The 62,999-nt window shown below is 33.0% G+C and overlaps 3 protein-coding genes across 3 annotated transcripts in view; 1 reads left to right on the top strand and 2 right to left on the bottom strand.

Moving 5' to 3' along the window:
- Nucleotides 1–3,996: 3,996 nt before the first annotated feature.
- Nucleotides 3,997–30,642, bottom strand: LOC108910248 (tubulin alpha-3 chain). The gene is made up of 7 exons (XM_018714807.1): nucleotides 30,555–30,642; nucleotides 10,565–10,787; nucleotides 5,651–5,823; nucleotides 5,424–5,552; nucleotides 5,198–5,368; nucleotides 4,857–5,116; nucleotides 3,997–4,803 (listed from the first exon to the last, which is right to left on the bottom strand). The coding sequence occupies exons 1-7, from the start codon at nucleotides 30,555–30,557 to the stop codon at nucleotides 4,410–4,412; spliced, it is 1,353 nt and encodes a 450-aa protein (XP_018570323.1). The 5' UTR covers nucleotides 30,558–30,642; the 3' UTR covers nucleotides 3,997–4,409.
- A 7,511-nt stretch (nucleotides 30,643–38,153) lies between these two features.
- LOC108910497 (DNA ligase 3) lies at nucleotides 38,154–41,446 on the bottom strand. Its single transcript, XM_018715111.1, has 2 exons — nucleotides 38,445–41,446; nucleotides 38,154–38,388 (listed from the first exon to the last, which is right to left on the bottom strand). The coding sequence occupies exons 1-2, from the start codon at nucleotides 41,036–41,038 to the stop codon at nucleotides 38,175–38,177; spliced, it is 2,808 nt and encodes a 935-aa protein (XP_018570627.1). The 5' UTR covers nucleotides 41,039–41,446; the 3' UTR covers nucleotides 38,154–38,174.
- Nucleotides 41,447–41,907: 461 nt separating this feature from the next.
- The window catches only part of LOC108910392 (NADP-dependent malic enzyme), a 23,066-nt gene continuing 1,974 nt past the window's right edge, over nucleotides 41,908–62,999 (top strand). Inside the window, exons 1-6 of the mRNA XM_018714980.2 lie at nucleotides 41,908–42,036; nucleotides 51,532–51,688; nucleotides 58,885–58,997; nucleotides 59,057–59,284; nucleotides 59,341–59,521; nucleotides 59,577–60,114. Of these exons, the coding sequence (XP_018570496.1) occupies nucleotides 42,008–42,036; nucleotides 51,532–51,688; nucleotides 58,885–58,997; nucleotides 59,057–59,284; nucleotides 59,341–59,521; nucleotides 59,577–60,114 (1,246 nt within the window). The 5' untranslated portion in view covers nucleotides 41,908–42,007. The remainder of the gene's footprint in view (nucleotides 42,037–51,531; nucleotides 51,689–58,884; nucleotides 58,998–59,056; nucleotides 59,285–59,340; nucleotides 59,522–59,576; nucleotides 60,115–62,999) is intronic.

Raw genomic sequence — 62,999 nt, 5'->3', positions numbered from 1 at the left:
AGTCTCATTTTGTAGATAATTTTACTCCCTACAAGCTGTCCGTGAGTCACTTTTCGCTAAAATTGATGGTTTTCCCTGCAAAGTGAAAAAACTGTTTTCCTCACTTATTTGTTTAAATAGAAAAGTTAGCTAATAAAAGTTTTTGATTCACGAGACGAGAGATGTCTTGTATTATGTTCCTTTAGACAATTTTACAGTAATATCGCGGATAGGACTTTTTTCGAGTTTCTCTTTTATTTTCGCTAATTTTCCTGGTGTATAGGTATTCATCTGGTCTTTAGTGTCCGAATCTATACTACTTACTAAACAACCGTCAGCTGTAGATTTGATACAAGAACATACAAGTTTGACATTAATTGATCAAGTTAACTGCATCTAGATAGAAATGGACACATAGGTCAAGGAAACTGTTACATTTTGAATTATTTAGAGCTTCAGTCTTCGTGAAACTAATAAGATCTACTCTAGTCGAATTAGATCTTAAAAGTTGAAAACTTGAAAAAATTATTAGTAGACATTTTATTGTCACGGGGAAGTGTATGTAGAATGATAATATCAAAAAAGTAACTCGAAAGAAGTGACGCTAAGTTGGCAAATTTTCGTGTTTTTTTTTCACTTTTTTACTGCCTACGGAAATCTAGCTGACATATCGGAAAAATAGTTGTTTTATGTAGGTAAATAGCTGATTCCATAGCTCTTGCTTTTTTCCGAAACAATCTTGCAGAGAGTTGCCTTTTATCAGGAAAACGTTGCCGATACTCTCTTTGAGCCGCCATTACAGAAACCATAAATAAAATGCATATCGGCATATTCACGGTTAGTAAAAGCATGATGGTTCATGGTTGTAAAAAAATCGTATGAAATGCAAAGTTGAGCACAAAGATCACAGCCAAGAAAATAAAGAAACATAAGAATTTAAATCATAGCACGCGAAAGTGACAATCATTAGTATCATTACAATAAAACTGTCACTATGAAAGATGCCTACTGTATAAAAATGTTTTAAAAAATGTTATTGTTCTGAGCCATACAATATTTAAAAAATAATTATTTCTGGACCCCGAAAACCCCCGTACACCAAATTTGCTGCGATTCTCTTATATTTTGTAAATTTGGTCGGCCATCTTGGATCTGCCATTTTGAATTTTGCAAAATTGACCTCGGATTCGTGATCAGCGACCCAGAAAATCCCAGTATACTAAATTTGGCGCGAATCTGTTATTGTTTAAAAATTCATAATATCTGACTTTAATTGACCCGTTTTTTTGAGGTTAGAAAAAGAACCATTAATGCGGACCGCAGATTCACGTTGGGCGGGGTCTTAACTATATAAATGAACATTTGAATATAGAAAAAAAAAATTGTATTTTTCCTAGCACTTTTTCATGAATTTTTGCTATTTTTTACCTGTTTTTTGAGGTTAGGAAATTCTGACACCGGATTCGTGATCAGGAGGCAAAAATACTACAGATAACATATGTTGCATGAAAAATACAGACTACTTTTCTTTTTTGTGTGGCTGTGTTATTCAAAGGAATAAAAAAAATTCGAAAAATTTCTGGTAAGAATAGTTAGAAAAAGAAAACTATCCTTATTTATAACCGATTTTGATGAAACTTATGGTGGTTAAAGACCCTTATGTTATGTTTGTTACCTACAATTTTCATTCCGTTATCTTAATCAGAAAGAAAGTTATTTTAAAAAATATCCGAATGTTAAGACCCCTTTGGAGTGCCATATCTCAGTAACGGTGCTCCGGAGGACCAATCTTTATAGGAACTTTTTTTACTATTTTTGGCTCTACTTTCACCCCCCTTATTTTGTATTGTATTTTGTACCAAATTTTCCAAACACCCTGTATAATAATTAATTTTCCGATAGGTCGTCTGGATTTTCTTGGGCAGCAAAAGAAAGTAAAAAAACACGTAAGTTTGCCACTTATTTGCAAGTTACCAATTTAGCGACACTTCTTTCGAGTTACTTTTTTGATATTATCATTCCACATGCCCTTCTTCGTCATAAATGTCTACTAATAATTTTTTCACGTTCAAGCTCTAATTCGACTGGAGTATCCAAACCAAATCAATATCTCAATAGTTTGATTACTATCCGATTCCGGAAAAAACTATTAATTTGTACGAAATTTCAATCGTCTAAAATATTTGGCCTTGTATCCACTTAAATCAGATACTCAATAGTCATGAATTATTTAAACTTTATTGAGTGATGAAGCTTTCAGTTCTTTTAGAAACCATGGACAGTCGTATTTTAAAGGAAATGGATGTACTATAATTTAAAATCTATATAAGTGCTGCCATCTAGCGATAAAATATTATATCAAAGTTAAATACGTGTAGATATCTTTAGCAATACAAACTATTCATGGAGAGGTCACAGCTTAATAACACACAGCTCGAAGAGTCCGTGTCGGCGTCTTTGATGTGGCGGTCGAGAACCAAGCGAGACGGAATCGTGCTAACTCTCTCAGATTAAGCGGAATAGTCGGGGCTGGATTAAAAGAATTTTTATTATTGAAATAAAATATTTAGTTTCTACCTGACAGTACCGTAGTAGGTAATTTTAATAATATGAAATTTGAATTAGAATATTACGTGGTATGACATTAAAAGTAGAAAATGGGTATTTTAGATAGGTAATAGGTTTTGTACTTGGAGTTAATACGGATTATTAAAAGAAAACTTGAAGAGTAATTAAAATTCCTTGTTGTAAGCTCCTGTTTACTGACGTAATCCTTAGAGAAGAAAATGGTTAAAATCGCGTTTTTTTCGAACAAAAAATCGTTAATATCTCGAAAACGGTAGATTTTAGAGAAAAGTTGCATATGAACATTTTTGTTCAGGATACCCCAAAAAGCCTATAAAAATGTATTTCGAGCGAAAAAATCGAAAATTACGAATTTGTTTAAAAAAAATTGTTTAAACAATTTTTGACCATTAGTAACGTCTGGCAACATGCGGATATGATTCAAGGGTCATTTTTTAAGTAAGATTATGAAAAAAAATTCGAATGAGAATCATGTTCCTAGCGGGAGCAACGATACAGCCTGGACTAATACTTATACATATTATAAAACATACCTACAATATAATATACAAAAAAATATAATAACATAATATATAGTATTAAAAATATAATCATTACAGATTTCTCCATTATTATAAGTTTATTTTTTGAATATTCCTAAAATTTTGGTTTATAGTTTATAACGTATAATAAATTCTAACCCTTAAATATAACCTAAGTACAAATTCTTTCGGAAAAGAATGACACGGATGACTAAAAGGTAGTCTTTTAATTAATTCAAGAAATGTGCTACAAATGTTATTTTTTGTGGATAATTGTTCAAAATTATCTTGAAATATCTTTTCAGTGTTACAAATGAGCTCAACAAAGTTATCGTTTGGCATTTGCAATTGTCCAAATAAGGTATCTTCATTTTCATTATTATATAAAATAAAAATAAATCAACGAAATTATACCCACGCCTATGATTGCAATTCTTACCACCCGTTGTCGTTACTCGCCTGAACGAACGCCAAAGCCGTCTTTTCCGCTGGAAGGCGGGGCATAAACGCTGCGCGACGAAATCGACGCTAACCGTTCCCGCCAAGACAGTTGCGAAGCTGTATAAGCTGTGGAGAGCTATTCTTACTGAACTGATTCCTAATATCAAACATAGTTCCAATAATTAACAATATTTAACAGGGAGGTTAATAATTGTTTTTTGTGTACCGGGATCAAAATTATATTTGAGAAATTTCAGATTCAATAGAGTTTCTAAAGTTTGGTATCGTAAATATATTAATCAAATGCTACTTGTTTATTGTGCATTTACAAAAAAAAGTTGCACCCAATATGAGCATTTACAAGAATTTTATAATTCAACATTGACTTGTTTCCAATTTCTCAGCTGCTGAAATAAGTTGTTTCTTTTTTTTATTTATTGGGATTAGGTGATGCAATAAAACAGCAAGGTAATTGCAAAAATTTATAAAATATTTGTGCACAGTAAATATTAGATATATTTAAATTCGTATTATCAGAAAGCACAATGGTTACTAGATTATAAGTACGATAAATTAATACATAATTATAAAAACGCTTTAAATTAAAATAAGATTAAGTCCGCTTCTCATCAACACCCGATCCTAGTGTAATTTGTTAATATTATCGCGCCTAAGACTAACATCTTATATCGTAAAATTATTGATCAAGTAGACCGGCATGGGCATAACTTTCTGAAAATGCTGCATTGGTAATCTAAAAGAGCAGTATTTAAAACATACATAAAGCTACACTTGATGTTAGCCTTAAGTCCTCTGAAGGAATTACAAAAGACAGAGTATAAATGCAGTTCTGCCAGGATAGATCACTTAATTTTTGGTATACTAATATTCGTCGCCTTCGTCAGCTTCGGCCTCAATGGAATCCACAGCCACCTCCTCGTAATCCTTCTCAAGCGCTGCCAAGTCTTCTCTGGCTTCGGAAAACTCTCCTTCCTCCATTCCTTCACCAACATACCAGTGCACGAAGGCCCTCTTGGCGTACATAAGGTCGAATTTATGATCCAGACGGGCCCAGGCTTCGGCTATAGCCGTGGTATTGGACAACATACACACGGCGCGTTGGACTTTGGCCAAGTCACCCCCTGGCACCACAGTGGGTGGTTGGTAGTTGATGCCCACCTTGAATCCAGTGGGACACCAATCCACGAATTGGATGGTGCGTTTGGTTTTGATGGTGGCGATAGCGGCGTTCACGTCCTTTGGTACGACGTCTCCTCTGTCAAAAATAAATCATAGCGGGCTTGGAATATAACACTGAAAGAGACATACCTGTACAACATGCAGCAGGCCATGTATTTTCCGTGTCTAGGATCGCATTTAACCATCTGATTCGCCGGCTCGAAGCAGGCGTTGGTGATTTCGGCGACTGTCAGTTGTTCGTGGTAGGCTTTCTCGGCTGAGATTACAGGAGCGTAGGTGGCTAGTGGGAAGTGGATCCTAGGATATGGTACCAGATTTGTCTGGAATTCCGTTAGATCCACGTTCAGGGCACCGTCGAAGCGTAAAGATGCAGTTATGGAAGAAACAATCTACAAAAGAAAAAACATTGAACTTGGCGCCCAACAAAAACATTATGATTATATTTTATTAGATTGGAGTTGTGTTTTTACCTGCCCGATAAGCCTGTTCAGGTTGGTGTAAGTGGGTCTCTCGATGTCTAGGTTTCTTCTGCAAATGTCGTAAATGGCCTCGTTGTCTACCATGAAAGCGCAGTCAGAATGTTCTAGGGTGGTGTGCGTTGTTAAAATGGAGTTGTATGGTTCTACTACGGCGGTAGAAACCTTAAAAATGGATAAATATAATTTGCAAGTATGAAGAAAATGTGCATATATTTACTTGTGGAGCAGGGTAGATTGAGAATTCTAGCTTGGACTTCTTTCCATAGTCAACACTGAGTCTTTCCATCAACAAACTTGTGAATCCTGAGCCAGTACCTCCTCCAAAGGAATGGAAGACTAAAAATCCCTGTAATTCGTTCATATGTATCAGTGTGACGAAGATTCTTTGTAGTAAGCTCACATTTCAGTTAAAATTTTGCAAGAAAATATAAAGAATGTGCTCACCTGCAGTCCAGTGCATTGATCAGCAAGTTTGCGCAACCTATCCAAGACGACGTCGACGATTTCTTTGCCTATGGTGTAGTGACCTCGAGCGTAGTTGTTGGCAGCATCTTCCTTTCCGGTGATGAGTTGCTCCGGGTGGAACAATTGCCTATATGTTCCGGTTCTGACCTCATCTATAAAAATTTTATTGCGAAACTGCTTAAATATTCATACTTAGATCAACATCTTGTTCATTTAACGTTTAGTGTTTTCATACAAAAAAGACTCACTTTGTCAACTGAAAATTTAACAAAAATGTCGACTTTTGATTAAAGTTTTCGAAAAAACAAATATTGGCATTTCATTATCCTATCTAGTAACATAGTCCAGACGGTATCTGTTTCAAAGAATCCATATTTGGGTGAATCGTATATCCACGGAGATATTTGGCTTTTTGGCTTTCAAATATCACTAGAAATTAAAAATTTTCTATGCGCATAAAAAAAACGTGGACCTACCTTTTTGTGGCACAATATGTTGAAAAAAATCGCAAAAATGTCATTTTTTTCCCTATTTAATTATGTATCTTTTCATGAGTTGATTTTAGGCGAAAATGGAAGAGGAAAAAAATGTTTGTAATTAAATTTTACAAAATATGACTAGTTACAAATCGAATGAATCATGATTATTATTGTAAAAAACCAAAAAATCGCCAAAAATGGGGTTAAAAAACATTCATCAAAATCGGTTCGATAGATTTTGCATAATAATTTTGCAATCCAGATTTTGAAAAAAAAATTGCAAATTTTCAAAATTTTGCACAGCAAAAACCAAGGCCCTTAGATACTTGAAAATTTAATCACATATAGAAGGGCTCTCAAGCTTTCAAACGCTTTTTGAAAAATTCGAATCCGTCAATTAGGAGAACTCTGGCGCTTGTTAAACATTGGCGAATTTTTGTACTATAATTTTGTATTTTTGTAATATAATGAGTTAATTTCTCATTTGCTTATATTTTAAACAGTAAATAATATTTGAATTATACTTTAGTCACAAAAGAAATGAAGATTAAATTAATAATTAAATAATTAATTAATTAATTAATTAATTAATTACTAATTTTCGACATATTTTGAAAATAAATGTTGTTTAAACAATTTTAGAATATTTATTTTTTTTTTCCTTGATAAACAGTGTATAAGTTTATGCACTTATCTTTGATACAATAAAAAAATAAAGTTGATAATTAAAGGAAGTTTAAAGATAAATAATCATCGGACTGTTGAAAGACCAATAATTTATTAATGATAGGCATTCGAAAATACCCTAATTGTTTTTTTTTAATCGCAAGACATCGATTTAAAAAAAAATCAACAAAATCGGACCTCTAAAATTTTTTAAGTGCGTCGCAGTTTTGAACTCGCCGATTGAATTTCGAGCAGGCCGAAGCGGCCGCGCTCTCTGCTTCCCCCACCACCACCACCCGTACGATTTTCTTGAATTTGTCGCTTGTATAAATAACTTTAAACGCGTTTTAAAGTAGGTTGCCAATGAAGAAAAGTATTGCAAACTTAGACCTGGTAATAATTCGGAATACCAAAGCTATTTTTCGAAAAATTAGCCCGGATGTCCCAGTCTATTTACTGTAAATGACGGTTAACTTTGATCGGCTATAACTATGTAACTAATTGACCAACCGATCTGTTTTTTTTTAAGAAGCGTCTTTTCAATAACTTTTAAAACCAGCTTTAAAAAATTTGATTTCATTGAATATTCACAAAGTTATTCTAATTGTTTATAAGTACAAAAATTCGACAATTGTTTAAACAAGCGCCAGAGCTCTCCAATTTGACGGATTCGAATGTTTCAAAAAGCGTTTGAAAGCTTGAGAGTCCTTCTATATGTGATTAAATTTTCAAGTATCTAAGGGCCTTGGTTTTTGCTGTGCAAAATTTTGAAAATTTGCAATTTTTTTTATTATTATGCAAAATTTATAGAACCGATTTTGATGAAATTTGTTGTGATGATTCTACATAATATAAACTTTTTTTGAACCAAGTATGAAGGTCCTGTACCCAACTTAAAGACCCCCAAAAATTCCCTAAAAAATAATGTTTTTAACCCAATTTTTGGCGATTTTTTCGATTTTTACAATAATAATCATTCGATTTGTAACTAGTCATATTTTGTAAAATTTAATTGCAAACATTTTTTTCCTCTTCCATTTTCGCCTAAAATCAACTCTTGAAAAGATACATCATTAAATATGAAGAAAAATATGACATTTTTCGAATTTTTTTAACATATTGTGTCGCCAAAAATTAAGCCCACGTTTTTTTATGCGCATAGACAAATTTTCATTCCTAGTGATATTTGAATGCCAAAAAGCCAAAAATCTCCGTGGATATACGTTTCACGTAAACCAAAACAGATACCACCTAGTCTAACAGTATTTGTTTTGCAAAAAATATTTTACGACAGAAGAATGGCAATTCGATTGGTAGGTACTTACAGTGAACATGCAACTTCCTGGCATGATTGACAAGCAAATAAATTATACACCTCTTCGTTGCTAGGGTTCATTTCCCTCGGTATTAAATTTTCATATAGACAGCAATTATGTTATTAATACAACTACGAAATATTGACGAATGTACACCGTGAATCGTTTTGCATGGCAGGAATGGTACCAATTTCTCCCTCATTATTTATGTGATGTCACGTACTGTCTCTGGTTCAGGATATTTTCTCTAAGAATGTGATTTATAACTCACCTTGGCAATGAATTTTAATTTAGGAGAAATATTACAATTACGTTCAAATAGTCGGCAAAATCGACTAAAATAAACCACGGTTGCCGTAAAAAGCAAAATACTGCTAATTGAATGTGTCACCGCGTAATCGTATCCTTTCCAAATACCCTTAAGTGTGTCAATAAGGAAAGAAACGGCTTAAATTTCACAGTCTGTTCAGCAGAAATAAAAAATTTACAGGAAGGCGATTGACCAAGCAACTTAATACTTCCACTTCCTCTGCCTAGGAACGATGTCGTCGAGGGCAAAGGGAGAGCTGAAACCACCGCCCACAAGGGGTGTATTAGTCATAAAATGAAAAAAAATTAGCTATCTTTGTGGAAATCTTGCTGTGCTTCTACAAGTAGGCACGACATTTGAGAATTCGCCTTAAATATACTAAAATAGGCGCTTTGTGATAGCGAATATTTTTTAAACGAAGAGAAATTTATGTAAAAATGCGGTTTTTATGATAAAATAGTTTCATAAATAAAAAAGAATTGAAAGACTAGATAATTATTTCATTTCATTTCATTCGAAAATATTTTTTCTCTATAGTAAAAACTTTTTATAAATGTCATTTGAAAAAATCAGGACAACTGGAAAGGCTGTGTTGGACGAAACAATGAAGTTTATTTCAGTTAATTTAAAAAATATATAAAAAATATTTAATTATTTATTTATATTTCAAGTTATTTAACTTTTTTTTCTTTTGTTATTTTCGCCCAAATAAGCATATGTACCAAAACAATTCCAAACATCGTTACTTTGTCATTAGTATGATATAGAAATATATTCGCCTCTAAGTCATCGACAATTACAGCAGCAATTATGAACTGTCGGACATCAAATCTTTGCTCGAGGCTACTGACCTCCTGTAAAAAGTTAACGATCTAAAAAACATTTCTTTCCTAATACAGGTACCTCTCCAATACCTCCGTAGCACAAACCAATTCCCAAAGCTGTTCTGAAAATAGAAATATCTTGTTCTTTTTACATTATTATACTTAGAAAAACAGTTTAAGAAAAGTCTTCCATCACTACGAATGTAAAGTAAGGTACTAATTATCTGATCACGTTTTGGAAATGTTAATATTTTTACAATTGTTGTTTCAGTCTTTTATTTTGAATTTCTTAATATTTTTTTATTAACGGATTTGTTGACCTTCCGGATATAAAACCAGACTGTTTAATGTGAATAATTGAACTCGTCACAATAAGTGATATGCTGGGAGAAGGGTCAGTTTTATTGAATCGTGGAGTAAATAGAGGAAGGAACCCCTAACACCATAACGTATTCGAACGGATGGACAATATGCTGTTCTATAATAGATGAATAAAACTGATTACGCTTTGGTTCTGGTGAACAATTATAGACTGAATTGCTGCATATATCTGTATAAATGTGGCTAGTATATAGGGTGTATCAATTTTGTTCCGCAGCGTCTTTCTGTTACTTCAAAAAATAAGTAAAATATAACTTCCGTATGATGTGACACGAATATCAAAATCAAGAATCATAAATAATATTAGCTTTTATACTTTTAAAATTATATATAATGGAATAATAAATAAATATACTAGGATCGTATTCGATGCAAAGTAAAGCAAAAAGTTGTCGGTCTTTTATCAAAGGAAAATCGTGTCATCATTTTTAGGAGGCGTAAGATGAACCATTTCAAATTTAAAATGAAATTGAATGTAAAATCTGAAATACCGCTGCATACGCACTGTGTTCTGATAGTAGCTGTAGTCGCCCAGGTGCATCGAGTGTACGAAGTGGTCGGTTATACGTCAAATACTAACCTGGTGAGCTTGGTTGTAAATCACAGAGCGCCTACAAAAAACAAGTAAACAACAGTGGCGCGTACAGAGGTAAAATGTTATACATATGTGGAAATTAAAAAACAAATTGGATTTATAATAAATTACACTTAAAATAAATAGTTTATGAGAATAAAGGTATTTTTGTAGGAACAGGGGTGCCAGACGTGAACTGATCCCTTCGTCCCTTCATATTGTATGAATAAATTATTCAATTTCCAAAACCCTTAAAAGCGTATGGCACTGGATCTCTTGACAGGCAATGATTTATTACTTTGCATCGAATATGATCTTATTTATAGTTATTGTCTTCACCTACCGACTACGGTGGGTTCTAGATCGACGAAAACTGCCCTGGGCACGTGCTTGCCGGCCCCCGTTTCGCTGAAGAAGGTGTTGAAGGAGTCGTCTCCACCGCCGATGGTCTTGTCAGATGGCATTTGACCGTCAGGTTGGATGCCATGTTCCAAGCAGTAAAGTTCCCAGCAGGCATTGCCAATCTGGACGCCAGCTTGGCCGATGTGGACAGAGATGCATTCCCTCTAAAAAAAAAAGAGAAAGATTAGTGGGCAGAAACAACGTTTTAGAGACGTAAAGAAAGCCTGGAGGAAAATAGAGCAAGAGGCAGTGCTTGGTCTATGACAATACAAAATTATAGGTAACTTTTTTATATTTCTTGTCCTCAAAAATTGATTATTTGTAAATGTAAAGTGCCTTTACTTTTGCTCTTTCGAAAAAGCGATATTTAGCAGAAACTATGCAATAAAGTTACTACAGTTTTTAAATAAAACATGAAACTAATTTACATTTTTTAGAAAACGTCCTTTTATTCACTCTAACCGTGGACATACTGTATATTTGTATACCCACAGAGCAAAAAATATATATAGAAATTTTATCATTTCATTGAATTGAAGCATCTAAAACTGTAGTTAGAAGAAAATATAGTTAAAACGATTCAGAGAAACATTTTATTTCCCATTAGCTAAAACCGCCTGTGCATAAATGCAAAAAAAAATTGCATAAAATGCATCCTCTTAGCCACGGTCCGTGGTGCGTAATTGAAACTAGTGGTTGCAATTCTGTCTGTTTTATTCACGCTGTGCCTTTTAGTTGTTAGTACCACTTTTTAAGGCAAGGAATTGTTACAAATTATACAGATTTGCGGTCGCCATTAAAGAAGTTCACAATTCACGGCAGATCGTAAATTATAATAACCGTTTGCTGACGCAGAACGCCATTCCATGATTACGATCGTTATTTAGTTGGGATGGTGAAACCCTGAGAAAGGATGTATGAATCCCAAGTTTGTCTTCGTGTCATCTGTTTGAAGAAAAAAAAATATACACATACCTACAACCTACATAAAGTATTTGAAACTATTATTTCAAATGAAGATGGAAAGAAATAGATTCAGATTCAGTTCGCCAACCAACTTTATGGGTGTTATCGAGAAAGAACATTTATTTGGTAAACTTTGTTGAATAGAAACTGGAAAGAGACGAACGTGACATTTTCTGAGATCATAATTACTTTTAAGATTGATACAACTTATAGCATTGCATTCTAAAAAAAAGGTCACGCAAACAGCGACTTACCGATATGCCGATATGATAGACGATAATATTAGATCTTTTTTCTGGGGTGGGCCGTACCACCCCTGCTCCCCCTTAGCTACCTACGCCCATGATTATAATTAATATAGGGTCAAATGTAAAAGGTATTAATTCCATAAAATCTAATTCATATGAATTTAAGTGTTTTATAGCCATTATACTATCTTTCTACAGAGTGTTTTATAACCATTACACTATCTTTATAGACCATGTTTCACTTTATCATTCGATTATTTATTCATAGGACTTTTTAGTGTTTATATTTAAAAAAACATTTTATACGACGAACGATTTGTCTGATTAAAAATAAACATTTACTAAATTTGATTATAAAGTCACTGCTTGTAACTCATTGTGGTGATTTTAAGAAAAAAAAACTGTTTTATTCTAAAAACGGACCATTTTTGACTTATTTTTGCTTTTTTTTACTTATATTAAGTCAGCTACCAAATACCCGGAGTTTTCCCCAATAGTTTTTTCCCGGACTCTTTCCCCGGAGTTTCCCCCGGACTTTTGCATAAAACAGCTGGTACACATTTGTCTGTTTATGCTCAAAGCGTGACTGTCCAACAGCTAATAACATTTTGCTACTTTTTATTACAGCATTTGTTTTATAATCGAAGCTCCACTTCCAAAGCTTCAGTGCGTTTATTTCCCAACAATTAGGGAGCGTGTTTAAACTGAAACACTTGTTTTTTATGATTTCTTATACGGTCTAAAAATAACCGTTTCTATTAAAAGTTGTTTTTTCAAAATTTAGGAGCAAAATTTCTTTTATATGGTACCAGTACTAACCAATCAACAGTTAAAGAAACGAATTGTAACTACATATTTTGATTTGGAGCTCGCTGTAAGTACAAGATTTGCAACTTTTTTAAATATGTTAGATTTAGCTCAAATTAAATATCGCTGATCATAATGAGGATCATTTTCATTTTATTCAGTAAATTAAAATAAATAAGACGACTTAAATCTTTCATATGTATAGCCGGTATTTCATTAAATTTTACCAGTACCCTTTCCACATAGTGCATTTTTTATTAGGTGTAAATACTTAAAGCGTGTGTACGTCTATATTATATTAAAGAGATATGCCGCCATTAGAATAAAAAGCGTACTAATTAATGTTATCGATGTTTAATTAACAGCAATTAAAAACGCAGGGATAATGTTTATTATTTATTATTTATTACAAACTTTAATGAGCTTCTCAGTAAGGGAAAAGAATATTTGTACTCGTTTAACTTGGACTGAAATGATTTTACACAGAAATAAATATAATACAGTAAAAAAGATGGACGTTGCTCTCACGTTCAGGCGATTTTATGTCTGGTTTCATTATGATTAACTGTAAAAGCGTTTTAAGTATCTATTTACGTTCAATTTTATTTGTGGGATGGTTTAATAATTGAAATAGTACTCAAAAGTGCAATACACTACAACATTCCAAATATACATGGATTTTTTTATTATTTGTGTTAAATATACTAAAAAACTATGAAAATATTAATGTTGTTTATACAATTTTGGGGTATAATAGTATAAGTAGATAGTTTTCATTATATACACAAAGTAAATAATTTTTAATACACTGTGCATTAGTGGCTATGGTAACCACAATCATTAAAACTACAACAATGTAGTTTTCTAGCTTTTCGTGAGAAAAACAATATTCGAGGCAGTAAAAATCCTAGCCGTAATACGCTCTTGCATAAATCAGAACAAATACTAAACGAAAAACCCAACCTTTTTTCATTATCCACATGAATGTAATGCACGGAAACTATAATATACAGGGTGTCCCAGAATATGTGGGCAATCTCTCGGATTTATACAGGGGGGAAGTTAAAATAACATGACAAGTCCCTATAATTTTTTTTTCCCTAGAGAGTCCTGTGGTCCCCCTACGGAGATACAGGACCCTAAATGACTCCCCTGAACATCGATTTTTTTTAATAACTTAACTTAAAATAGTTTGTGTAATTTAATTATTTTTTAATACGATGGACTCCTTAAAAATTGACCCATGAAAACAATTTGGCTCATTTGGTTTGCCAGGGACGGACTAGCACAATAATGTTAATTTTTTTTTACACCCTTTACGATAAAGGCACAAAAATAATATTTTTAGATAGCTTGAACCTTGAATTAAAAAAAGACTCTTGGTTGATATCGATAAAATGAACTGTTTTCGAGAAAAAACTATTTGTGTTTAATATGATTTTTATAATGTTATAATGTTATGTTATGTTAATGTTATGTTATGTTATGTTAATGTTACATTGTTATAATGATTTTTATAATGTTGTTTAATATGTTTTTTCCTAAAAATAATTAAATTACACAAGTATTTTAAGTTATTAAAAAAACTGGATTTTCAGGGGCGTCGTTTAGGGAAAATTTTTATAGGAATTTGTCATGTTATTTTAACGTCCCCTGTATAAATCCCCAGATTGCCTACATATTCTGGACACCCTGTATAAAAGTACAATAAAAATATTATTATTTCGGTTTATTTTTTGCTTTTTACTAACCATGACAAAACATTTTGGAGTAAGAAGACATTGTGGCAAAATCAAGTAGGTTATGGCAGAAGGCATTCATTTGTTATTTAATTTTCTCAACGATTATTGAAGAATAAACAAACACTGTTTGTGTAAAATTCGCGTTATTGTTGTAATTTTTAATTCGGACGATATTTTATTTTTTGTCCTGTCTTTATACCTACTTAGATAAATCATGGGGATCAATGTCGTGTGACCGATGACTGCACCAACCAGTTGACTCACGACGGCAGTTTTGTAACGAGATTACGAAACAGAATAATTACGCGATTTTTTTTTTTTAAACAAAACCCGTAATTAATCGTGTAACAAAAACGAGCCTGTACCTTGCAATTACGGTGTACGTGTAGGCAGAAAACAATTAAAATAAGGAGCGAGTATCCAATAAACCAGACAGGAATAAAAATTGTGAAACCAACGACCGCGCCAGCCTCAGCGATGATATACAGGGCGACGCTCGAAAGCTGTGTTTCTTTGCCAACAATCAAAAATTGAATCAAGTCTAGTTGCTAGTGTCATTAAGATGAAATTGCGCCAAAAACCACACCACACTACAAATATTGTTATGGGTCTATTATACAGGGTGACCAAATAGCGACGGTTGACCTCCATTAGAGGGAAATCAAAAGGGCAAATAGGAAATGATCATTACTGACATATTTTTAAATAAAATTAACATTATTTACAATAATTAATACTCATTTAAAAATGCTGTATATGTTTTTGATTTTTGGGAAACTCGGAAAAATTCGAAATTAGCAATACGGCTTTATAAAAACAAATCATTTGTCAATAATGAATATAAATGTTGAAGTGTCTTGTTCTCAGTGGTAATGCTCACAAAATCAGTAAAAAACTTGATAGAACCAGTGTTTTTATCTATAAGTACATATAGTTTTATATATTTTGAACGGGAAGAGATATCGAAAAACTTTTTTAATAAGAGTTGTAGAGAAAATTGAGAACTTTCATATGATGTATAAAAAATATGTGAAATTTTGAAAAATTATTTCAATACCGTCAAAGCGCTTTGGGTGATAAATTTACCAAGATGGAATCTTTGCTATGTTGTTCTTCATTTTATTAATTTTATTGTCCAACCTTAGTGTTACCCAATACAAAATATGAAATAGATATTTATTTAGCAGTGTGTATGTTTCCCTGTATATAAATATTGCAAAACCATCAAGCGTGACATGCTAGCGATGATGTAGGTACCCCGGTGATTGAATCAAGAAAAAATGCAAATACGTACAGTTCGTTTACATTCACAAATGCAAAAATGTGTACGAGTGGTAATTGTTAATTGTTACACCCGACGCTTTGGTAGGCACTTGTTTTGCTTATCACGGCGCGATCTTGGTTGGCCATGTTCAACTTCTTATGTCTATTAAAACAGCAGATATTTGTATAGTTTGAAATATCGAAACAGCAAAATAATTAAGGGTGCAGAAAAATTTCCATATTTTTTTAGTGACTTTTGAAAGGCTGCAAAAAAAATAAGCATCTTGAAGCTTAAAGATTCTAGCTTTGAAATCTTGAGATGAAAATTTTTTTTGAGTATCATTCTTGGCGCAATCAAAAGAAGTAATGCAAGGCAAACATTTTACTAATTTATTTTCAAAACTGCCCACGCCCTCAGAATATTTTCTGCCTTAATAAATGATCATTTAGCCTGATTCCTCAGCTTCGACTAGAGAGTGGTGCTCAAAAAATTATTCATCTCAAGATTTCAAAACTAGAAGCCTTAAGCCTGTCTAAAATCACTTAAAAAATTTGGAATTTTTTCTTTTTTCTTAATTTTTTTGCTGAGTTTATATTTTTTATTTTTCCAAAGTTCAAACATTCAAGTTTGTTATTTCATATCTTAGTTCATTTAGTTGATTTACGCATATTAATATACAGGATGTTCCAATCAACATTGCTCCTCACTGAAATGTATCTAAAGTAAAACAGAAACTTGTGGTTTTCGCGAGCTTTAGGTTCTATTTAGAGGGAAAGATTACCGATATGTTTTATAGTTTGTGAGTTAGAGCTAACAAATGAACATTTTTATGAAAGAACAATTTTCATCTTCCTTTCTTCCGAGTTTTGTAAAGTTATACCGGGTGTCCGCGAAAGGATGGGAAATCTCGAAGCTAGAGATACTGATGGTCAAAATAAGTCGATTGAGCCAAATATGCCTCATGCAATTGTTGCTGGTTTCAAAGGTATACGGCGATCAATGTTTGAATTTTATTTTGAAATTTCTCAATAATTTTGAAAACTGTTAAGAGTATGAACAAAAAAATTGGCACCATTATTTTTTTTGACATGACAAATAAGAATTTTTAACTAATTTTGGCGTTGCTTCAAGCAACTTGCTTGTATAGGACGTCAGTTATACTCTATTCTTTTGATAAATAGGGGAACTTTTTTTTGCCTTAGAATTACGGACATTGTGTATATGAAAATATGAAAGAACGTACTTCATTTCATAAAAATGTTACTCTTGCTCGTTTTCGATATCTCCCTTGATTGTCGAGATATTTGCATATACAAAATGCGTTTCGTTTTTAAGCAACTTTTAATCCTTAAATTAAACTAATGCGACTTGACAACTAGTGGATGAACCAAATCATTTACAGTTTTCTCAAAAACAATTTAAAGGGAAAGTAAAACATAAACCGTTTAAAGAGAAAATATCAAACAAAACAGAAATAATTGAATTTAAGAAGTATCTACTCAGGATTAAAAATTACAAATATTCTATAAACATTGTTCAAAATGAGCACGCCCTGCTTAATACACTCACGAACACGTCTAAATAGTGATGGCTGGTACTTTTCAAATCATTAGAATATTATTTTTTATTTCCTGTCTATGGTGGAAAATCCTTTGCCACAATTCATCCTCACTTGTCACAGGAGTTGCGTAAACACGTCTGTTCAAATCATCCCAGAAGTAGAAATCCAAAGGACTTAAATCTGGTTATCTAGGCGGCTAGGACACTGGTCCTGACCGGCCTATCCATCGATCTGGATAAACTCTATTCAAGTGTTCCCCAACTCTTAAACTAAAATGAGGTGAAGCACCATCGTGCATAAACCACATATTATTCATTAGATCCATTGTCTCTGCTGTACTCTATTCGTGTATGCACTGTAATTAGCTAAGTCCTTTCATATCTCCGTCATCGCGTACCAACGGATCGATCAGGGTGCGCCTTTTTCAAAACGTAAACATTCCCGGCACGAAAACCTCCTCACGGCGAGGTCAAAGCCCTCGGTCATTTCTTTGTTTGTATCTAAGATGACACGGAGTCTATTAGACTCCTACGAAAAGAATAAATTCGAAGACGTTCGATTGGTTCGACGCGTGGCAACTGGGAGACTGGTACAACGGGTCACAAAGGAGACGAAGGATATAGGACAAGGCACCAATAAGGACGATGATGAATGAACGCCACCGCGGCAAAGCCATAATGCGATATTGTAGTCCATTAAAAATACGCAGCGGCTGATATTTCAGGGAAATCGACGGTTCATTGGGGGTAATTATACGACAGGTGGATTTATCGCAGCGATTTCCACGTCTCAATAAAAGTAGTGGGTTAGTGGCATGTTTTAAGGCGATACAGTTCCTCAGTCACCTAATTGTCCTAGTCAGAAACAGTGACAGATATAATGATGACTAAACTAAAATTAGATTTTAGATAAATTAGTTAAATATGACAACAGAGGATGAATTTTAAAAGAGGTAGAAGAAAAAAGAGGTACCCCATGTAAGATCTGAACTTCTAAGACAGACAGCTTGGGAAGTTACAGCTAAAATTTATAATGAAAAGAAAGGGGTAATATATTGTTAAATAATAATGAAATAATTATTAAAAAGTCTGAACGGTTGCTCCGATCTTTTTATTAATGCACCAAAAAGTATTTTTGACATACCAAGTGCTGTTGATATTTAATAATGCAGTATTTGCTCAACACAAGCAAGCATCGAATTCTGTTACCTAGAACTTTTCTCTGAAGGCAAACTATTGATTTTATTTAATGTTCGAATGAAAATAAAAAGCCAGTAGGATCAGATAACGTTCCTCAAGGGACACCCTGTTCTTTAGTATATGTTGTTTACAAATTAAATCTATATGAGCCAATTAAATTTATTGACCAGACTTTCATTCGAATTAAAATTTCTATTTTTGGTGAGTCCCTCTGTTGTCTTGTAGAATCGGATATAAATTGTTTACTAAACAGATGCAGCCATCAGGCTCGATAAATACGAATGCGATTCCTGAGTCAGTTTGGTTTACATCCCGAATCCATAAATCGCGAAGTGAACAGACATCTTCCGTGCTGTCTGCAATCAAGGCATATAAAGGCTTTGTTTGTTTATTCTTATGTACATATTTTCGATGTTGTCGATTAGTTAGTACGTAAATTTACTCATATCGATTTTGTTCGTGTGGCACATATGCATTAAAAGTAATTTAATACTTTTACCGGAAATCATTAACGCATCCAGAGATTTTTTTCTAATTTGATGATGAGTTTTAACGGGGACCTACATTATTTGCTGCGATTTCACGTTAAGACAAGAAACAAGTGACATGCAAACTATATATTCGAGACACTTTTCTAAAAAATAAAATAAATATAAAAAATAAATGTTCCGCGCCACTGCGTGGAGCGGAAATAAATAACATTTTTCAAGTTTTCAATGATTTTTCAGCATAAAAGGTGTACTCGTTGAATATCGCTGAGAGGCACCGTTTTTTGAAGAAACTGCGCTTTCTCCTTTAAAATTTGAGACCAGCTAAAATAGCCAATGTCTGCAAGAATCAAACTGTAGTTCCATCTTTCCTGAATAATTTATTTCCCGAGTAACATTATCTCTGTTATTAATTGAGATACAGAGGTAAATTAAAGCACATCAATAAAAATTAAATAAGTATTTGATATAACAAGAAACGATATAAGAAAAAAGGAACAAATTTAATAAAAAAAGAAATACAAAACAACAAACTTGTGCGTTTAATTTAACTGTGAATCCCATTTAATAAAAGAGATAAGATAATAAAAAAACAAATTGTTCGTAAAAGATGAAACTACAGTAGATGGACATTTGTTATTTTAGTTGTGACTTGTGATTGAAAGAGGGAAAAACATTATCTCTTGCATTCTTAATTTATGTTATAAAATGTCGGTATAATCAAATCGAATTGTTGCAGTTTCAAATCAACATCTGAGCAGTATCATTGACAGGTCCTGTTAGTTTTATATTTTTCCTTTCCCTGTCGGTGTGCTTCCAGTTACACTCGAAGTGATACCAATTAAATCAGATGGTAAAATTATACCAGCCTCGGCTGAAGAAAACGTTTCGTAAAATTCGCAGCCTTTTTTGGCGTTGCAATTGCTTTTCCACTGAGTCACGGTGAGCAGAAACGGATCTAGACCCATATATGTCTATTAATGCTCGCCACTTCAAAAGAAGTCATTCAAATCACTCCGTAATAAAAACATATCTCGTCTGGTATTAACACCAGCTTAATTGGAGAATTAAATTGTTTTTGCGAATCTTAGGCGTCTGATGTACAGTTTTAAGACCGCTTTTTCTCGCGCGATTCTAATGGACTGCTACATCTGTGACTTGGAACGGTGATTAAAATGGTTAGGAATGGTTTTTCTGCGCGTGCGATCGTTGCACAGGGTGTTTCGAAGAAAATCAGGATGTATCTTTGTTGTTGTTGACGATGGAGCGACACATTACTATTATAAAAATGTTTTACATATGGTAACAAAAATCAAAAGAAGTAGATGATTGAAACGTTAAAATACTGACATATAGATGCTAACATGTATCTGCAAGATTTTTCGAAAAAAAGGTTTCATCCATTCAGGAATTGGTATAACATTAAAAAATCTTACAGTAATCGCTTTTTAATGTCTAATGAAAAATTACCAAGAGACATTTTGTATTCAATATTGAAAAAGATATTACCAAAAACACATAAATTAGGGGAAAACCAATGGATACTAGTTCCTAAGTCACGTGACAAAACTTTCTATTAACAAAAATATCTTCAATTGAGACATTCGAGTGATAAAAATTGAAGATGCGGACTCAACTCATTTATTAGGTATTGGGAAAAAAATGAAGGCTTTGTTATGTCGAGACGAATCGGGGTATTTTTGGATAAATTGAATATACAGGGTGTCCCACCAGGAATCGCCACTATCGATATCTCGGAAAGTACTGATCCGATAATCTGAAAATTTGCCAACCCAGCAAAGGCAGTAGAGCCAACATAGCTAAAATATTTCGGACTTTATGGCACTTCCGGTTATACCGGAAGCCAACATTAACTTTCTTATTTTAATAAAATGCAATAATATACAGGATGTCCCATTTAAAATAAGAGAGTGTAACCGGAAGTTCCATAAAGTTCTAAATATTTTAGCTGTGTTGACCCTACTGTCGTTGCTTGATTGCCAAGGGATTTATCGGATCAGTATTTTCCGAGATATTGATAGTGGCAATTCCTGCTGGGACACCCAGTATATCTGGATATTCAAAAGTAACTCCCTTGGGTGAAACTAAATTTATGCAGATCAATTTTGTTCCCTTAAAAAGCCTTCAAAGCAATCAATTTTTTTATTTAAATTTTTTACCCTGTCACTTTTAAAGGTTTTTAATGAAATTGATTGACTTTTTGTGTGTAACTGAATATAAGTATGAGCCTATTTTTACCTAAAACATACAAGTCTCTAAGACACATTGAACAGTCTTTTTTGCCATATTCTTTTTTTGATATAGATTTTTTGATACAATCACTTTTTTGCTAAACTTACGACTGCCAAACACTTTTTACGATTTAGACCAACATTCAAAAGTCAATACCTACCACTGACCTTTTAATAGAAGTACATTGGTCTAAAATTTATACCACTCTAAATTGCAAATAATATTTAATTTAGCAGCGAATTTAGCAAAAGAGTGAAGTTTGCTTGCATTAGAATACTCGTCTTTCGGTAACTAATGTTTCCAGTAAAAATTTAGAATTTTTTTTTTCGGGAACGGTGCATTTTAAGGAAATGCAACAATTATAAATCTTTTGCAGTATACAGGTTACTACAAATTCGCTTCTCGCTACAGAGATCTCGGAAACGATAAGAGATACGAAGGAGCTTAAATGAGAGCAAAGTTACATAATCAGGGGACCAACATAATGCCTCTAAAAAATCAAGGCTAACATGATTAGTTTTCGGAATATTTGAAAAAACCGAAATTTTGGAAATCCTTTTTTGCTTCATTTAAGCCTTGTTTCAGATGATATTGAAAAAAGAAGGCATGGCAACTTTTTGCCCTCTATCGAATAACATAATCAACTTTTAAATGTAACGTTTCGTCTCTCCATGACCATCGTCAACTTCATTTTTTTAAATCCGACCCTGGAAATTTTTTTACATTTTTTGCAAGCCTTCATGACCCCCAATACTGTACTGCCTCCGAACCAGATTCAGACGTTTTTTCTCGAAAAATTCTTCTTTAACGAATAGTTCCAAATGTATCACTTTTTTGGATTCTATGTTAATTGAATTATCGTACACTCTTAAGTGTCGTTAGATCCTGTGAAATCCACCTAGTTATTTAAACTATTACCATCACCCGTAACAATAAAACGGATTTCCAAAATTTAGTTTTTTTCCAAGTATTTCGAAAACTAGCCTTGATTTTTTAGGGGCATAATGTTGGTCCCCTGATTGTGCAACTTTGCCCCCATTTAAGCTACTTCGTATCTCTTAGCGTTTTCGAGATCCCTGTAGTGAGAAGAGAATTTGAAACAGCTTCTACAAAGACTTTGTAAAAAAATAACTTCCTATTGCAAATATCCGAAAAATGACATTTACTGTTCTCGGGCTAGACTCTGTAGGGACAAAACAAAACAAAATCTACCTTTGATGTATGGTCCATTCGATTTTGGACATCTTTATGTTTATATGAAGTTTTGAGAATGGCTTAAAGAATTAGCTCCTTCAAGATCTTCAATTAGTTAAGGAACATCCTGTATTTATGAATAGAAATCAGCATTTGGGCAATACCAATTGCTTCTTTTTTCTAAAACATTTCTAGCACTATCAACAAACGTAAAATTTTGTGTGAATTTTTATATGTCGCATACCATGCAGAAAATTAATCTCAAAAAAATAATAAAAATAGTTCGTCCAAAAATCCCTAGAATTCCTAAAATTTTCGTTGCCTTAAAATTTCCTTGAATTCTCCTCCTCCCGACGGAAAAAGGAATTAATATAGATAAAAATAAAATACGTTTAAATAATATTTTGAAAATTATATTTTAACCACAAATTGGACTAGGATGGCAACACTGCTAAAAGAGATCGTAGCTAGCCACCATTTCAAGATAATCGAGAACCAACAACTGACATATTTAGCATTTTCAAAAACTTATTTTTAACAAATTTCAATGTGAAATTTTGTTTTTTGAAAAATATCTGCCCAAAAATTTATTTAAAAATTTTTTTTTCTGTATCTGAAAAACAAATGATCCATAGGAAAAAAATTCTTTAACTGTTTGATGTTCTAGTTCCTAAATATATGGTATTTTTTCAAAAACCCTGTATATTCAACTCAAAACTACCCGAATAACGTGGTTCAGCATTATCATATCATATATTTATTATATTATGCAGAAAAATTTAACTTAAAAACTGTTGAAAACCTAGGCATGAATCCAATTATTGGCTATGCCTGAATTTCCACTACAACCCCCCGTTAATCTAGAACAATTTACATAAAACAAACACCCGATTTCATTCATGATTGATGACAGGCGAACTACTAAACTTTCCTTTCTATTATAATTAAGTATTCCCGTATTTTAACGAGTCATATCCTCATAAATAAATAAATTGATTTGTACACTTCGATAAATCCTCCAGCCATTTTCCTTCAGACAAAAAAGCCCGACTGTAAAACACGGTACTGGAACCAGTATCTGTTATCTATAAACAATTTAATTATAATCGCCTAACTCAATTAATATTGTTCAAGAAGGAACAATTGACAAGCAGCCAGACCGTAAAAAAGAACGTTTAAGTCGTGCTATCGACCGCCATCCCATCCGTAAAAGTAAAGTTGATTAACCTAATTGCTGGACCATAATAAACATATAAATTTACGATATCCTGCCGCTAGTCGATCAGGAAGACTTAACAGCGTAATAAACTTTTTGTGAAACGAGACGGGAAACCTGAAGCTTCCTACGGCTCGTTTTTCTCTTTAGTTTAAGAGCCATTTCGTAATCAGTTAAATGATTCCGTTTCAATAAAACCAATTGGGCCGGGACACTAGTTCTATTAATTGTATAATTATTTCATAAAATCGAATTGACGGAATTGCCCGAGCAGTTGGTTGTAAAGTGGTTTATTAGGATTATTTTTCAATTTGAGTTCTTCAAAACACATGACAGTTAAAAATTTAATAAGGGACTTGTTTGATGGTGACCACAGCTGCATAGGTGCAGTCAGAGAATGAACTTTTAAATAAATACTGGTTAAATCAGTTAAATTTCAATTACAGGGACTTGATTTGAAAAACAAAGTTTAAACGGAAAATATACTTAAGTAAAAAGTAGTGACAGGAAATATTACTATCATCTAGTGTGTCGTTTTGGAAACAATCGCTGATTACCCATGTCGAACACAAATAAACAGTGTTGCAAAAGTAGTCAATGAGAAGTTAAGAGCGACACAGTTTTTTCCGTAACTGCAATAGTATCTAGAATAAACATAAACAGTTATTTTTTAAATAGAGAACATTCAACAATAATAACCATTATATTACAACCATAACCGGTCGGTTCCAATTTTCTACTCATTGACTTAGAAACAAAGCTATATAGGACAAAACAAACAGAGGCCGTAACCCGAAAGATAATTGAATTTTAACCCTTACATTGATTTTTAAAAAATTATCAAAGAATCTCGTTCCAGTACAACTATGAAATACTTTTATGTAATAGCACAGCAACTTTATAATTTATAAGAACATATATCGTGATCGTTATTTAATAAATACCATTGCAAATGTAATCAAGATTTTGCAAACATTCGGTGAATGCAAGAATCATTTCCATATTTAGATGCAGATTAAAATATAAATTATACCGGCAACAGCTTACATTTGCAGATATTATGAATCATAAACCTGCAATCAAGAATAAAGGTGTCATGTAAATGCTAAATATTAAGTAAATATGTGGCTGGAATTAAAAATAATTGAGAAGAAGTAGGACAGTGACACCTCGCAGATATAAATAAAATATCTAATACAGATACAAGACTATATATTCATTTTGAAACAATATTCATAAGTACACATTTTACGCTACTTTTCAAAAAATGATCTAACGGAATTTTCTCATACTGATTGTACATAATTTTTCCGAACAAATATAAAAGGGTTAGTTGCGTATTGATTCTGTACATCAGTCATTTCTATCGACACCAGATGAGTCACACATGCACGCACTGCGTGGTGCTGTGGCGGAATATCACTGATGGACCCCAAATTGCAGGACACACCCCATCCCTTGGGGGCTGTTCGAATTTATATACACAGAGAACACTCACGATGTAATTACGAACATTTCAAAGAACGTTGGCAGAAAAATGTTTACTAGAACTCTTAGTTTATGGCTACTAGCGATGTAAATACAATACTCCGACCAACGCAAGCTCCAGATTTAAGTTTACTTGACTTTTTTAAAAAAGAAGACCGTAACAGTTTATATAAGAAGAAAGATTTAAAGAAAAACACAGCACTGGTGCACATGGTTTAATTTTATCAACGAAGTAGGCTCCAACATGATTCATCTGAAACATGTTTGACTGAAAGTTGAACTCTATACACTTTACTAATATTTTTTTGATTCCATCAAGTGTTTACAAGTTTTCATAATTGCTTAAGAAAAGCTCAGTTCCTTGAGAAATAAATGCATCGCTTTGATTGTTTTGCTTGCATATGGGGGCTTTCGTTTTGGCAAAAATAGCAACTATTAGCAACTAATTTCAGTTCAGAGTAACTCTAAGTTGCTATTAGCTACTAATAGCTACTATTTTTGCCAAATCGAAAGGCCCTAATATTGGGCAGTCCAGCGACCATATTATGACGTCACATGGAGATTAGCTAGCGATTTGAGGATATTATATAACTATATATATATATATATATATATAACTACGAACTAATTGACCAAACGATCTGTTTTTTTTAAAGAAGCGTCTTTCCAATAACTTTTAAAACCTATTTTAAAAAATTTGATTTGTTTATAAGTGCAAAAATTCGACCAATATTTAAACAAGCGCCAGAGCTCTCTTAAATGACGGATTCGAATTGTTCAAAAAGCGTTTAAAAGCTTGAGTGCCCTACTATATGTTGTTAAATTTTCACGTATCTAGGGGCCTTGGTTTTTGCTGTGCAAAATTTTGAAAATTTGCAAACTTTTTTCAAAATTTAGATTGCAAAATTATTATGCAAAATCTATAGAACCGATTTTGATGAAATTTGGTGTGATGATTCTACACAACATGAAGTTTTCTTGAGCCAAGTATGAAGGTCCTCTACCCAATTTAAAGACCTCAAGAAAATTCCCTAAAAAGTAATGTTTTTTAACCCCATTTTTGACGATTTTTTCGATTTTTACAATAATAATCATGATTCATTCGATTTGTCATAGTCATATTTTGTAAAAAATTTAATTTCCGTTTTCATTTTCGCCTAAAATCAACTCTTGAAAATATACATATAGAAAATTTTTCATTTCTAGTGATATTTGAAAGCCAAAATGCCAAAAATCTCCGTGAATATACGATTCACACAAATATGGACTTTTGGAACAGATACCGTCTGGACCATAACCCATCTTTATAGCTTGGCTTTTGTCCCACTTAAAGTGGTGTGTAAATTTAATGTTTGTATTACGCGTGTCTCTAATTGATTTGTATCAATTGAATTTCTGTGGTGTTATTAATATTACTGTCTATTATTAATGTCTTCTTGACATATATCGTTCTATTTTTAGTTGTACAACAGATGACCAAAACAAATTTTTTACGATATTTCCTATTTCCCAAATAATGAAAATATTTTAAAAAATCTGGGTTGAAGCTTGAAGACGTAAATATGTATTTAATAATAAAAATGCTTGTTCAAGTCATTTTAAAACTTCAGACTATTTTCGTAAACAGGAGCCACTGAATAATGAATAAAATAGTCGTACCTAGCAAATTTTTGTCAAATAATATGTCAGAAGAAAAACACTGAAAAAGCTGTTTGTACGTAATTATTGTAATATTGAAACTATTTCTTATTTATTAGATACGTACACCAATTAGCATAAACTTTATTAATAGACTACTTATGTCTTGCATGCGCTAACCTAACCGATTTTAATTCACGGGAATATAATACCTTCTAACCTTTGTGCCACGGGTACCACCGGATACAGATGCGAATTTTTCGCTATCAGGAAACCTAAATATACCCAAGAATTCACCAAATATATGGCGTCCTAAGCCTAGGAACTTGGTCCATATTTAGACGACAACGTAACACTTTAAATCTGCCAGTGCCTGGAGGATCGCCCGTGCCTTTTGCTTTGTTTTTATTTAAATTTGACGGAGTACTTAGACAAATGCCAGAAACGCCGCTCTTCGCCGATTTATTTATAACTTCAGTTCATTAACCGTTCCATCCACTTGAGAGGGATCTAGTGTGAATTGGGCAACCACGGCCAGCGAAAAGAAACAGTATCCAGCAAATTAACTGGTTGGTTTATGGAGGAAGTACTCGAGGAAGGGTAGATAGGAACTAATACAGGCCGGAGCTAATACGGGCTTTACCAGACGGTACTATCGGAAGGGGAGATAAAATGAGTTTCAAAGTAAGAGGGTTTACTTACTCGTATTATTGATATTTTTAAAGCAGTCAGTTGAAGAACAATTTAAAAATAACCACTGTTAGAACATAGATATGAGAAGAGAGATATTCTATCAATTTGATAATCCTCTCCCCCACCACCACTACCTTATTTTGCACATTTAAAGAACACTACCGATTTAGTCTGTTTTAACATAATAATCACTTATGTCATCCAGTTGCGAAAAAGTTGTTCCTTCTATTGCTTCTAACATCTTTGCTTAAGGAACAATTTTCTACTAGATTTAGACTTGAAATACAGGATTTTAAAATATGACGATCTGTTATGCAATATTTTTTTTCTGGGATGTACCGTTGAAGAGATATTGGCCTCTGAAGATGAGTGTTCAATTTTGAAAAACAATAATATTTTAGCAATGTCTTAATATAGAGCAACCAAATTTGGTACATTATTTGCTTTTATTATTATCTTTAATTAGTAAAAATATGAATTTCTTGGGAGTTCAATAAGGGCCGAACGAGGGGTAGGGTGCCCTTAAAATTATATCAATTTTTTAATCAGTACGCCAATTATTAAATAGTTTTGTCAGTATTACAGGAAATTTAATTTTTAAATTTTTTTTACTCACAAATTTTTCGAAGAAATAACGGTTTTTGAGAAACTACTAACTAATTGAATCGGACAAAAAGTAAAGTATGCAGTTTTACGACTAGTAGGCTATGATTTCATTTGTCATTTTCGACTTTTACAATAAAGTACCAAGAAAAAGCAATTTCATTAAATTAGATTCTTTAGGTATTTTGTTTTTATCGTATTAAAAAAGATGACCCTTACAAACAAAACATTAACAAACACCTATTTTCAGAGGCCAATATCTCTTCAACGATACATCCCAAAAAAAATGTTACATAACAAATCGGCATATTTTAGGATCCTTTACACGTGCCTGCTCTGTGTCAGTAGAGTTATGAAACACCCTGTATAACTATTAGAAACATTTTAAATTCATTATTGGACATTGGGTTTCCAATAACTTGTCTATGTGGTGACAAATAAAAAGTTTATTGACTTTGGCGATTTACAATTTGTTTATAATGTTAATATTTTTATTACTACTCTTAGTTTTTTAATTTTATATCCCTTTGTTGAGACCTGAAGATGTAGTTTATACTACAAGACTGGTCTTTTTTTTCAAAGACGGTACTTAATACAGACTTTTAAATTGTAACACAAATCCAATTTTCGTACTCGTACACATAACGTTGATTTTAAAGAAATAGAGAATTTAATCAATATACTGCGGTTAATTTTTACAAAGGTAGTGTTTATTATACATTTTTTTGTTACTAAAAGTTCCTATAAACCAGTCTTGCTGATATCAAATATCAAAGACTCACAGAATAGACGAAAATATACCAAATGGTACCTATAGTACCTACTTTATTGTAATTCAGAAGGCATGAGGCCTGTGTGTATTCTATAATCGTCCATTGTTGTCGACAAGAATGAGGCATCTGTACCCAAGCGTAGTAGGCCGTAATAGAACAATATTACTGAGTCGTTTTCAGAAACACATTCATTTTCAAAGAATTTACTGTAACTAAAATATACGTAATTTTATTTAATTAAGTATTACGAAAATATATTAAATTGTTAATTGGATCTATTATCCTTATTTACTTTATAAAATATTTATAATGCACAATAACTTCACGCTGAGGATAAGTACCTATTAGGTTAATAATCTAGTCTATTTTTTGCTAAAACTTAATTAAACCTGCATAATGAAAAGGGACAATGCAGAGCTTTCATAAATGTGGCTTAGACAACCAATATTTCACGGCTGTATCTCTACCAGTATCAAATTTGATACTAAGGCAAGTTGGCCAAAACATAATAGTTCTACGGTTATAGAATTGACTCGTACTTTGTGGTCAGTTATTTATGAAACACCCTGTACATCATAAATTAGACTAGATTGACGTTAATTTATTAGACGAAAAAATTGAATTTTGAGTCTTGCAATTTGTATAAAAAGTAGCCAAAGAAGAAATATCATCCTTTCTCTGTCATTAATCCCATTTGCGTTATAAAAATTCTATTCACTTCTCGATTGATATTTCCGATTAGAACTTTGATTGGCAACGAGATTGGATTCAACAAAAACGGCACTGAAATACGATAGTCGCATCGCGTAGTTATTAAGAGATGAATGTGTGAAGTTTTTTTTTATATTATTTGAAGGGGAACAGTTATAGAGCAAAGCTTTCTATCTATGGCTGAATAAAGATGGATTTCCGTCTTGCAATAGGCAGATATACCTGCCCCATTGGACAAAAGAATCCGGGATAGTGGATCATAATTAGATTTTTCTGTTATTAATGACTTCCATTAGAGGAACTGATAGGATTTCGATGTAGGTCGGAAATTAATTTCGAAAAGGTAAGACGAAGTTTTTTAGCAATCCGTGGAAAAGGAATTCGAGTGGTTATGGCACGTTTATAGAAATGTATAGAAAATATTTGTTGTTGGAAGTTGCATAGAGTGATTTGCGGTACAACTGTATATTAAAATAACACGATAAAAAAAAACTAACCAAGCAATTGTACTAATTGTAGACGAAACTTGTGTGCTTACAATAACATGTTTATTTTGTTCAAATATTTTGTCTCGTTATTAAAAAAAAAACAGTTCTATTCAGATTTGACATTTTTCTAGGCAATATTTTTGTCGAATAACTCAAAAAAGAATATAAAATTTAAGTTCTCAAACGTAATCATAAAATATCGCGAATATAGTTATCTTTTTGCAAAAATTAATAAAAATCACACAGTGACAAAAGCAAGAACCTTATTTTGAAAAATATGGTGACACATACAGCATTAGGTACATTTCTCAAGAAGTAATAACTGTCACAATTATTGATTTTTTTTACAAAATCACCTTTTATTTTAAGAAACTATTTTTAATATTTTTTAGAGAAATAAGTGAATGTACCTGTTTTATTCGAAGTAAATTTTTAACAAGAAAAAAAATTAAACCCTCCAATATTTTTTTCAATGTACAAGTACAGAAAATACATAAAATATGATCTAGTTCTTCTACTAGACATATTTGACCGACTCTTAAGAAATATATTTTAAAACTAATAAAAGCTAAGCTAAGCAAAATGTAGGGTTGACTTACCATTTTAAATCAGGCGGTTCTGCGAGCTTGAGACGAAGACAAATCACTCGATGTCAGCAATGCGGCACCCGTGAGTCAGAATACGATCCTTCTGGCGCGGGCAGCTTTTAAAGAGGAATGGGTCTTGGCAACGCGCATGCTAGGTCTCTGGCTTCGCCTAAAATACATGTCGACGACGTCTGCTATGTACAGGGTGTTCTTAATGGAATTATTCTTTCACAAATGCATTATTTCCAGCATTATTTACTTTCCTTTCCTTCTAGTTTCAACTATTATGCCATCATCAGGGAAAACAATCTACAGTATATAAAAAAAATTTCGCTACTTGAATGTACTAGCAAATGACATTATTATAATTTTCGTTTGGAATCGTGACAAATTGAGGGCAAACAATAAACCTTCCTGAGATTTAGGTGTTCAGTAATCCCAGTTAAAACTTTCCTATCACTTTGGTTAACATAAACAGTTTTTATTGTTTTTTCCAGCCAACTTTAGTGACTAAATCTTAATTTACAATAAGATATCTCGAAGAACTTTCAAGATATCGCGAAAGAATAATATGAGAGCCGTCCATTTTTCTGCCTTAGTGTCCATTTTAAGAAAAAATATATATAAAAGATATCTACATAACATATTATACTCTTTACTATTCCATCTTGATAATATTGAAAAACAATATGATAAATTTATTCCTATTTGTCATAAAACGGAGCTTTGCAAATCATTCACAAAAACCTTAGTATGTTAGTAACAAAGAGACGTAAATCCGCTTTATATTTTGATATCAATTTGAATATATGCGTTATTTTAATTGGTAAAAATGGTGAAGGTACCTACTGATGATACAATCCTTTATAGTTCCTATGGAAAATATGTTGAATATAGATACACACGACCCACATTTAAGTTATAATGGTAAACGAATTATGTAATTAACTCCCTAATAATCTAGATTGTCTCATACTCTTGGTTGTGGGGCGCGTCCAAATATTAAGGATGGGTTCAAATGATTCTTATTATTTAATTTGTTGGATTAGCTGGCATTCAGGAACGTATATGTGGAAAGGCGTGTTATTTTCATTTCTCCTTTTGAACAAATCATGTGAATCCGTGAATATTACCAAAAACGGTCAAAGAATGTTTTATCCACAGTGATTATTAGAAATTTGTATAAAAGAAACTAAAATTTTATTACATATAATTATTTTTTATTACAAGAAACGAGTAAAGTGATTTCATTCAAATTTGGCATACATCTTTAATTTTTAACTATCCACAAAATATACAGCGTGTTCTAGTTAAGGACTATTCTTGTAATTTGTTTATTGGTTGATTTTAATTAGAGAGTTTTTAGGGAAAAGTTACAACACTAAGAGTGACATAGTGATGCTTTAGCATAATTAAGAAGATATTTTTATATACCTAGATATTCATTCATATTTTTCAAGAACGAAATAACACAGTATTTTAGTGTTTTTGGCATACTTATGGTTTGTCCAATGCTCAAGAGTTGAACAATACTCCAGTATATGGCTGGCTTGTTACACAGTGGCTTAAAAAAATCAAATATATTTTTAGACTCGACTGCAAGCTACAGAAATTGATACATTTCTGTTGGCCAGCTTGGGTAGGAATCTTGTGAAATTTGTTTCCCTAAAAATATCCCAAATGGTACTTTTAATTTCGTACTTTTCCCTTTCCAACAAAGATACTTTAAATTGGACTACCGACCCACAAATATGATAGAACAGTAAATGCTTTATAAAAATGTATTTTCGAAATTAGTGGCAAAATTGTATGTTCTCTTATAGTTAATAACACTGACTAACAAGTCTAGTTTTCAGTAATATAAACAAAACTGCAATTTTTATAGTTACTTTACTTAGACCCGAGAACTTCTCTTGACTCAGGTACTTCTAATGTACAGGGTGGGCAAATAAGCGAGGTAAGCGGCTGTATGTCAGAAACTAGTGATCGTAGAGAGCTACGGTAAAAAATTTTATAGGTAAAGTGGGCAAGGGAAAATACTGGAAATTATTTTCAAGTTTCCAAGATGGCCGCCAGTGGGCGTTTCCACCATATTGAATTACATAAAGTTACGTTTCTCACGATTTTCCCCAATGAATGTAACAAAAAAGTATTTGCGTTTTAATGTTAACTTAAAGTCGAACATTTTTTGTAAAAACAATTTTTCTCTATCTTTCGAAATAAAGTGGTGGGGGGTATTTGAATGTTGTTTGAAATAAATGCCTGTAACTTCGAAACGGCTTAATGGATTTGGATAAATTTGGTATCATTGAAAAGAGCATTTCTTGGGCTTTTAGGTTTCTCGTAATCATGACAGTTGCGACCTACACGGCCGCCGATAGAGGGCGTTATTCGATATTATAACCAAAATATTGGATTTTCTCAAAAAATTTAAATGCGATGATATGACTTTTTTTAGACTAGAAAATAGACAAATGACCAACCAATAAGCCTGCGCAAACCGCATCTTAATATCTTTTTCCTAACTCAAATTATTAAAAAAAAATACTAAACCAGGAAAATTCATATATCCCCATTTAAAAATGCATCGGTTGCTTTCGATAAGAAGGCAAGTAGTAGGCCATGGAAATAAAAGACAAACTCCTCTCTAAAATATTCACAAGAAATGTCAGTTTATTTAGTGCTGTGATTTTAAGTCGCACGTTTTCGTATTTATAAGCGATTTTCCTTTTAAATAAAGTTGTGGTCCTGAAAAGGACCGATTTTGAAAAAAGATTAATGCCTTCTGTGTTCAAATTGCCTTCCGTCATATTCCACACATTGTTCCAGTCTTTCTTGAGTCGACAGAACCGCAGCCTCGATTTCTACCGCTGATAGTTGACGAATTGAGTTTCGAATTCTGTTTTCCATATCCATTCGTGTTGTTGGTGGAGTTTGAAAAACAATGTCTTTTAAGCGTCCCCACAAGTAAAAATCAAGACATGTCAAGTCCGGAGATCTTGCCGGCCAAGGAAATAGGCTTCCCCTTCCTATCCAGCGTTCTCGAAAGGTCCCGTTAATATGGTTTCGGACATTAATTGAATAATGTGCCGGACAACCATCTAATTGCAGAAACATAGTTCTCCTAGTTTCGAGTGGCACATCTTCCAACAAAATTGGCAAGTCGTTGATCAAAAACTCTAAGAAGCGGTTACCAGTTAAAGCTTGATCAAAAAAATAAGGTCCAATAATTCTGTCCCCAATGATACCGCACCACACATTTAGGCTCCAGCGTCCCTGGTGCTGCACTTCTCTTAACCAATGCGGATTTTCAGCGGACCAATAATGCATATTATGACGGTTTACTCTACCATCACTACTAAAGGTAGCCTCGTCGGTCCAGAGAATTTCCGTTAAGAAATTTCTGTTTTCCTCAAGCATGCCTAGCATCCATTGACAATAATTTAATCTATTATCGAAATCTTGTTCATTTAGCGCCTGGTGCAAAACTATGTGGTAAGGATGTAATCTAAAAGTAAAAAACAACATATGCGTAAAAATAATATAATCAGAATAACACTGAATTGTGTATTTGAGAGTATGTGCTAAGATACTTGGAATAAGATAAAATTATTTACCTATAATCTTTCAAAATATTTCTAACAGTTGTTCGTGCTATTCCCAAGTCTAGAGACAATGTTCTAGTTCCTACATGTCTATCAAATTCTATGTAAGCCAAGACATTGATAATGTTTTCTTCGGTCCTTCCATTGCGACGCCTGCGACGTTTAGGACGACGAAAACTTCCAGTATCGCGTAATCGCTGTACCAAGCGCGGAAACATTCTTCTCCCGTAATGACGGCGATCTGGATACCGTGCCGCGTACTGTCTTGCAGCTATAGCTGCATTTTGAAAACACTCGAAATAAATCGCAATCATGTCAACGGCTTCATTATTTGTGAGAGGCATTTTGATTAAAAAGTACTCAAATTATACGCAATCAACAATATTAGGCTGCGTGTGACAAAAGTTTGACGTTACTTGGCAATATTTTTGTTAGGCGATTGTCGTGTCCATGGCCTACTACTTGCCTTCTTATCGAAAGCAACCGATGCATTTTTAAATGGGGATATATGAATTTTCCTGGTTTAGTATTTTTTTAAATAATTTGAGTTAGGAAAAAGATATTAAGATGCGGTTTGCGCAGGCTTATTGGTTGGTCATTTGTCTATTTTCTAGTCTAAAAAAAGTCATATCATCGCATTTAAATTTTTTGAGAAAATCCAATATTTTGGTTATAATATCGAATAACGCCCTCTATCGGCGGCCGTGTAGGTCGCAACTGTCATGATTACGAGAAACCTAAAAGCCCAAGAAATGCTCTTTTCAATGATACCAAATTTATCCAAATCCATTAAGCCGTTTCGAAGTTACAGGCATTTATTTCAAACAACATTCAAATACCCCCCACCACTTTATTTCGAAAGATAGAGAAAAATTGTTTTTACAAAAAATGTTCGACTTTAAGTTAACATTAAAACGCAAATACTTTTTTGTTACATTCATTGGGGAAAATCGTGAGAAACGTAACTTTATGTAATTCAATATGGTGGAAACGCCCACTGGCGGCCATCTTGGAAACTTGAAAATAATTTCCAGCATTTTCCCTTGCCCACTTTACCTATAAAATTTTTTACCGTAGCTCTCTACGATCACTAGTTTCTGAGATACAGCCGCTTACCTCGCTTATTTGCCCACCCTGTACATTATGTCACTTTTGTTTGTCCTGAAAAAGTTCTTATAACTACAACAGACCACACAATTATGGTACATAAAAAAACCTGTTAAAAGCTATGGGCAAAAGAGTGGTGGTCTTAAGTACCTAAAAACAGACTTTTCACAATTTATGACGAGCTTATAAAAAGGTCCTGGTCCTATAACTTAACCATAGTCTTTGCCCTAAGTCCTAAGTTAAACCTACAGACTTTGTATCTGCATGTTCATAAAAATCATAACCTAGTCTTATTGTTAGTCCTAAGGACTTTGAAAGTTCCTATCTTGTAAGTTCTTAGGAGCAAGACTAACACCATCACAAGTACGCATGCGCTAAAGTGTCATTGGATGGCCAGTTCTTAAAATTAGATTAAGACCATGTTAAGACAGGATCAAATTTTTATAAACCAAACAAATATGATTGGGATTAAGAGTAATAGTTATTATGAGGCTTTAAAATATAATTTTGGACAACTTGTCTGAATATTTTCTATAAGTTAGTTTAAGGTATACAATAACAAAAGCGACAGTAATTTTTTTCAACTGACTTCATTTGATAGATTTTTTAGGAAAGAATTTTTTGAGTTTATTTCAATTATTTCAAGTGCCTATCTAATCGTCTTCTCCATAAATGCATAAATTCAAAATTCAGTACAAAGAATTTAGGGTCATATTTTTGAGGTCAAAATAAGACTTTTTTCCTATAAACGTGAGTTCAAAATAAATTTTAAAATTTTCAACCGTAAATAGTTATAAAATTTGAAAATATGGTCTCTTCATTAGCGAATATTTCGGAAACGGTTGGTCTGAGATTTCGACCGCCATTATTCCATGGCTAGAAATTGGCCTCAATGATTTGGGATCGAGGGGGATTATCCCTCTTTATCCTGCCTCATCTCGTGTAGGCCTGGACAGCCTTCGTAGGTGGGCCCCATCCGTCGTCTACCCCGACCGCAAATGCGGCCGGTGTAGGCGCTTTGTGGGACCTCCTTTTGTCCTGGCTGGGCCCCGCCGGCTAGGGCCCTTTCTTCTGGTGCTCTTCTTGCTTCGCCGGCTCGTCTGTGTAAACCCCGGGGGTAGTGTCATGTTTATGTGTGGTATGGTTGGGTAGGGTAGTGCGGCTATGCAGCCTGGGATGCGCTTTGCTAAGGTGGCCCTTAGGCTAGCGCGGTAGGGGAGGGGTAAGGAGGGTATGGGGGGTGTGTATGTGTGTGTGTGTGTGTGTGTCGTTGTCTTCGTTTCTTGATCCTGGCTGTCTCTGAAACAGAAAAGGTTAGCGGGCAGGGGGGGGGGGTCATTGGGGTGGTCACCCAGGGTCAAAAAGTTGGTGTCTAGGTCTTTTGTGTTTGTCGGTCACGTCGGGTACGTAGTCAACGGCTTGCCTGAGGAGGGGATTGTCATGTCTAGCGGCTACGTCAAATCGTTTCTCCGCGTTTTGTCTTATTGTCTGTGTAGCGTTTGTGTATTGTAAGTCTCGTAATATGTCAGTGTTTCTTACGTACCAGGGCGCGTCGGTGGCCGTGCGGAGGGCTATGTTTTCCACAGCCTGTAATGACTTTAAGTGGCTTTTTGCCGCGTGACCCCACGCCGTGGGAGATTTCGACCGAGTATACCTTTTTTGCTTGGAATTGATAGGGGGAATAAACGTACTAATACGAAACGTCAATGTACAGGGTAGGAAAAAAGTTAGGGCCTATTTCTCTCAAGCGTACCCTTATAGGTGGCACCCTCTACAAGCAGCGTCAAAAGCAATGATATATTTAAATTTACCATCCTAAATAAACCCCGTACCCCAAGTTTTATATGTATACATTCAAATCTAGTTGGAAATTATTCCTAAAAAATTGAAAAAAACTAAAAAACTTTGACATTCTGCATATCGAAAACTAAGCATTTGTGGACACACGTTTATAGAAAAAAATTCTTATTTTAACCTCAAAAATACGCTACTAAATTCTTTGAACTGATCACCCTGTATATGTAGTTCCCCTTAATAATTTTGTATTATTCAGTTTTTTCTGAAACGTGTGCAAAATTTTTTCATTCCAATATACAGGGTGTCCCGAAATCCATGCAACAAAATTTGGTCACAGATTCTTAAGACAAATTTAGGGGACCCGTATTTTTTATTTTTGCCAAGTGGCCCCCTGTTTCGGAGTTAAATATAATAGTCCAGGAAAATAATTTTTTGATAATGAATCTAGTCTTGCAGTTTCTGTATTTAAAGTGAAATCACCCTGTATATGTCTATATCTCAAAACGCTGTATGTTGCTGGTGATTGTGTGTGTGTGACATGTTTTTTGACCTCAAAACCTACATTTTTCTATAAAAAAATCTGAGTAAAAAAGTTCGCTTATTCCTTCTTTCTACGTATAATTTTCCTGAAGTATAAAAAGTAAATAATTTCACACATAATTCTAGATTGGCATAATAATTTATTTATTATATGTAATTATACAAAAATTACAGAGTAAATGCATATATTTTTTTTCAATATTCTAACAATGGTCAGATCTTACAATTGTATAAAGAAAATCTAAAATTTAAAAAAATATATAATATAAAATATCTACAAATTACATCATAAAATTATCACATTTAAAATATACACATCAAAATTATTATTATTAAATGATTTATTTATTGCTTAAAAATATTTGAAAATAGAATATAGGTATAATGAATTCACCTCAATAAATATTACAATTAAGAATCTACTTTATATTTATTGATATTACATCTACTGACAAATATTGAAATAACAAATTTCAAAATTTATCAGTTTTTTCACTTTTTCTTTAATTAATTTTTCCCTCTATTAAGTACCTACCACTTACCTTAATAATTTAGTTTAATAATATAAAAATAAATTTAAAAGTTAGTCTTCCGGATCCCACCTAACAACATAACACCTAAAATCTTGTAAGCTGCCATTAGCAATAGTATCTTTAACCCATTCAATAGAAATATGTTTCGCGCTGTTTGGGCACTGTATGATTGGCTGTCGGATAATATTATAGTAATGAAGAACGTGTGTGGCCTCTTCCCAGCGGTCTGGATTTACCACTTCCCCTCCATAAGCAATAAAATACCTAAAAACCAAGTCGAATGATAATATTATAAGCATTGTCGGGGTTTTTAAATCTACCTTACTAGCTCTGCATGTGCCTCGTCGTTCAACTCGTCCTCAAGCAAAGCTCTCACTCCTGTAAAGTAATCTGGTATAGGTTGTTTGATATCAACATTAGTTTCACCATTGCTCATTTTGCTTTCGGTAGATCCTGAAGCAGAGGTACTGTTAGAATCAGACTGGTCATCTCTTTTTTCTTCCATATCAACATCCTGATCAATTGGGTCATTGATCTTAATTTTCTTCGAAGATGAAGAATCTTTACTATTGCTATTTTCAGGTTTTTCCTTCTTCATGTAGCTGTGAATGTCTTTCTTCCTTTTCTTTGGCGATGGCCCTTCATCAGCTTTAGAGTTATCTCCAGCTTTAATACCCTTCATCAAAAGGCTCACATCAGTTTCCTCTTTAGAAGTCGTGAAAAGTTTCTGCAATTCTTGCAGATTCGTGGCCGATTTCCAGTCTTTATCGTCCCTAATCCTTGTAACTCTTGGAAACCTGATAGAAATTCCATCCGCCGTATGAACATCGTGCTGTGTGAACTCTGCTCCCGTGATTTCCCATACAGGTTGATTTTTAGGGTCTCTAGCGACAAAATCCGGCACCATCGTCTTGGTGCAATTTAACCAACCTGGCACTTTTGACATGTCCTGACTGATTTTTACCATGTCAAGTTCCGTTTGTAATTTCTCAAGAGTTTTATCGTCATGACCAGTGTGGACTTTGGTAACGGTGCAGAATTTTTTATTGTTCGGATTGTAGCAACCCATCAAGAAAACGGACATCATTCCTCCTTTCTTGCCTGTTCCATACCAAGCCCCTAAAACGATTAAATCTGCTGTATCCGCCATCGCCCCACCGAAGAGGTAGTCCTTTTTCACCTTCAACCAGTGCCTTTTACCAGGTTCGTATATACTTTTCATGTCTTTCAACACCAGACCTTCTAAGCCTAATTTAAGGACTTTCGCTATCATTGAGGCTAGTTCTTCAGGCTGATTTATTTCTTGCTGTTCCGAAAACACCACACGATTAGGAATCTCGATCATATTCTCTTCCAAAATCTTCTTCCTGTGACTTATAGGTTTGTTTATAAGGGACTCTCCGTTATAAAATATACAGTCGAAAACAAACAAACAGACAGTTGCGTCTTTGAATTCCGCTTTCTTGTGCACTCCTAGAGACCCAAAAGGCAAAGGTTTGCTCGTTTTGGTGTCTATCATTAGAATTTCACTGTCAAGAATTAAATCTTTGGCGTGCGGGAAAGCTTGGGGTATATATTCCTTGAAATGTTGAATTTTATGTGGCAGTACTGGTTTTAAATGTCTGGAAAAATACTTAAATTCCAAACCGTGTTTATGAACCTGCACTCTCTCCCCATCGTATTTAATTTCTGAGTACATTCCGTTTGGGCACTTCTTCATAGCTTGCTCTACGGATTTGCAGGCTTCTGCAAGCATAGGTAAGACAGGCGTCATCAAAGAAATTTCTGCCTTTACTATTTTATGCGACTTCTTCCCTTTATTTTTCTTATCGAAGCATTTAGAAATAACTGCATCTATATCCCTAGAAGCTTGATAAGCTTCATAAGCATCAGGATGAACACCATCCAGGATGTGTTTGGCTCCTGCGCCCATTCTTAAGTCACCTTTTATCAGTCTAATTACAGTCTTCAGGTCGTTGGATGTACACACAGATACAAATTTCTTAAAATGTTCCATCTGATCATCTTCTTTGGTTAATTTCGACAATTTATCTAGGAAATGATCTACTTCTTTTACTGTCAAAGTGCTTTTCTTAGCAGGTTTGGTTTTATGACTCTCTTCGAAGAATTTTTGAATAGTTTCACCTATATCGCCCTGTTCCAAATGTTCTAACATGTCATTCTGATCGGTAACAAATATTTTACTGAATAGTTTTATTAATTGTTTACTTTGTAAGTTATAAACTCTTTTAATAACACCAGGAAGGAGCAAACGGCACCAGAGAACAATATCGTCTTTAAATCCAGACCCGTTGCAGCCTTCTGTAAATAATTTCTTGACGCAGTTTGTTTTGTCAAGATATCCTGGAACATTTGTAATATCTGCAACTAATCTTCTAAATTCTTTAAATTGGCAATCTTTAATTTTGTCTGAAGCAGAACTGCTAGAAGATGAATTGCTTAATTTGTCTTCTTTATTTTCTGAAGATTTTTCAGTTTTATATGTTTTAGGCTCAACTTTGGGACTCTTCGCTTTGGGAGGTGTTTTTGGTTTATTAGGAGGCTTCAACTTAGCAGTGCCAAACTTAGCATGAAAGGCAGCATCACACTTTTTAATCCTATCTAAAATATCCTTTTTTTCATCCTCGTCTAGATCATCCCAACCATCTACATCATCAGGCTCTTCAATTCTCTTTGTAGTTTGTCGTTGCTTTAAGAACTGTTCAAACAAGCAATTAATATGATGCCAAGCTTTCATTTTCCCTGCTGCAAACGGATTGGGAACTAATTTTGCTATTCTCAACTCGCCCTGCAGACATTTTTGTTTACATTTTTTACACACTGCCCGTCCTTGTTTTGCTACTTCTATTGCAAATGGCTTTTCCTCCACGTGATCTTCTTCGTCTGAGGACATTTATGCAGTTTTAATTTCCGCAATTTCAAGATTTTTAAATTGTGTTAACTTAGGTTATTTTCAGGTTTTAACTTGAACTTTTGGATGTATAATTCCCATAAATGCAATTAAAGAATTATAAAAAAAATATGTACCAACAAAAATACAGTTATTTCCTTCATAAATACATCGTGTTAGGATTTTTTCCAGATCTACCTAAATCTGGAACCAAAATTTTAGGTTACAACATGTTACACAATTTTGGCTTTTTGACAGTAAATGACAGGCCACAAACATTTATAGATATGTAATATTTTGCATTTCATAGAGCCATTCATAGAAAAATAAACTCTAGCGAACTCGAACAAAAATGATTATGTATGTAGATATTTTTATAAAAGTGATTTTGTTATAGAAACGTGCTTGTGGTATTAATGGTTTCTACCACTGTAATAGTATTTAGTATCTTTGTTTAGGTACTTAAGATTTCAGTCAACCTCATCTAACTGACCTATCAGCATTCAGAATTACTGAGATTTGCTGAGATCACAAGTAAATGAAACACGCCTAGTATGTGTGAAAGGAAAGGCGAAAATTTAATTTGCATGGTCTCATTTGCGTTGACTGAAATATTTCAGTTAACGTCAGTCTCCCTGGTCATTTCGTTGACTGAAATATGTAGAAACGTCATTTGAAAGAACAAGTTTTCTGTAATTAAAATTTCATGTTGACTAGAGAGAATACTTTTCTATAATCGAATTTCATTCCGTGGATTATATTTGTCAACGTTCATTCACAACTACAGATGTCGCTCGTATGTGAAAAATTAATTTGACTGAACTGTGAGATTGCGCTGTTCGAATTATACTGGGGCCAATTGTAAAATTTCGCGCAGTCCCTAACCGGCGCAGTCCTGTCTGGCGGCGGTGGCTGTGTTGGTGTAGTAGGAAGTGTACAGAATCAGCTGTCACCGATCTGCGGGATCTAAAAATGTTTACGCTCGCTCCCCGGTCTCTAATGTGAGTAACTTTTATTATTATTTGAGCGTTTTTAAACTTACTAAAATGTTCTTTTACCATCCTTGGATCTACTTAATTAATATGTGGAATTTATTTTTCCGCCTGTGAATGTGGATCAATACAAATAAGAGCCGTCTGCCAATTCAAAAAAGAACATTGTAGAATGGTTACGTACATACGAATTTTATGTAAATAATACTTTGTTAAATCAAATTATGGTCAAATTATTCAGGATAGTATTTTTAAAAGATCGCTGTTAGGGTTAAATCATTCATACTCGTCTATTTTTCTACAAATTTAATTATATTTGAATGGTCCAACAGCTTAATTTTGTGTAACTGACATTTTTGGACTTTTTGCCAAGAATATATGCAATAAATTTGTTCAACGTTCATTGTTAAATTTAGAATCGTAGGTATAGTTGCAAGTTGCATTCTATATCTCGGAAAAATGCGGGTAGAAACGGTAAAATATTACAAATTACTTTTGGATATCACTATACGATTTAAGGTGTAGATAATGTATATTGCAAATTATAAAATAAATTCCCTTTACCGGAAAAGAGCCTTATCCTTGATAATTACATGGGTTGGGGTTTTCTAACCTTGAATCAGCGATTCATAAAATCATTGGCGTGCAGTGGGAATTTGAGCTAGGAAAGTGACTGTTAGAAATAAGGTGGTCATAAAATAAAATCATCACGAATGTGATCACCGATGAATTAAAATCGAAATATCGAAATCACCCGTTTATACATGTATTGAAACATTACATGTAGGTAACTTCCCGTTAGCTTATTGTGCTAAATTGCACCATGTGCAAGATATTTTAATGACAACACATCATCCGTCACCGCTAATAGCCGCACAAGCCATGTTTCGTTCACACATTACTAATATCAGCTGGTTTTTTCCTACTGTTGCCCCTCTCTGAGAACAGATTTGGCGGTTCGTTAATACATACTGATGCTAATATACCTAGGTTCAAAATGTTCTAGATGATTTTTAATTGTTTTTGTGTTCAGAGGATGAATAATGTATCGTATATCGCATTAAGTATAGCAAGAATCGAATAGGTCTTACTTTTTCACATATAAGAATAAAATTACTTTTGCTTGGTTGTAGTGAAATTGTTATTGATCAATGATATAAACTCAAGGTATAGCCCATAAATTGGCAGCGTCAGCGACAGATAAATATCCGTTCTGCACTGGAATAAATAAAATTATGTGTCGTTTTATTTTTACACATCGCAGTTATTATAAATAGCCATGCAAAATATTTATCGGTGCAGTTAAAATTTGCCATGAGTTGCCTAATTTTCAAGTAGGTATGCAAATTGCGGGAAAAATAAAAAGGTATTATTGTACTCTTATCAATTATTATAGGTTCGTTAAGATAAATTTCTTAAGTACTTTTCTTGGCAAGTGTCATTTGTTTGATTAACTTTTTTGTGTCCATAGTGTTCACACAAGTGGAATCTCACATTTTGGGCAAACATTGTGAACTCTCAAAATTCTTGTTTAAGCTTTTATCATTGACACAAATAGTATAGCTACTTATGTTGTTCGTTTTAATGGCAATCTGATTTTTTAATATTTCAAGCGTATCAAGGCAAATTTCAATTGTTTCAAGATTTGATGTATCACTGTGTATAGTCGGCCGACGTCGTAGGTTATTGCCACGCAAGCAATATATTTGGGATTAATTTGGTTGTGTACAAAGTCTGATGCCAAAAACGACACCACAGTGAGTTTCATAAATTTTTTTAGGCTGTTCCGATTTTAACTTGGACATTGGCCAGCCGATCAAAAATTTTGCTGTTTTGTGAAGAAGCTATGGTCACCAAAAGGACTGCCACAAATTAATATTTTATTCACTACGGACAGACCCTGAGAGACGTGTAATCAAATCAGCTGTAGAGTAAATAAGTCTATAAATATCATGTGTTTTTATTTTGTTTTGCTAAACTTTCGGATTTCAATGTTGTCTGTGTTGTTTTATTATTACATACATTGAAAATATCTTGGTTTCTGTCGCAACGCTAAACCAGTGCCTGATTTACAGTGGTGGGGGCCTGTAGGCTGAAAATTGGTGGGGGCCTATTCTAGAAAAAAAAAATCCTTTTTGGTAGCCCCCCCCACAAAAAATTTGAATTAAATAAAAGTAAATTTTAACCCACTTTCCCTAGGGACACAAGATGTATAACTAGAAATAAAGAATTAAAAGCCACTTACCCTTGGGGTAAGTTGTTTTAAATAGTAAATTGTGGGAGTCGTAATTGGCTTAAAAAAAATTATTACTGGTAAAATAAAAAAAAAACACTATTAACATAAACACGTTATTTTAAAACCAGTTTCCCAGAGGGACGCAAGGTTCAAAAAAGCTTTAATTTTGCTACCCACATGATAAATAAATTTAAAAAACTTAATAAAGAATAACGTGCAATCTTCATGCTACAATTAAGATATCATAGTATAATACTTTATTGATTATTGATACGATTAAATAACAACTTTTCTAGCTTTTATTGTAGCAAATTATTCTATAATGTCTGTAGTGTCTTGTTCATGATGGGAAGGTCTTAAAAACAATTAGTTTTCATAAAAAGAAATTTTGTTGACATGCTGGGGGCCCCTAGTTGGCGGGAGCCTGGAGGCTGCAGCCTACACCAGCCTGTAGGTAAATCAGGCACTGGCTGAAACAATCTGTAACAGACTTGCTCAAACCTATGATCTCTATACATATAGACCAAGCAAATTAAATTTTTACTCGAAAAAATTCCTATCCGCGAAATTATTGTAAAAGTGTATAAAGAAACATAATACAAAACATCTCAGGGCTATTCTACGAATTCGTAAATATGCCTATTGTTATTTTTTCGTCGAGCTATTCCAGTTTAAAAAAAATAAGTTTCTACGATGAATAGAAGCCGAGATATTGCAAAATTTACAGCGCGCATCAATTTGAACTTGGACGAGCTTCCACCACCACCACGCCGCCGGCCGCCGGACAGTTTACTTAGCGAGTACCTTCTCTTTAAAAGGCTCGTGAGTCGTTAATTTTCCACATTTTTCAATGCAATTCACAGGAAATCGTAGTTTATGTCGTAAACTGTATTTTGCGAAAAATTCAAGTCTTAATATTTATAAACAATTCCGCTACGATTTAAAAAAAATTCTAATCTTGGCTCCTGCTGGTCGTAGAGGGTACTTTTTTATTTTAAAAATGTATTTTTTTGCCAGCTAGGTATCCATTGCACCTATTTTCGGTCAGATAGCATAAATAGCAACAATGTTATTCAAATTGTTAAGCGAAAAACGCACGGTTTTTTAATGCACAATTTGAGAATGTTAATGTCAAAAAAACGGTGATATTTTTTAATAGGTCGCTTAATTGCGTCTTTAAGATTACAATGACGCTTTCAGAATCATGTTTGGTTGAAAATTAACGCCTGTACAGAGGCTTAAAGTTCATAACTTTTGGAATTGTGCGAAAACTATTGCACCTACAGCGTCCACCTTTGGCGCACTTTTGAAGTATGACAAAACCCTCAACTTGTCATAGGTTTTATAAAATTTTAACAATAAATGCGATAGTTATAAACAAATTAAAAAATGGGCACTTTTTTGTTTTTTTGCAATAACTTTTTTTGTTTATTAACCGATTTTAATTTAGCAAGTCTCATTTTGTAGATAATTTTACTCCCTACAAGCTGTCTGAGAGTCACTTTTCGCTAAAATTGATGGTTTTCCCTGCAAAGTGAAAAAACAGTTTTCCTCACTTATTTGTTTAAATAGAAAAGTTAGCTATTAAAAGTTTTTGACTCACGAGATGAGAGATGTCTTGTATTATGTTCCTTTAGACAATTTTACAATAATCTCGCGGATAGGACTTTTTTCGAGTTTCTCTTTTATTTTCGCTAATTTTCCTGGTGTAATAATGTTTTTATATCTTTTGAATGGGAGGAGATATCGAAAATCTTCCTTAATAACAATTGTTAAGAAAAAAGAAGACTCGTATGAAGGAAGCAAAACATATATGACAGTGGAAAAATAATTTTGATACGTGACGGTTCTTTTGGCGTTAAATTTACCAAAATGGAATTTTAAGTAAAATACCTTCAACATCGCATTGTCCACGCTTGCGGTTTCCTATTTGCTCTTTCCATTTTTCTGTAATGGCGGACAACCATCAGTTCTGGGTCACTGCGTATTATTTTCAAGAGGTCTACGAGTACAATCTATGAGAAGTATTGAATGGTGCAGTTTTAATAGCAAGTTAAAAAAAGAACAACAGAAAAATGATAATAACTATATGCAAATTTCTGTTAGCTGTCTATCTTTTCTCTGTAGATTCTCGCTTGAATTCAAGAACCTGGAAACCACTTTGTCCAACGTGACTAGCTGGTATGGTGTCGACAACCTATTGAAATTTGTGTCACGCTCTGCCTCTGTAATCAATCATTACGTTATATAATTCTTGGAATAACGATGTGCCCGTAAAGCGACCTTACTTGACGGTGAAACCATTACTTGAAACCACATTTAAATTATCAATGAGAAATCCTCAAATTAACTCTATCTGGTTCTGGAAAAGTTGCTTCATTGTGACGGATACTTTTTATGATGTTATCGCAGCTTCATTAATACATGACTTATTGTTTATACTAGTTATTAAGTGCATATTTGTGTACGTGTAATCGTTACGTTAAATAGTAATGATGATAAGTAGTACGTATAAGTTACAGGGGCGGCTTTAAAAAATTGGTGGCTGTAATCGGTGGCGCGATGTTCATTGACCAAATTGTCAGATTTTTTAATTTAAAGTTTTGGCTATGTTGAAAGTTACAGACTTTTCTTAGAATTTTCACTTTTGCCCTAAATTAGCAGTATAGTGGTCCCCCACAATATGCGTTTGCACATAAAGAAATGAGCGGTATTTTGTCACTGAATACTACTCTGTAATGAAAATATATTTGTATTTGATTTAAAAAATAATAATTCAAACCGATTGCCATTGTTATCATCTTGAGACGTACCAGACTATGGAATGTTATTACAGAAAACTTCTTATTTAATGAGACAGGACAGTGATACGACATTTTAGTTGAACTTCCTATTAATAGTTGGCGTAATTAAGGTATGGTCCCCAATGTTATATTCCCCGTTCTTTCTTATTTTCGAAAATAATAAACAGTATGTATATATAAAAATTGAAGAAACTTTGATTTTCTTCAAAAACTAAGTTGCGAAAAACAATTGAGTATCAGGTTACAGAGATCTGGAAACTAATCCTGTATATTTTCATTTATTCGGGTGAAAGTATACATTGTGATGTAAAACTTGTGTCTAGCTCTAATAATAAGGGTAACACGCTCAAGACATTTGTTAAGTAAATATATAATTGGTTAATTGTAGGTGACATATAACCTATAAAATAATTATATTATCATAAACGTTCAATCAATGCCTACTAGCACAAAACATTGCATTATTAGCAACGACATTTAAGATATGACATATTTTGTAGGTTACATGTCACTGACATTTAGATTTTCCAATAGTTAAAGCATTCGTCGGTCTTCGTACCTGCGACATACTGAAATTACTCAAATATTTCAAAAATTTTGTAATTCAACCCTATACACAAAAAAAGTATCGATTTCAAATAACAACAAAAAATGGTATGGTGTCATTTAAAAAAAAAACAAAATTTGTTGTCATGGCAACGAAATTACTGGCTCCAAAGCAAACTCAAGTTTACAAAAAGGTGCAAAAATCTAATGAAAAAACCGAGTAAAAAATTTTTATCTGTACTTTTTTATACAGTGTTCTTAAAAAGTTATAAACAATTTTTGTATACAGGGTGTTTTTAGAGTTTCTAACGAATTCGAATTCCGCAAAATACAAGAGCTTTATATTAAATTAATGTAAATTGTTTGTTTGTTGCAAATGTTCAAATATCTCCTGAGCGAAACAAATTAATTTTAGATTAATTTCGTCAGTTCTCCAGCGTTTCACGTCGAGTTCTCGCTGACGGTAATGGCTATCGATTATTTCTATAAAAAGAGTTATACCTTTGTCAATTAGGTGTAGCAAGCGCGATTTTATCCCACGACAATAAAACTTACCTTGGACGGCGCTCGCATCATTTGGCTCTGGATCAGCTTCGATCCTGCCCAAAATAAAACATTCATTATATAAAAATGTTATCTAAAATAGCTGCTAAGGGTTTTCACCGTTGCGTTGTTGCGTGTCCGAGTTATCTTTGTTTACGTTACGCTTATGAAGATTTTCCGTCTCATCACGAATTGGTTTATAAACGCATGGAATGTTTCGGCGGCAGTAGCCCTGAATTTCAGTATACATATATTGGTTTGGGTCCATAGTTCATTCAAAATTAAGTTTATGTGGCGGGAGAAGCAAATAAGAGGGTCAGGTGTCGCTGCAAGCCTACTTGATAATGGTGTGCAAGTTATTGAAAAATATTTTGGAGGAGTCTTGCAATTTTGACCTCCGCCACTGATCGAATAATTTGACGAGCAATAAAGAAAGTATGTAGTATGGAATTAGAAATATCTAAAGATAGGGTCTTGTTTAGTTTAGGCTGTTGATTTAATTGCATGAAGTGTGAATGTTGTTAGAATAAGACAGCAAAGAGAACTATTTAAAATAAGTTTTTTTAGTATCACCGAAATTTCATAATGTTTCCTTTTAGACCAACTACGTGCATAAAGGCAGCTTTTATTCATTCATTATTTGTCCATTCTGAGAAACCAACTGTAGAGACAATAAAATAAAGAGTTGGTTGTTTACATTTTCTGTCACGGCTACCTGAACAAGTAATCGAGGTTTGCTATCGTTTTTGCAAATTTTGTTTAAAATAAATCAAATCATCTATTCCTGTCAGATGCAGTCAATTGTAAGGTAATCTGCCGCTGTCACTGTTAAGATGAAGTCCGCCGTCCGATTCTCTCGACGCGGCGCAGCGAGGCCTAGGTCAGGTTGTTATGAAAACAGTTTGAGAAGAAATAAACTATGTTGAACTAAAGGGAACTGTTGTATCAGCAAGTGTCGCATATTAGTGAAAAGATTATTAGATATTTGACCGTAGCCACGGCAGGAGGGTTTGTAATGAAATAATAATAGTAAAATAATATTTTTTTGTAAAAGTTGAGTTTTTGTCCTTACACAATACTGACAGATAGTTATTACTTATTAAGATTGCTGTTCAAACTTCAATTATGGGTGAACTAGGTGAACATGAAAGAATTCAGTTGTTGATGATGGTTGGTTTTGTAGACAGGAAGAGATCTCTGCAAGAAGCATGCAATATTTTTAATACAACTTTCCCTGAAAGAAATTCCCATATTTCAAAATCAACAACCACTGATTGTGAAAAAGTTGCATGAATAGGAAGTGTTACAAATCTTACAAAATCCAGCGCACGTAAATCAGCTACAAATGAAGATAAGTCACTAGATGTCTTCTCAATCTACAAGAAGAACCAAAAACTTCAGTGCCTCAAGTAGCCTTTTATCACAATATTAGTGAGAGATCAGTAAGGAGGATTTTGTCCAAAAATAAAATTCATCCGTATAAAGTACATTACAGGAATTAAGGGAGGATGACCCCAATAGATGAATGCAAATTTGTGAGGAAATGTTGAACAACATTGAGAATAATGGAAATCAATCGATATTCTGCTTGAACGGTTTTTGTAAATCGACATAACTGTCGTTACTGGAGTGATCAAAATCCACATTGAATAGAAGAAAATCACACTCAATATCCTCAGAAATTAAATGTATGGATGGGCATAATCAGAGGACATTCTTTCGTAGAGAAAATTTGAATTCTAATCGCTATTTACAACTTTTGCGCGAGAAAATTGTTCCAGCATTAATTCGTTTATTTCCAAACCAGCAAATCCTGAATTACTCTCAAATGACATTTGCTACCAACAAGACAGATAGGGCGAAAAGGATATATTGAATGGCCACCGCGATCGCCAGATTTATGTCCTGTAGACTATTTTCTTTGAGTCATTTAAAATTTGTTGTCTACAAGACCAAACCTCAGTCGTTAGAAGAATTAGAAGATCTAATTAGGATGGCCGTTCAAGAAATATTACAACATGCTATTCAAAATTCCTTACGAACTTTCGTTAATCGATTAGGATATTGCCAGGCTGCCAGGTCGCCAGATTAAACATTTAATATGAATCTTTCTTAATATTCAAGTGCTCCATATTTTGCAATGATTTTAATTTCCATTAAATAAAATTTTTACTCTACTTTATTTATTTCATCGACAAAAACCTGTCTTTCCAATAATGTTAAAATCCTAAAAAAACCGCCGACAACGCCGTATCTGTAAAAATAAAGTAGATGTTGGAAATTAAAGTACATACGTCACTTGAAAAGAATAAAAGTAATGCAAAAACTTTTGTTAAAGGTATTTTTTAATCAAGCTTATGATTCACCCTGTACACAGTTATTCCGACACATTTGCCCTACCCTGTATATCCCTTATACCTTTTTCTTTGAATATTCAATTATTTACTTGTCTCTAAATATATAAGACAAACTGACTATTGACCTATATTAGTTCAAGACGGTCTATTTTTATAAATAAAACGAATCCATATATTTTCTTGTCAAAAAAAAACATCACGTTCAGTAACCCGATATATGAAGAGAATTCGTGACATATTTAATGACATTGCTACTATGACCTTGCAAAGCAATATAATGAGGCATGTAATGACAATTATTACATAATTTGTTTTTCGCACAGCGTCACACACATGTAAATGATATTTTTCGTTTAAATGATCTGTTTCTGTATGACGTTTTTATTATCAGTTCCTTACAGTCATAATAATAATACCTTTATCTAACAATAAGTCAGGAAAATCTCTGTTTGAAGAGAAATGTACTTGTAATTTTTGTTTTTCTTCAGTGGATACCAATTTATCATGACGGTGATTTTGAAATCGTTTGGAACATTTTAATTTTTGTTTTTATATGCTAAAATATTTTTGTTGGTTTAATCGTAAAACTATACCATAGTAATTAACATGTGGGTGAATCTGGAAACGGAAAGTCCCATTACGTTAAAATTATACGTCATTAAAAATTGTTTGAAGCTTTACGCATACACTGATAGTACGATTTGAATACTATTTCATATCATTATCGCTTGATTCTACTAAAACTTACCTAATATCTAATCTGATAAACGTGTCATAAAACTCTCCAAAGTTAAAGACCCTATCGATAACAATTCTCGCTAACATTCTGCAATTTACTAGATTAATAATTATACTTTTTACACCATTTGCGTGCACCAATTAGAATTACTATTAAACTCATTTATTATGTAATCCATTGACAATTCATTTCTATGCTAGTAACTGAACTCAAGTCGACTCACATAGTCGTGCTCTTACATCTATGAACGTACTTTACATAATATGTTATTTTTTGCAGATCTCGATCGGCCATAGCCGGTCAGAAGGGTATATTATCAGAAACCATTCGTGTCCTAAAGGCGGATGACACCTCTAAGAGGACCGTCACCGGTGACATAATTTCTCCCTCTCAAGTAATGGGTATTGACCACCTAAGAGATCCGAGGCTAAACAAGGTAGGCAAATGTATGTAATTTTTATGTATACCTTCCATAAATTTACGACAGCGTTTTATTTATGCCACTGTATATAAAAATTCCCCTGCCGCCACATTTTTATTCTCGCTACGAATGTTTTAAGCTTTATGGTTTATTGGTCACTATCAGAAATAATTAAGTCATTTTTAAGGGGATTTTGATACTTATTTATAACCATTAACTCAGTGTTTTGGGAGATGCAACAATTACAGTGTATTATAGTCCACAGTACAGGCCCCCCTGGAAAGTTGATTACCACATACTTTATAACTCCCGAGGAGCATCCTTTTATCGAGTCTACCACATTTTTTCTCTGCGACTTTTCTCGATTCCTCCGCTTTTGTACTCGGAAAAGTCCAAAAACATGGCAATTTCCCGGGGTCTTGAAAAGTCAAGACCACATCTTTTATTTTTAGCTTAATTAACTGGAAATATTGTTGCAAATGCCGATTTAAATTTGTCCGACAGAAATTCTTCCGACATTGACGTGTGTGTCTACCGGTCGAAACATGCCAAAATAACAGGGTATTGAAAATCAATTACCACATAGGTAATTTTTAGTAAAATTAATTGTAAATAATTAATTCAGTCAAAAAGTATTGTTGTCCGACAAATTTCAAGCCGCGTTTTTTCAGTCTGACAGCTGGAAATCGGAATTTTCACGGGGTATGATAAATCGATTACCACATGTCGGACAAAACTAACACACGATAGAAAAGTGTTTTTTATAAGCAAACATTGTAATGTCCGACAAAAAATGATGAAAAAAATGTCGTAAAAAATGTGCACATGTATTTATAACTTCTAATAAGGTATTTTTATGTATTAAGCAAAATTCCATATAAATATACAATACAGGGTGTTTCATAAAGACCTCCCGTAAATACAGGGGGTGAGGACGACAAAAAATAAGATTTTTTGTCATATGAACTATATGTCTATCTCCTCTTCTCAAAGCTCAAGCTTACTTTGAGAAAAGTCACTTATTTTATAGTGTAATATTGTAAGAGTTTAATTAAAAGCCTTTTTTCTCGAAAATCGTCCACATTAGGAAGTTCTAACAAGAGTACATTATTTTTAGAAAATAAAATTGTACAATAGAAATTGGAGCCCGACTGGTAAAAAACCTAACCTTAAAAACAATATAACTTAAATTGTAATATGAATGTAGCATAACTAGCGCTTTCTATGAAATATACAAAAAATAATTAGACTAGCGTATTTGGCACCCTTAAAAACCTCGGACTACCAAATTTCATAAAAATATTTCGCACCATTTGGAAATTTTCATAAAAATGTTATTTAAAAAATTTTATTTTGTCTGTATCTCGAAAACAAGAGGAGATAGACATAGAGTTCATAAAACAAAAAAATTCTCATTTTTTGTCATACTATCACCCCCTTTATTTACGGGAGGTCTTTCTGAAACACCCTGTATATATTTTTCGTTTTATTCTTGTAATTGTAAATCTCTATATGCTCAATTTAGCCAAATAAATATCGAGAAAAGAATTAAACGATTTCAAAAAAGTATGTAAGTATGGTGTAAAAAAATTATGCACAAAAGTTTTGGGATTTTGTTTTAGAAAAATAGGAAAATTTTTGTAAAGAAAAATAAACGCTAATGAAAACTTGAAAGAGAAAAAAGGATTCTTATATCATATATTAAATTTATTTAGAAATAATGAATTATGCACTAAGATCGTATTAATCGCCTCAAAAATAACTTCATTTGTTTATAACTTTTAAATTTTTAGGTATAAAATAAGCAATAATATAATTATTTATTTAAAACAAATAATAATTTACATAATAATAAATAACCATGTATAAATATGAAATTTTTGGAGTGAAAAAATTAAATTTCATCACGTTTATTGATTTATTGATTTTTTAATAATTTGCGGTCATTAAATCGTCGGACACTTATATCACTATTTTGTACAGTAAATTTAAAAGTGGAAAAAATGAAAATTAGATTCCAGCTGTCGGACTGAAAAAACGCGGCTTGAAATTTGTCGGACAACAATACTTTTTGACTGAATTAATTATTCACAATTAATTTTACTAAAAATTACCTATGTGGTAATTGATTTTCAATACCCTGTTATTTTGGCATGTTTCGACCGATAGACACGTCAATGTCGGAAGAATTTCTGTCGGACAAATTTAAAACGGCATTTGCAACAAAATTTCCAGTTACTTAAACTAAAAATAAAAGATGTGGTCTTGACTGTTCAAGACCCCGGGAAATTGCCATGTTTTTGGACTTTTCCGAGTGGAAAAGCGGAGGAATCGAGAAAAGTCCCAGAGGAAAAATGTGGTAGACTCTCATCAAAACGAAGCTCCTCAGGAGTTATAAAGTATGTGGTAATCAACTTTCCAGAGGGGGCCTGTACTGTGGACTATTATGACAATGTCCGACACAAAGCCAAAATTATCATCGCAAATATTCCGATTCTCGTTCGAAAACTATTAAATCGTTAGTGCTATATATATTTTTGGCGATGCAGCAATTACAGTTTAGTTAATATTTATTATGACAATGTCCTTAATGTGAAATTAGTCTTCATTAGAAAAACACGTGAGGATAAAAATATCCACGAAGCTGTCGGGTGTAAAATTAGTTAAAAATAAACAATGCCGGTACAGCGTAGGTAGGTAAACCATTCAAGGTATATGGAATTACTCTGTATTTGCATGTATATCCTATTAAGATGAAGTGGTATAAGTTTTTTCATTCAACAGAAATAACTGCACTCGTAAGTTACAGAAATTGTTCAAAATGGTCACCATTTTCTCTCAGACATAAATTTCCCATCGAAATGGCTTATTTAAAAAATTTAAAAGGAAAATTTTATGCAAAAAATCGTTAATAAACAATTTGAAAAAAAGCAAAAAATTCGATTGTTTTTACTTTTTTGACTATTTTTTTTTTTAGTAGAAGTAAGCAAAGAAAATTGCTTTACAATAAAACATGATGAAATTCACTTAAAAATGATGCGTTTTCAAAAGTTTTTGGACTAATATTGACTGATTTATAACCGGTCATACTTAAATATTTTTTAGATTTTCGTCGTTTCTAACATAATAATGATCTCATCTCCATATTCCAGAGAAGTAATAATAATATGATTAACTGTAATTTCATTTGAAAAATCCCTCATAGTTTCATACAGTTGTGAAAATCTTTATTTTATTATTAACAAATAAAACTTTTGAAATAATTTTTTATTAAGTAAAGAACCAATTTGTTGTAAAAATAATAAGTTATAATCATTATTATGTTAAAAACGACGAAAATTTAAAAAATATTAAAGTTTGACCGGTTATAACTCGGTCAACTTTGAAAATCATTTTGAAGGGAATCTAGTCTAGTATTTCTGTACAGCAATTTTCTTTGCCTACTTCTACTAAAAAAAATTAGAATCAAAAAGTAAAAAAAAAAAATCAAAAAATCTTAATTTTTGTTTTTATTTTAAATTGTTAATTAACGATGCGACGTTTTTAGCTTTGTAGCCCAAATGGAAAGTGTACGATCTAGTTCTAACAAATCATAGTTAAAAAGTTAGAAATCTTCATGATGGCAGTGTGACTTTATCAACACAAATTAAATTTAATGTCAAGTATTGCATACATAGTAATTGTTCTTATTGTTTTGTGAGTGGACTGTATATTTGTTGGGTTTATCGAGTTCTTGTATTAAATAGTTCAAAATTCAAATTATCGAGACATTTATTATTTTTATTTATATTATTGACAGAAAGTGTTTCCTAGTTACATACAGCTTACTATTTTAATTAATAATAATTATTTTACAGATTTTAAAACTAAGTAAACAGTAATAATAATGATTAGATATTATCATTTTAGTTGAAATTTTCATTTTCTTTGTACCTATACGTTTATTTTATGGCGCCCATTAAGGGAATAATTTACTAGGGAACACCCAGGGTGTTCAACACCCTGTCCTATAAGTCCTAAACAAATTATTACAGAAATAGGTACCTGACTAAAAAAATTATACTGATTCGCTTCAATGTCCGATCATTCGTAATAAGTGAAATGTTACAGAGGATGTCGCACGTCATCATTGCGTGACAGGATAATGATAAACGTGATGTCATATAGGTATCTCATTTTAAAGGTCAGCCGCGACTGACTTACTACTTTCTTTACACATATCTCGCTGAAACGCTACAAGGCAATCAGGGTAAATCGGGTATAATTAACGTATTCGTCGACATTTAAAAACTACAAAAAAAAGTATTGAATATTTACAACTAAGGTACGGAAATACTGACTGGATGTCGGGTAAATCTAGATAAACTTTGAATGGAATTTCAGGAAGAGAAGTACTCCTTGTGAATGCGAAAGTAGTACTGAAATTTAGGTGTGTGCTACGGGGTGTTACAAGTCAACCTTCACTTTTTGATAATAATTACACGGTTGTAAAATTCTTTCACGCGATTATCGGACAGTGAAAATAATACTTAAAAAATCATTGAAACAATTTTCTTGTTTGAATAAGGAAGATTAGTATATTATAATAAGATATCTAATTATCATATGTCATATATTCGCATTTAGTAATATAATTGAACTTCATTTCCTAATACCAGTAATGTAGCGGGTGACAACATCAATTAATGGATTAAATGTCGCATCTAAAGGTGTAGTGATGAATTAAATTGATTATTTGTTTTGCTGTCGCAATTTTCCGTTCGATTTGAAAGATTGCGAAAAGCAGTAATAGCAAAATGTAATTGCTTTCGTAAATAATTTCCTTTCAATAAACAATACAAAAACATTTTTTCGCTTTAAAGATTTTGAAAGTCGTGGCAAATTGTATGCGTAAATTTAATCTGTATCTTATCACCTACATGTTTGCACATTGACTAAAACTTGAAACTTACATAATGATGACTTAGTGATAATTAATTCTAATTAATTGATATTAAAATAATGTAAGTACTGCAGGATAATAAAATAACAGGTTATATTTATGTCACTGACTAAATATGTATGTGTATAAGTAATTACATAATAAAAATATTCACATATTTGAAAATTTGAAAATGTGGATTTAATAAATTTATATTCTATGAAAAAAAAAAATAGTAAAATTACTAAACATTTTGAGATTATTCAAATTTAATAGCTGTGTTTTTTAAGTCGTTACAATAATTTATAGTAAGTATATAGTATAGTATATAAGTTATACTCGTATGTATTATTAAAATCTTAAAAAATTTGAAATAGATCGACTTTACTACTAAAATTGCGAAATCTTTTTTTTAAATGAAATCATGTTTTTGGAGTTTGGAGCCACAATTTAGGGTTTTTTAAATACAATTTAGGGGAGGGATTTGGGGTCACAATTTAGGGGATTTTATTACAATTGAGTAGAAGTTTAGAAGTTTTTAGGAATTCGAAGTAATAAAATTACTAAACATTCAAATTTAATTGTTGTGTTTTTTAAGTCGTTACAGTAATTTAAAGTTAATATATGTATTATTAAAAATATAGTTTGCCTTCCAGTCTTAAAAAATTTGAAATAGTTCTACTTTGCTACTAAAATTGCGAAACCTTTTTTTAAATGATTCATATTTCTAGAGTTTGGAGACTAGGGTTTTTTTCGAAGTTCGGGGGCACAATTTAGGGGTTCGAGGCCACAATTTAGCGGTTTGTAGTGCAATTTAGAGGCATTTAGGATGTCGATGTTACAATTTACGGTTTTTTTAATAGAATTTCAAGGTTTCGGACACAATTTAGGGGTTTGGGATCATAATTTAGGAGCTTTAGTACAATTTAGAAATTTCGACTACAATTTAAGGGGTTTTTAGTATAATTTATGGGCTGAACAGATCAAAATTCGAAACCTTACCTATTTAATTTTAATTTGATTCAATCTTTTAAACTTTATGATGCTTTAAGAAAAATAAATATTTGTGAAAAATAGTAAAACTTTTGTTTCAGTAGGTTATGAAAAACATAAAAAGTTGTAAATGCACATGCAAATGCAACCATTGCAACCTTTTTCGAGATCTTTTATTTTATAAATTTCGTTCCGATTTTTAGTACAATTTAGGAGTTTTTAGACGTTCGGGCACAATTTAGCGGTTCAAGGCAACGATTTAAAGGTTTGTTGTGCAATTTAGGGGCTTTTAGGGTGTCGAGGTTATAATTTACGGGTTTTTAATATAATTTAGAGGCTTCGGGCACAATTTAGGGGTGTGGGATCGCAATTTGGGCGTTTTAGTACAATTTAGAGGTTTTGAGCACAGTTTAGGGGTTTTTAGTATAATTTATGGGTTGAACAGAACAAAATTCATAACCAACTGATACATACAAATAGATCCCTTTTAATTTTTCAGAAAATTAAGTTTCCTTACCAATTATATCTATTTAAATTTTAATTTGATACGTATTAACATTTAATTTTTTTTAAACTTCATGATAACTAGGAAAAAATTAAAATTTGTGAAAAATAGTAAAACTTTTTTTTCAGTAGATTATGAAAAACAAAAAGGTTATAAATATACATGTAACGCCTTTTTGAGATCTCTTATTTTATAAATTTCGTTCCGATTTTTAGTACAATTTAGGAGTTTTTAGTCGTTCGGGTACAATTTAGTGGTTCAAGGCAACGATTTAGGGGTTTGTAGTGCAATTTAGTGGCTTTTAGGAAGTCGAGGTTACAATTTAAGGGTTTTTAATATAATTACAAGTTTTGAGGCACAATTTAGGGGTTTGGGACCATAATTTACGAGTTTTAGTGCAATTTAGAGCACAGTTTAGGGGTTTTTAGTACAATTTATGGGTTGAACAGAACAAAATTCATAACCAACTGATACATACAAATAGATCCTTTTTAATTTTTCACAAAATTAAATTTCCCTACCAATTATATCTATTTAAATTTTAATTTGATATTAACATTCAATTTTTTAAACTTCGTGATACCGTAACTTTAGGAAAAAAAATTAAAATTTGTGAAAAATAGTAAAACTGTTTCAGTAGATCATGAAAAACAAAAAGTTATAAATATACATGTAACCCCTTTTCGAGGTCTCTTATTTTATAAATTTTGTTTCGATTTTTGTTAATTTTCACCACTGACTATTATGTATGTATTTTTAGCATCTTCTTATAATAATACCCATTTATTTTAGGGACTGGCATTTACTCTCGAAGAACGTCAAGCATTGGGCATCCACGGACTTCAACCTGCACGCTTCAAATCCCAAGAAGAACAATTAGAACTCTGCAGGATATCAATAGAAAGGCAAAAAAACGCAACATTTTGCTAATATAACCGTATTTTATGTCTACTTCTTTATATAGGTACCAAGAGGACTTGAATAAATATCTATATCTCACAGAATTGCACGACAGAAACGAGAAGTTGTTCTTCCGTTTGTTATCGGAGAACATTGAAAATCTCATGCCGATCGTGTATACTCCTACGGTAGGACTGGCTTGCCAGAAATTCGGGTTGATCTACAGGAGGCCTAGGGGACTGTTTATTACTATTAATGATATTGGGCACGTGTTCGAAGTATTAAAAAATTGGTGAGTACCTTCGATAACAAAATATTTTTCAATATTTATGAATTTTCTTTGTACAGGCCCGAACCAAACGTAAGAGCCATCGTGGTGACTGACGGTGAACGTATCTTGGGTCTGGGGGACTTGGGCGCCTGCGGCATGGGCATCCCTGTCGGAAAACTAGCGCTGTACACAGCCCTAGCGGGGATCAAACCTCACGAGTGTCTGCCGATTGTCCTGGACGTCGGTACCAACAATCAGGTAACCGTACCACGCGCCACCGAACCGGTCAAAATGTTCATTTAAGCTCTTCTAGAACCTTTTGGAAGATCCCCTCTATGTAGGGTTGCGCCAGAAGAGGGTCACCGGCAAGCTCTACGACGATTTCGTCGACGAGTTTATGCAGGGGGTGGTGAAACGTTACGGACAGAACACGCTCATTCAGTTCGAGGACTTCGGCAACCACAACGCCTTCAGGTTCCTCGACAGGTACAGGGAGCAGTACTGCACCTTCAACGACGACATACAGGGCACCGCCAGTGTGGCCGTTTCCGGATTAATGGCCTCCACTAGGGTGACGGGAAGGAAGCTGTCCGATAACAAGTTCCTTTTCCTTGGGGCTGGGGAGGCGGCTATTGGCATCGCCGATTTGACGGTGAAAGCTCTAGAGAACGAGGGTTTGACGTTGGAGGAGGCTAGAAATAAGATTTGGATGGTCGATATTGACGGCTTGCTCGTTTTGGAGAGGCCGGAGGGAGGTCTCGACGGTCACAAGAAGTTTTACGCCAAGAACCACCCTCCTGTTAAAGATTTTGCTGCCGTTGTCAATGAGATCAAACCGTCAGTGTTGATTGGTGAGTTAACATTCAATATCGCTATTTTTTATTTTATTAATAGATATACAGGTGGTATAATTTGTTTTCTGAAATTCGAATGAAATTTTCGACCCTTCCCATTTTGCGAAAGTAACTTTGAACTTTCGTTTTTTGACTGCCTAGCGTCCTATTGTTGTATCACATCAGGTGTATTGGTATTGTGAGGTTGGCAACACTGATAAGCGAATACATTCAACCAGGTTATTTGTATTTTACCTCTAAAAAACTCACCTGCACTTAAAGTTACACCTTGTATAATATACAGGGTGCGTGCAGTATAAATGCTGTACATTTATATGAGACGTTTTTTGTAAAATTAATCAAGGCTCTCGCCAAAATTTGGAGATACGTTTTAGATGGTTTTGGATGTAAAAAAATTATTTCTTGCAAGTACTTTAAGATAAACTAATGGAAAAAAATTAAAGGGTCAAAAGAATTTCCGAAATTTTTTTGGGATTTTTGACAGACTGTTTTAGGTGAAAAATGGTCGTATCGAGAATTAAAAAAAAGCATTTTGAAGCTCTAAGATTCTAGTTTTTAAATCTTTTGGTCGAAAATTTTTAATCATGCAATTCTAAGAAATAGTGCGACGAAAAAATTTTGCAAATTTTCTAGTTTTTTCTATAACATGTTGTCGCAACTTTTTGGAAAAAGTTCTTTTTCATCCTTTACACGAATTTAAAAAAAAACAGGAAAAACGGGTAATTTATTTATTTTTTTTTTGAAAATTGACAGCTAAATTAGAAATATTCACGAAATGACTAATGTTAAGCATAATTTTTACAGTTCGATATATCCAGGAAAACCCTGTGAAGTTTCATCTCGATCTAGTGAACCGTTTCTTTGTTTCAAGCAAAAAAAAAAAAAAAATTAAAGGGTCGCGTTTTTTGAGCTTAAATCATGATTCATAATCATGATTAAAATGGAAAAAACGTTTTTTTTTTAGGTTTTCTCACATTTTTACCGCAAATGACGTTTAAATTGATAAAAAAAACTTTTCGAATTTTTTTTTCAAAGAAAAAGAGTAGTTTTGAAAAAAACTTTTTAAGTGATTACAGACTGCACAAAAATTAATTAGTTTATCTCAAAAAACGGTACGATCGGGGTCCAAATCTGGTTTGGGTCATTAACTTTAATATTAATTTAATTAAAAGTTGATGAACAGAAGCATAGGACGGAAAAGCCGAATCGTGCTGGAAACAATTGGATTTTGTTTTCTTCAAGGTCCGGAAGTTTTTCCAAAAAAAAACAAAATAAAACTTCGAAAATTTCGAATTTTTTTTTTTTTTTTCATCAATTTAAACGTTATTTGCGGTAAAAATGTGAGAAAACCCAAAAAAAATATTTTTTTTCCATTTTAATCATGATTATGAAGTGTTTCAGCTGAAAAAACGTGACCCTTTATTTTTTTTCAAAAGTTTGACTGTTTGAAACAAAGAAACGGTTCGCTAGATCGAGATGAAACTTCACAGAGTTCTTCTGAGTATATCGAACTTGCTTAATATTAGTAATTTCGTGAATATTTCTAATTTAGCCGTAAATTTTCTAAAAACCTAAAATTACCCTTTGTTCCTGTTTTTTAAACCATGACCCCTTGAATGGCATTGTCTTAAAGTAAACCGCCTTAAATACCAACTGAGCCAAGGGCCGCTCTGACCTCGAAAGCTTAGAAAAAAAATTGTTCTCAAGATTCAGTTCATAGTATGAATGGAAAATTGCAATTTTTTTATTTTTTTCATCCAAGAATCAGAACGTGGTATGATATTATCGAAGCGTTACATTATTTTATCAATATTTTGAATGACATTTACAAATTTCTTCAAGTAGTTTGTGTTGAAAATACCAAAGTTATGGGCTGTTGTCCACCGATTGTCGTCGTCTGAGTTGGTTGTTCACGAGAATTGTAGAGGTCGCAGTTTTAATCTGAAAGCAAAATTGTTGTTTTCTTGCATTGTCAACATGTTTTCTGAAAATATGAACCTCATTGTTGGCAAAAATTGTGAAAATAGAAGTTTTGTCATGTGTTTGAAAAAAATGTATCGATTTTCAACATTTTTTTTCACTTATTTTGAATAAAAAACATTTAAAATTAGTTCATCTCAATTGTTGGTTCATGTTCTTTGTAATTTCATAAAGAAACACACTTTCTATTTTCATAACGATCAATTCATAACTTTTTGATTTAAAGTTCCCGTGAATCAAAAAAATGTCGTTTTGGGAAAAACGCGTTCGAAGATTCCCGAAAACTAGAAATTTGAGATAGATATCAATAATATAGAATGCTTTCCAATCAATCAGCCATTCCTGCAACGTATAACAGTCCTTCTTCCTCGAAGGCATCATTCTGAGCTTGCATCTGTTCTTTTCTGGCTTAATAAGAACTGGGTGTTCGGTTTTAGGCTCATAAAATTTGAAGGAATAGGAATTTTGTTTTGATATTTCAGCAGCGTATTCTTGAATAGTTATACTTATTAAAAAAAAAACGACTCTTTGAAACTCCTGTGGTTTTAGGCCAACCAATAGAGCGAAAAAAGAGGCTGTTTTACACTTAAATATTAGAGCAAATTTAATGTATTTCCTTTTGAAAAATACTTTGTAAATGAAAACCCAAGAGATTTCCCCAGCAAAGCCATCAACAATTTTTTTAAAGCAATAAAAATGCAAAAAATGACATCTTTTTTGTTTTTTTTTATAATATCTCGAAAAATAATGATTGAATCGTCTTACTCTCAATAGGACTTTTGTACAGAATAAAAAAACCTATAAAATGGTTGATTGTGCGACCCGATCGGTTCATTTTTTACAGAAAAAATCCGGAGAAACCTCTAAAGTAGACCTTTTTTCAAAAATTCATAACTCCGTGA

Source organism: Anoplophora glabripennis, unplaced genomic scaffold (assembly GCF_000390285.2).
Source record: "Anoplophora glabripennis isolate ALB-LARVAE unplaced genomic scaffold, Agla_2.0 scaffold27, whole genome shotgun sequence".
NCBI lineage: Eukaryota > Metazoa > Arthropoda > Insecta > Coleoptera > Cerambycidae > Anoplophora > Anoplophora glabripennis.
Note: the sequence above shows the minus strand (reverse complement) of the source record. Positions and strands in the feature narration are given on the sequence as shown.

Bases quoted from the DNA above. Each gene is read 5' to 3' on its own strand.
- LOC108910248 (XM_018714807.1), bottom strand. The intron at 5,553-5,650 runs GTGAGCACATTC...AACGAATTACAG, and splicing joins ATCAATGCACTGGACTGCAG to GGATTTTTAGTCTTCCATTC. The intron at 4,804-4,856 runs GTATGTCTCTTT...TATTTTTGACAG, and splicing joins GCCTGCTGCATGTTGTACAG to AGGAGACGTCGTACCAAAGG.
- LOC108910497 (XM_018715111.1), bottom strand. From the start codon at position 41,038: ATGTCCTCAGACGAAGAAGATCACGTGGAGGAAAAGCCATTTGCAATA. The intron at 38,389-38,444 runs GTAGATTTAAAA...CTTGGTTTTTAG, and splicing joins GCACATGCAGAGCTAGTAAG to GTATTTTATTGCTTATGGAG.